The sequence below is a fragment of the Panicum hallii genome, chromosome 4, assembly GCF_002211085.1.
Source record: "Panicum hallii strain FIL2 chromosome 4, PHallii_v3.1, whole genome shotgun sequence".
In the NCBI taxonomy this organism is placed as follows: Eukaryota; Viridiplantae; Streptophyta; class Magnoliopsida; order Poales; family Poaceae; genus Panicum; species Panicum hallii.
Genome location: NC_038045.1, coordinates 7,485,894 through 7,556,715, shown reverse-complemented (window position 1 = coordinate 7,556,715; position 70,822 = coordinate 7,485,894). Strand labels below are relative to the sequence as shown.

The 70,822-nt window shown below is 46.7% G+C and overlaps 4 protein-coding genes across 5 annotated transcripts; 2 read left to right on the top strand and 2 right to left on the bottom strand.

Annotated features, from left to right (window-relative positions):
* The first annotated feature begins 26,661 nt into the window (after nt 1-26,661).
* Nucleotides 26,662-31,979, top strand: LOC112890177. 2 transcript variants are annotated; one of them, XM_025957054.1, is made up of 4 exons: nt 29,306-29,541; nt 29,917-29,997; nt 30,619-30,754; nt 31,519-31,979. In XM_025957054.1, exons 1-4 carry the CDS (start codon nt 29,475-29,477, stop codon nt 31,640-31,642), a joined length of 408 nt encoding a protein of 135 aa, XP_025812839.1. In that variant the 5' UTR covers nt 29,306-29,474; the 3' UTR covers nt 31,643-31,979. The 2 variants fall into 2 exon arrangements, with proteins under 2 accessions (XP_025812840.1, XP_025812839.1); XM_025957055.1 differs by lacking the exons at nt 29,306-29,541; nt 29,917-29,997 and adding an exon at nt 26,662-26,838.
* Nucleotides 31,980-34,199: 2,220 nt separating this feature from the next.
* LOC112890175 (putative GATA transcription factor 22) lies at nt 34,200-36,248 on the top strand. The gene is made up of 3 exons (XM_025957051.1): nt 34,200-34,669; nt 34,790-35,140; nt 35,265-36,248. Exons 1-3 carry the CDS (start codon nt 34,418-34,420, stop codon nt 35,754-35,756), a joined length of 1,095 nt encoding a protein of 364 aa, XP_025812836.1. The 5' UTR covers nt 34,200-34,417; the 3' UTR covers nt 35,757-36,248.
* Nucleotides 36,249-49,544: 13,296 nt separating this feature from the next.
* On the bottom strand, nt 49,545-51,857 carry LOC112889908 (cytokinin dehydrogenase 10-like). Its single transcript, XM_025956704.1, has 3 exons — nt 51,260-51,857; nt 50,702-51,111; nt 49,545-50,604 (listed from the first exon to the last, which is right to left on the bottom strand). The coding sequence occupies exons 1-3, from the start codon at nt 51,855-51,857 to the stop codon at nt 50,023-50,025; spliced, it is 1,590 nt and encodes a 529-aa protein (XP_025812489.1). The 3' UTR covers nt 49,545-50,022.
* A 9,484-nt stretch (nt 51,858-61,341) lies between these two features.
* On the bottom strand, nt 61,342-63,252 carry LOC112889792 (tetraspanin-2-like). Its single transcript, XM_025956560.1, has 2 exons — nt 62,501-63,252; nt 61,342-61,825 (listed from the first exon to the last, which is right to left on the bottom strand). The coding sequence occupies exons 1-2, from the start codon at nt 63,008-63,010 to the stop codon at nt 61,508-61,510; spliced, it is 828 nt and encodes a 275-aa protein (XP_025812345.1). The 5' UTR covers nt 63,011-63,252; the 3' UTR covers nt 61,342-61,507.
* Nucleotides 63,253-70,822: the final 7,570 nt, after the last annotated feature.

Here is a 70,822-nt window from a genome sequence, read left to right as displayed (position 1 = left end):
CTAGTTTCACACTAAAGTCCAAAAGGGTTTGCTTCATATATAGAATTTGGGCACAACATGCACCGGCAGCTATATATTCCGCTTCCGCGGTGGACAAAGCCACGGAATTTTGCTTCTTACTCGACCAAGAAACTAGAGAACGCCCAAGCAAGTGGCAACCCCCGGAGGTACTCTTGCGATCCACACGGCTTCCGGCAAAATCCGAATCCGAGTATCCCAAGAGATCTAAACTGGCGCCTTTGGGGTACCACAAGCCTATGCTAGGAGTGTGCTTGAGATACCGAAGGATCCTATTCACAGCAGAAAGATGTGATTCCTTAGGGTTAGCTGAAAAACGGGCACACAAGCACACACTAAACATTATATCGGGCCTAGATGCGGTAAGGTAAAGCAAAGATCCTATCATAGAGCGATAGAGGGATTGGTCAACCGGTTTACCGTCCACATCCAAGTCGAGATGCCCATTGGTTGCCATGGGTGTCTTGATTGGCTTACATTCATCCATCTTGAACTTCTCAAGATATCTTAGTATATTTTTCTTGATAAATGAATGTCCCTTCCTTCATTTGTTTGACTTGAAAACCAAGGAAGAAGGTCAATCGCCAATCATGGACATCTCCGAATTCCCTAGACATCATGGTAGCAAACTCATGGCTTAGTAAATCATTAGTTGAGCCAAAGATAATATCGTCAACATAAATTTGACAAATGAAAAGATCCCCGTTGACGTCTTTTGTGAACAAGGTGGTGTCCACCCTCCCGATCTTGAACCCTTGCATGATTAGGAAGTCACGAAGCCTCTCATACCAAGCCCTTGGAGCTTGTTTGAGCCCATAGAGTGCCTTGTGCAACCTATAAACATGATAGGATTCCTCGGATCTTCAAACCCGGGAGGTTGCTCAACATAAACAAGTTCGTTAATAAAGCCATTTAAGAACGCACTTTTCACATCCATTTGATATAACTTAATATTATGATGTGAAGAGTAAGCAAGAAGGATGCGGATAGCTTCAAGTCTTGCGACCGGGGCAAAAGTTTCACCGAAATCCAAACCTTCGACTTGAGAAAACCCTTTTGCCACAAGTCTTGCTTTGTTGCGTACCACCACCCCATGTTCATCTTGCTTGTTTCGAAAGACCCACTTTGTGCCGATGATGTTCTTGTCTTTCGGAGGAGCTCGAGGACCCAAACTTCATTGCGGGTGAAATTGTTCAACTCTTCTTGCATGGCCATCACCCAATCCGAGTCCTCAAGTGCTTCCTCTATGCTAGTGGGTTCAATACAAGAAACAAACGAGTGATGTTCGCAAAATGAAGCATGCTTAGAACGAGTTCTTACTCCTTTGGAAGGACTACCAATGATTTGACCAATTGGATGATCCTTGGAGATGCGACCATGCTTCACTAGCGGTATTTGCGTGGATGCTTGTTGGGGTGGATCATGAGTGACTTGTGCTTGTGGTGGAACATTTTGCTCTTCTTGTTCTTGGACTTGGGGTGTTGGCGTTGACACATTTTCTTGAGGTAGTGGATCAATTTTATCTTGATCTTCATCCACTAGGGGTGCCGTGGAGGTGCTTGGTGTAGATGAGGAAGGTCCTCCCCCTTGATCATTGCCTTCATGCATCTCTTCCGGCTTGATATCCCCAATGGACATCTTCTTCAAGGCTTCTTCAATCTCTTCATCCCCTACATTCTCATAGCCAACAACCTCCTCTTGGGAGCCATTAGATTCATCAAACTCCACATCACATGTTTCTTCAACTAACCCGGAGGTTTGATTGAATACTCTATATGCTTTGGAGTTTGACGCATAACCAAGAAAGAAACCTTCATCACATCTACTTTCAAACTTACCGAGCCTTTTCTTCTTATAAATGAAGCATTTGCAACCAAAGACCCGAAAGTATGATATATTTGGTTTCTTCCCGGTAATGAGCTCATATGGAGTTTTCTTGAGGAGTCGGTGAGGATACACACGGTTGGATGCATGACACGCCGTGTTGATTGCTTCCGCCCAAAACTTCTCGGACGTGCCATAATCATCCAACATTGCTCTTGCTAGGGTGATGAGTGTCTTGTTCTTCCTTTCCACCACTCCATTTTGTTGAGGCGTGTAGGTGGCGGAAAACTCATGTTTGACTCCTTCTTCATCGCACCATTCTTCAATCTTCATATTTTTGAACTCGGTGCCGTTGTCACTCCGAATCTTCACGATTGGGGAATCATATTCCCTTTGAGCTTTTCTTGCAAATGTCTTGAAGATTTCCGGAGTTTCACCCTTATCGCCTAGAAACATGACCCAAGTGTAACGTGAAAAATCATCAACGATTACTAGGCAATAGAGGTTACCACCAATGCTCTTATATGAAGTTGGACCAAAGAGATCCATGTGTAGTAGCTCGAGCGGCTTGGAGGTAGACAACATCGTCTTGATGGGATGATGAGTTGCAACTTGCTTCCCGGCTTGACACGCTTTGCATAGCTTGTTCTTGTCAAAAGTGACGTCCTTAATGCCGGTGATCATCCCTCTCTTGTGGGCTTTCTTGAGGTTGCTCATGCCAATATGAGCAATTCTTCTATGCCAAAGCCACCCAAGAGACGACTTGGTGAAGAGGCAAGTCATGGTGCTTGTTTGCTTTGAAGAGAAATCCACCAAATAAATATTGCCATGCCTAAACCCTGTGAATACCAATGACTTGTCTTTTTCATAAGTCACTACAACACCATTCTTGTCAAAGGTACACGTTAGTCCAAGATCACACAATTGTGCAATAGAAATGAGGTTAAAACTAAGTGCTTCTACAAACAAAACATTTGAAATGGATAAATCTTTTGAAATTGCAATTCTACCCAAACCTAAGACTTTCCCCTTAGAGTTATCACCATAGGTGACATGTTCATGATCGCCGGGGTCTTCAAGTGAGGTGAACATGCTATCATTGCCGGTCATATGTTGAGAGCAACCGCTATCAAGTACCCAATGTTTTCCACCGGCTTTGTAGTTCACCTACACACATGAGAATTTATTTTTGAGTTTTCGGAACCCAAACAAGCTTTGGGCCTTGCACATGTGTGACAAGAGCTTTTGGGACCCAAAGTTGCTTGGGGAGCTTCTTCTTTGACTCCTTAGCAATTTTGCCAATGAACTTGGCCTTCACCTTGCCCTTCACTTTACTCAAGAGAAAATGATTATTTTGAAACATTGATGAGTAATTCTTGGGTAATTTAGGAAGAGGACGTGATGGTAAAGTGCACTCCCTAGTGTGGTGCCCGGTGACTTGGCAATGTTGGCAATATGAACCAACTTCCTTGATGAAGCTTGTCTTGATCTCCGGAGAAGGAGTTGTAGCCATGTTTGGCTCCGGAAATGAACCAAGACCTCTCTTACCATAGTCACGGGCATTGTTGAAGAGAATCTCCTTGTGGATGTATTCTCCCCTTGAGAGTTTCTCCACACTACTCTTGAGGCTTGCCACTTGATCCATCAATTCCTTTTCCCTAGAAGAGGCAAGCTTGGGCACAACATTAGTGGCATATGCATCAATGAGTAGGTCATCACATGAAGTAGAAGCATTGACCTTTTCATTAACAACTTTCTCAAGACTTGGGTCAATTACTTCATAAGCAAATTCAAGTTCTTGATACTTGTGAGCCAACTCCCTATGCTCTTGTTTGAGCTTTTTGTGGCTCTCTTCAACTTGCTTAGCAAGTACAAGTGACTCATTGTGCTTTTTGAGCAAGTCATTGTACTTACTAAGTAAGTCGGAGTGGGCAAGCTCTAACTTGGCATGAGTGCTCTCAAGAACTTTAACTTTGCCCTTTTCCCTCTTGATGACGGATGTATACTCATTGATGAGGTTAGTAAATTCATTTGAATCAAGCTCTTCATCACTATCATCTTCACTATCTACCTCACATACCTTGGTGTTACCTTTTGCCATGAGGCACATAGGAGGCGGAGGTAGAGATGGTTCTTCATTGGTGAGGGCGATGGTGACAATGTCTTCTTCATCACTTGAGTCTTCGCTTGATGAGACATCGGTCACCCATTCTTGTTTCTCCACCAAGAAACTTTTCTTGGTGTGCCCTTTCTTCTTTGGGAAGAGCTTGGTCTTCTTATCATGGGTCTTCTTCTTCCCAAATCTCTTGTTTTTGTTCTTCCTCTCCTCTTCTTCATCATCGCTTGAATCATGGCGATGCTTACTCTTGTTGTCCTTGCTTCTTTTGTCCGGCTTGGGGCAATTTGGACGGATGTGTCCTTTTTCGCCACAATTGTAGCAAATCTTGTTCTTGACATCCATTGGCCGGAACATTCCCTTCTTGGAGTCAAAGTTGAAGCCCTTCTTATTGATCTTCTCATTCAAGCGTGTGAACTTTCTCATCATGAGAGCAAGTTCTCCATCATCTTCAATATCGGATGAGCTCTCAAGATGATCATCTTCTTCATTGCTTGAGCTTGAGTCTTGTTTGACCATCTTGAGCTTGCGGGATTTGTTTGTCTTGGTCTTTAGAGCAATTGACTTGCTTGAAGTTGGCTCTTCGGTCATACCAAGAATGCTCATTTCATGAGCGCGAATTTCGCCCACAAGTTCTCCAACTTCCATAGCGGCGAGATCCTCCTTTTGAAGCATAGCATTGATAATGTTATACTTGGGCTTCGGGAGTAGCATGAGGATCTTGCGGTTGATGGATGCACTGTCAATTTTGGATATTTCAAGTGCGTTAATGTCCTTGACAATGACATTCAAGCGAGAATACATATCATTGCAATTTTCATGAGCTAGCATTTTGAAGGAATCATACTTAGCTCTAAACAAGTGATATTTTTGTTCACGAACTTTGGTGGAACCTTCATGTATTTCAATGAGTTCCTTCCAAATATCACTTGCTAGGTCCATGCCATTAACTCTAGCAAAGACCTCCTCACTAATAGCTTCGAAAATTGCATTTCTAGCTCTAGCATTCCATTTTAATTGGTCGGGGGTGGGTTCTCCGGTGAATCTGACTTTAGTTGCCAACCATACTTCGGGGGCAATCGCATCAAGGTATGCGGCCATGCGAACTTTCCAATAGGCAAAGTTCTTGCCCTCGAAGTGAGGCGGCGAACCACCCATCTTGGCCATAGCTCTAGGCGGTGAAGCCTAATGATCCAAATGAGCAACGAGGCTCTGATACCAATTGAAAGGATCGATGGACCAAGAGGGGGGGTGAATTGGGCCTTTTTCAATTTCTAAAACAAGATAAAACAACCTTAACCTATGCAAAACTAGAAAGGCACCAATTCACCAACCGGATAGCTAAACAACCTACACAAGCTAGTTAAGATGAAAAGAGATAAAGCCTAGCAAGGTAGAGCTAACTAGTGATCCCTAAATCAAGCACATGAACAAATTGCATGAAAGATAATGCTTGAAATAAGTAAAGTGGACAAGGGACAACCGGATTTTTTCCCGTGGTATCGATGTGTTGGCACACACCCCTAATCCACGTTGTGACACTCACAAAGAGTATTGTCACCTCCCAAGTCACCAAGACGAGGGCGCTCACTAAGAGTCTCCGTTCACCATCCCGGTGTGGTGGAGATCAAGCCACGTACAAATCTCTTCTTCGGGCTTCCACAATCCCTGGCAAGCTCCGCGAGAATCACCTCGATCACCAAGATCGCCTAGGTGATGCCAATCACCAAGAGTAACAAGCTAAGGCCTTCACTTGAGCAAGAACCAATCACAAAGAATGGATACACACAAGCTTCTCTCTACTCAAGTCCTTAATCTTGCTTCTTGAATGATTGAATGAACAAGTGTTTGAAATGTTGAAGCTCAAGGTGGCTCTTGACTATAGTATGAGTGTTTGGATGTTGCCTGGTGTCAAGAGTAGTAGAATGACCCATTGGAGGGGTATATATAGGCAGCTCACACGAATAGAGCCGTTGGAGAAAAAGCTGCCAGAAAAACTGCGTCGCGCCGGTTAATCCGACGTCCCTCCAATAGTCATCGTCGGTTTAACCGGTGAATGTAAAACTCCCCTTTTGAAAAACTAGCCGTTACTGTTTGGGAAGATTAACCGTCGTTGCATCGGTTTAACCGGTGAGTGTAATCATCCATTGATCAACAGAAAACCGGGTCTCTGGACAACTGCACCGACGTCCAATTTCAAATAACGTCGGTTTAACCGGTGTATTGACTTGTCCAAACCAGCTGACCTCGTTTAACCGACGTATAGAAAACTTGAGGCGTCGGTTAATCCGGTGATAAGGATTTTTCTGGTTTTGTCTTTTCTGACTTGAGTCTTGAATGAAATCCAAATATTTTTGAGATATAAGTTGAGAACCACTTATTTGAGCTTCTAGAAACCTGAGTGACCATTGTGTGCATCCATTTTCAAATGACCATGTCCATGCTCAAGTTACTAAGCCTAAACCCCTCTTAATAGTGCGATCACTACAAAACTATAAAACCTATACTAACCTAAGTGTCCTTCTCAACCTTATGACACTTAGGACTAGAAAGATCCTTAGTCTTGACATGTTATAGAGTTGAATGCCGAGATCGCCTTTTTGAATAATGAAAGTTAGGGGCCTCTTTTGACATATAACCAAATGAGCAATAATGATTTATAACGCTGCACAAACTCATTAGTCACAATAATGGTTGTCATTAATCACCGAAACATACCTTAAGGGCCTAGATGCTTACAGTCATTTGATGGATTGTTTAGATAAAATATTTGATTAATCATTTTTTCAAGGTTAATTGTCCCAAAAAAGGGGTTGTTCGAATTCCAGATCTAACTTCCATCATTTGTACCATCACATCAGTCCTTTACCATATGGACATTTTTTCACTGCATGCCATGACTTTTGGATCCTTATTTCCAAACCTGAGAGATTTGGATTCAAGGCTCGGGGGTTGCGGGATATGTGGCATCGACTACTTATTTTTTCGAGTTTATTTGAAAAAGTAAGGAACGAAGATTCAAGACTAATGCGACCCTCAGCCTGATTCTCCGATTCAACCTAAGGCTCGGGGGCTACTCCATATGGAGTGCGATTTTTCAATCGCACACCATATCAAAGATATAATTCGGGGCATGAGCACCTCATAGCTTCGATACAGCCAAAAAAGTATTCGAAGAAGAACTTCAAGACGGAGCTTCAGAAGAAGCCGAAGACTACTTCGAAAGTACTCGATAAGCCTGCAGTACTCAGCTACGAAGAGCTCGGGGGCTTGTCAGACCCGGGGCCACTGGACTATGTACATAACATAGTTTAAATAGGCTTAAGAGATAAAGTCCGTCTTATCTCTTATTTATCTCTTATTTGTTCCGTATGAATAGGAGATAAAGCTAGTCGGTACAGAAGAAATCTACTCAAGTTGTATTCAGTTACGATTCTTTATCTAGTATTGAACTAGGACTCTTGTAACCCTGACCTCCCGGATATATAAGGGGGAGCAGGGATCCATTCAAAACACAACATCAACACCCAAGGGAATACAAACCATCATACAGGACGTAGGGTATTACGCACCACGCGGCCCGAACCTGTCTAAATCTTGTATTCCTTGCACCTTCGAGTTCCTGATCTTGGCGTCTCCTCACCTAAACTTACCACCTTGGCTATACCCCTCGGTGGGCAGCCGGTAAAACACCGACACAACCTGATAATTACTCCGAGTCATTTTGGGGTAATCATCCGGGTTTAACCATAATATCTATGCCGCAAGGCCGTTTCATGTACTGGAAAGGTCTAGAGCCCTCCGAGTTACCCGAATTTGACTCCCGCCTTGTGGCACAGTCCACCCTTCAGCGTATCGACCCAGGGAGCCGGAAGATTTCGACTACTCTGCTCAACTTCATCTCACATCACAGCATCGATGCGCTGCAGCGACGTCCTTGACTACTCGACTCGCGCTGCAGTCATGACTGCTTCGACATGTCGGCAGTGCCAACGACAACTTCAACAACTCGTCTCGACTAGAAACTAGTCGGGAACGAGCCGCAAACTACTCGACGACTAGCTCGTCAAGGGGCTATGGTTTCTGACAACTACTCGGATCCATCTACTCATGTGACCAAGGGTCTTGTAAGGGGATCAGATTGGTCGGGCAGATTTGGGCATCGGAAGGGCATCAAACCCTCCAGATCCCTCAAATCAAGTCCACCACGATTCATTGCCACACCCGGGGAACTCCCTTTTCAAGGAGGCAGACCCCTCCCCCCATCTAATGATGAAGATGAGGGCCAGGCGGTGCGGATTGCCAAACGCTTCGCCCCAATCGAGAAGTACTCATGATTCACGTTGACGAGGATTGTGAAGGCCTAGAGCGGGTCCAACTAGATGACTACGATGACTACCTCCTTGATCCACTCGACGAAGACGTGGATGTAACAGTGGATAGTGAATCCTCATCCAACATCAAGGTGGAAAATGCAGATAACATCAAGAAGGAACACCAATGGCTCATCAATGCGAAGCGCAGCGAACGCAGGCACCGCGCCGTCAAGACGAACCAACATGGGAGCCGTAACCTCCACAACTCCTCCATGGGTGACCTTCGTGCCATCATCAACGCTGGCCAGGATGCCCGCAATGTCATCATTGCCAGGCAGCAAGAGCGTGAAAAAGTGGTAGCCTATCAACTTCCTCTCGACTCGGAGCACAAGCTAGAAGCCGGGGAACAATCCACCCGTAGAAGGAAGACTCCCGGATCAAAGAAACGACTCGAGGAAGCCCTCCACGGGCAATGCCCATGCCACCCGAAGAGCAAGCATTCTGCGTTTCAATGTCAAGCCCTTCGGAGGGCTCTTGGAGCTCCGCCAAGTCTACGACAAAAGGTGACGGGACTATCCGACTAATGATTTACTCATAAATTAAGTACCCGGCTCAAGGAGGTTTTCTGAGGGTCTTTTTGGTGTTTCGTTTGTTTAAACCATTGTTTTGAGACTATATCTCGAAACAAGAGGTTCTGTACACCTAAAATCACCCCTTTTTACCACTTAGTTAGGGTTGCTATTTATGTTTATTTACTCGGGTTAATCACGACTCCCTCGCTAAACGCAGGGAACCCTATCACAGCTGAACCATGCGACTGCCAAAAGTGGTTGCCTCATTTGGCAATGACTAGTGGAACCCATTAATTAGTAAAACAAAGCACATATGCTATTGTCTATTAAAAATTACCAGAAACCCCCAGATTACTAGTCCCTGTCTATTTTCTATGTTAGTGAAGGGGCCGTACTCCCAAATTTCCAGTAACACTCCATTTGCTAGTTTTCGACTAGTATTACACGTAGTTTATTGAAGGAGCCTTGCTCCTGCACAACTTTGCCAATGTTCTCACCAGAAATTAAATTTTTCTGACTAGAAGCAGCCTGAAGCACCCGTATCACCCGCATGGACGTCAACTGTGCAATCAACGACTCAAAATCCATTGAACCGAGTCCCCCTTGGTCGGAGGTCCTCTACCACAATTCGGAGGAGGATTTGGATCGCCTACTACAAGTCGGAAGAGGATTTGGATCGTCTACTACAAGTCGGAGAAGGACTAGCTAGCATCCATCGAAGGGCTCCCGTCCCCGCCGACTACTCGAACTTCATCAACAACGCCATACCTTTACCAAACGGCCACCACGGTGTGATGGCGCCTCCATCCTGGTCATGTGGGGTAGGGCATTGGAAGGGCACGAGTCCTCCAAACTACCCGGCTCAGCCCACCTTTCTGCGCCTACAACTTGGTTGGGCGGGCCTGGCATAGGAAGGGCACAAGCTATCCGGCTCAGCCCACCTTTCTACGCCTACAACTTGGTTGGGTGGGCCTCGGCGTAGGAAGGGCACGAGTCCTCCAAGCTACCCAGCTCAGCCCACCTTTCTGCACCTACAACATGGTTGGGCGGGCCTGGGCATAGGAAGGGCACGAGTCCTCCAAGCTACTCGGCTCAGCCCACCTTTCTACGCCTACAACTTGGTTGGGTGGGCCTGACATAAGAGGGGCACGAGTCCTCCAAGCCACCCGGCTCAGCCCACCTTTTTTCACCTCAATCTTGATAGGGCGGGCCAGGGCATTGGAAGGGCATGAGTCCTCCAAGCCACCCCGCTCAGCCCATCTTTCTATGCCTACAACTTGGTTGGGCGGGCCCAGGCGTAGGAAGGGCATGAGTCCTCCAAGCTACCCGGCTTAGCCCACTTTTTTGCGCCAGCAACCCCGACAACCTATCGGGCCTAGCACCGTTCCGGAAAGGTAGGAACCTTGACACCTCGATGACTACTTCACCATCACGAGGGCATTCGGCGACCCGCTGATGACTACTTCGTCTACACAACTAGCCGGAAGCAGAACTTACACCACAGTGACTAGTTGGAATTGATTCCAACTAGTCGAGATCATCAACAAACCGGCGCAACTTCATCAAAAAGCGACACGACTTCATCGGCAATCACCAATGAATCAAGATCGCCAATCACCCACGAGAATATTGAGACCCTAAAAGACATCTAGGCCCCTAAGTGGGTTTTGGTGATAAATGACAAAGCACATGTATATTTAATCGTTTTATTAAGCATGTGTGCAGGTGCTAAGGGTGACTAAGCAAAGCATATAGCGAAGCATGAACCCTCAAAAAGGATATGAAAAGTGGCGTCCTCAAGTGTACTAAAAGGCTAGATTTTAGTTTTGAAATTGAGTATAGGAACGCCGTACTATCAAGAGGAACTTTGATCCACAAGTGTAGACATGGTTGTTATGCTCAAGACAACCCACAAAAATCATAAGAATCAATCCCACCAATTAAAAAGGGACTTCCTGTGAAATTCTGTGTCTAACCCGGAGTGTCCGGGTCTCAGTTCGGAATGTCCGGACAGAGTGTCCGAAGTATCCGGACGTATACCCGAAGTCTCCGGGTTACTGTTACCAGTCCGCAAAACACACTGGTCCGGAGTCTCCGGACTCCTGTGTCCGGAGAATCCGGACATATACCCGGAGTTTCCGGGTATCGCTCTCCCAACGGCTAGTTTCTGGGTGAGAGGGTATAAATACCCCCGTACCCCCTCTCATTCTCTCTCTCTTGCTCATTTTCGACCAGAACAGCCTAAAAGCCAAAGAGAGCCCTCTCACTCCCCATTTGCTCCATTCTTGAGTGATTTTCTTAGGGGATTGAAGTGAGATTGTTGCAAGAGCTAAGATTGTGCAAGTAAGCCTTGATTTCATCTCTTGAGCACATCATCCAAGTCTAGCCCGTGGATTCTAGTTTATTACTCTTGGAGCTCCAAGCTCCTAGACGGCTAGGCGTCGCTTGTGATTGCGTGATTGATTTGTGAGCATCACAGCTGGTCTGTAATCTTCTTTCCTCTCCAAGGAATTCATAGTAAGTGACCCTAGGGTTTGAGCGTTGGTCTCACCCTTGGGAGAGGAGCATAGGAGTTCTTAAGCACCGTCTCTTGAATTCTTCCTCAATGAAGACGTAGCTCATTTGGGAGTGAACTTCGGGAAACAAATTCTGTGTGACTCTCGCAATTCTAGCTTGCATTTGTGGTTGTTTGCTTGTGAAACTAACTTTTTAGGGTTTGAGGGCGATCTACTATTACACAAGTCTCAGGAGTAAGACAACTGGTGAGAAACACTCCAGAGGTACCACTAGTTCCTCTAAATTTACTGGATCCAATTTACAGCAATATTATCTTTATTTTTGTAGCAGTTTGTTTCATACCCGGATAGTCCGGACATTATCTCCGGAAACTCCGAACATAATATGCGGAGTATCCGGATATATATCCGGAGTATCCGGACATCTGTGTTACTAATCGTGTTCAAAGTGTTTTAAGTTACAGATTAGCTTATTCACCCCCTCTAGGCATCTTGAGGTCCTTTCAGACCCGATTCAAGGAGGTTTTACGAAGATCTTTAGGGAATTTGTTTAACCATTGCCTCGAGTTTCATCTCGACACAAGGGGCTTTTTCCCAAAGAATTTGTTCAACCACTCGGTCAGGGGATCAAGGAGTTTTCCTAAAACTGGGCATGTTCGTTCATCCTTACTTCAGCGCCGTGCGACTTGCTTTGGCCCGCCCAAGGTATTCCTTCAGGCTAACCGAGACATCTTCGCATGGAAACTTGCGACTTGTGTTGGCCCGCCCAAGGAGTTCCTTTGGGCTAGCTGAGTAGCTGAGTCATCCTTACTCAATGACTACTTCTGTAACAACGCACGCCAGGATTGCGTTGTCACTTCCTTTGGGCCAACCGAGACATCTTTGCATGGCAACACACCGCTTGTCTTGGCCTGCCCAAAGAACTGATCAGGATCAAGTGCAGGACCCCATCATCACCTCCTTTGGGCCAACCGAGATATCTTTGCATGGCACTTAAGACTTGTCTTGGCCCGCCCAGGGAACTCATCACCTCACGTGAAGGACCTCATCATCAATCCCTTCGGGCCAACCGTGACATTTTTCACAAGTCAACATATGAAATCTCATGGTCCGCCTAAGGATACAACTGAAACTACCAGCAAGATTCATTTCTCCCTCGCTAATTAACTTCTAGTCACCTTCACATACTTCCAGTACCAGACTACTATTTTCCGATTAGTACGCTCTATTACTGAAGGGGTCAAGCTCCCATACTTCCGGTAATACTCCGTTTACTAGTTCTCGATTAATACTACGCGTAGTTTACTGAAGGGGCCTTGCTCCCATACTTCCAATAATACTCTGTTTACTGGTTCTCGACTAGTATTGCATGTAGTTTTCTGAAGGGCCTCGCTCCCATACTTCCAGTAACACACTACTAGTTTTCGACTTGTATGCTATGTTACTAAAGGGGCCTCACTCCCATAATTTCAGTACAACTCCGTTTACTAGTTCACGACTAGTACTACGCGTAGTTTACTGGAAGGGCCTCGCTCCCATAATTCCAATACAACTCCGTTTACTAGTTCTCGACTAGTACTACGCGTAGTTTACTGAAGGGCCTCGCTCCCATACTTCCAGTAACACTTCATTTGCTAATTTTCGACTAGTACTACGCGTAGTTTACTGAAGGGGTCTTGCTCCCATACTTCCAGTAATGCTCCGATTACTAGTTACCGACTAATATCTTATGTTACTGAAGGGGTTTTAATCCCATACTTCCAGTAATGTTCAGACTACTAGTCTCCGACTAGTCTCCCTCGGTGGGCGTGGCGGTAAAACACCGACAGTAGACGATCCAAATCCTCCTCCAACTCAGAGAGGGACTTATGGTACGGGACCTCGGACCGAGGCGGACTCGGTTCGAGGGGTTCCATGTTGTGATAAAGTCGTTGATGGCACGGTTGACGTCCATGGTGGGTGCTCCGGGCTGCTTCTGATCGGAAAGCTGAAGACTTGTTTCCGCGAGCCTGATGCATTCCGTGATCGTGCGGTCGACTCGATCGATACCAGAGTAGATGTCACCAGGAGCAGCAAAAAAAGTGCGAGAAATCTCAGGGCTAAATGGGGGAAGCTGATTACCGGAGTGTTGAAGGGCAGCCTCTACGAGCTTGCTGCACGCAGCGATGTTGCGGCCGACCCGATCCACTCCGGCGATCACATTGTCAGTGTTGTCTTGTGGACGTGGGATCGCTCCGAGGTGACTCGCGTTGTTTCCGATTAGATCGGAAAATTGAATTCCATTGAGACCGTCGGCGACATCATTGGCGTCACGATGTGATGGTGTAGTTGGTACCTCCGGCTCCTTGGTGTCGGCCAGGCGACTATTGTAGCCACCTGAACCGTTGGCGATACAGACCCAGGAGCCAAAAATGAAAGTTGTGCCCTCATCGAGCACGGCACTGGTGAAGTCAAAAGATGCCATCGAGTTCTCCGGTGGATGCTCGGTGAACACCCCTACCTGGCGCGCAAGCTGCTAATATTTTTCCGCCAAGCCCACTAAGGGATACCCCCGAGGTGGTGAGCTGTAGGTGGAGTGTCGCCGAGATCAGCAACTCGAAGGTGCAAGGAACAAAAAGTTTAGACAGGTTTGGGCCGCCGAGAGCGTAATACCCTACGTCCTGTGTGGTGGTTTGTATTGCCTTAGGTGCGTATATGTCTCGACGGGGTCCCTGCCCACCCTTATATAGTCTTGGAGGGCAGGTTCACATAGAAATCCTAGCCACATACGAGCCTTGGAGCCCTACCCGAGTACTTATCAGGTAGTTTACTTCTGTTCTGACTAGTTCTACTACGGTAAGGGTAGCTACAACGGATGTAGGGCGCGGGCCATATCCCATCTCTTACCTAGAAAATATATAATATTTATGTAGTTCCGTGGCTCCGGGCCTGACAGCCACCGCGGGTGAGCTCCGCCCTGAGGCATGCAACACCGGCACGAGCACGTTTGCCACCACGCGCGCTAGCTGGCGCGGGCGAGCTCCGCCCCAAGGCGCGCAACGCCGGCGCGTGCACGACCCCGGGCCGTGCTTCAGATGCTCAGGGGCTGAGACAACGTGTCCCGGGAGATGGCGCTCATCGTCGAGGACCTGGGCACCGCCGGCGACACCACCATCGAGGAGTACATTGTGGGGCCGCACCCCGCTGATGAGGCTGAAGGTAGAGCAAAGTAATGATCCCTAAGTCAAGCACATGAATAAATTGCATGAAAGAAAATGCTGGAATAAAGAAAGTGAACAAGAGACAACCGGATTTTTTCCCGTGGTATCGATGTGTTGGCACACACCCATAATCCACGTTGTGACACTCACGAAGAGTTTTGTCACCTCCCAAGTCACCAAGACGAGGGCACTCACTAAGAGTCTCCGTTCACCATCCCGGTGTGGTGGAGATCAAACCACGTACAATCTTCTTCTCCGGGCTCCCACAATCCTTGGCAAGCTCCGAGAGAAACACCTCGATCACCAAGATCGCCTAGGTGATGCCAATCACCAAGAGTAACAAGCTAAGGCCTTCACTTGAGCAGGAACCGATCACCAAGAACGGATGCACACAAGCTTCTCTCTACTCAAGTCCTTAATCTTGCTTCTTGAATGATTGAATGAACAAGTATGTGAAATGATGAAGCTCAAGGTGGCTCTTGACTATATTATGAGTGTTTGGATGTTGCCTGGTGTCAAGAGTAGCAAAATGACCCATTAGAGGGGTATATATAGGCAGCTCACACGAATAGAGCCGTTGGAGAAAAAGCTGCCAGAAAACTGCGTAGCGCCGGTTAATCCGACGTACCTCCAATAGTCATCGTCGGTTTAACCGGTGAATGTAAGCTGCCCCTTTTGAAAACTAGACGTTACAACTCGGGCAAATTAACCGACTTATCATCGGTTTAACCGGTGAGTGTAGTTGTCCACTGATCAACTGAAAACCAAGTCTCTGAACAACTGCACCGACGTTAAATTCAAACATCGTCGGTTAATCCGGTGTATTGACTTGTCCAGACTTCTGCTGACACCGTTTGACCGACGTATGGAATATTTAGATCGTCGGTTAAACCGGTGTTAAGGACTCTTCCTGATCTTGCCTTTTTCTGATTTGAGTCTTGAATGAAATCCAAATATTCTTGAGATATGAGTTGATAACCACTTATTTGAACTTCTAGAAACCTGAGTGACCATTGTGTGCATCCATTTTCAAATGACCATGTCCATGCTCAAGTTACTTAGCCTAAAACCCCTCTTAATAGTGCGATCACTACAAAACTATAAAACCTATACTAACCTAAGTGTCCTTCTCAACCTTATGACACTTAGGACTAGAAAGATCCTTGGTCTTGACATATTATTGAGTTGAATGCCGAGATCGTCTTTTTGAATAACGAAAATTAGGGGCCTCTTTTGACATATGACCAAATGAGCGATAATGATCTATGAAGCTGCACAAACTCATTAGTCACAGTAATGGTTGTCATTAATCATCGAAACATACCTTGAGGACCTAGATGCTTACAATCTCCCCCTTTTTGGTGATTGATGACAACATAAACATAAATAACGAGAGAGCTAGAATAGATAATGGCAAGAATAAACACAAGCAAACTCGGAGAGAGAGAACCAAAGAACTCAACGGCTCAAACGAAATCTATAGATATGTCTCAAAACACAGCATACTCAAACGACAAATGTACATATCCATGAACTAACACCAAATGTGGTACAATATAAAACATCAAAGTCCTGATCACGAGCTCTCTCTAACTCAACCCTCCCCCTGACTCTCACTCCCTCTCCCCCTTTGGCATCAAAGCACAAAAAAAAAGGAGCGGGCTACTGATCCGGCTGACGTGGTACGGCAAGAAAGCGGTCCGGGTCATCGTCGTCATCGTCGTCGGACGGTGGATCCTCAGTGACGGACGGGAGCTGCTGGTCAGAACTGCCTGCTGGAGCTGAGCTGACTGGAGGTGTAGCTGTCGTCGAGGCTCTCGTGCTGGCACTGCCTGGAACAGGGTCCGTAGAAGTAGTAACCGGCTCAGCAGAAGATGTGCCAACATCTGAAGTAGTAAGTGTTGAAGCTGCCGGCTGTGTCGACTGCTGAAGTAAGGAACCCTCTCCACCTCCCCCGGAATGAAGTGGCTGTGGTACGACTGGGAGGGCGACTGTCTGCACGGCTGAAGGAGACTCCTGGAAGAGTGAAGTCGCTGGCAGTGGAGAGAAGAAAGGACGACCCGCAGACCCAAGTAGTGCTGACATCGAGAACATGGTCTCCGGGGTCGCTGAGGTAGCAGGAGCAGTAGAGGCTGGAGCTGGTGTAACGGCAAGTGGAGGTGCTCCAACACCCTGAAGGCCTGGCTGACCTGGCTGCTGCAGGGCGAGTCCGGTGTGAGAGTAAAGCTGTGAGATCATCCCGAACATCGCCATCATACCCTACTGCATCTGCTGGAACTGAGCGTCTGTCCTCTGAGAAACTCTATCAATAAGCCCGACAAAACGCTCCTCTATCGCAGCCCGCTCTCGGGCGGCCTTTCTCTGTATGGCTGCAAGCTGGGCCTCATGAGCTCTCCTGGCCTCCTCCTGTGCAAGACGGTCCTCTCTCTGCTGTGTCACAAGCTGCTGTAGAAGTGCGGTGAGCTCAGACGGCTGAGACACCTGTGACTCAGAAACTGTAGCAGCAGCGGCTGACACTGGAGCTGGCTCTCCGGACCCCCCTGCCTCGTGGTCGTGACTGGCTGGAGCAGGTGCAGGGAAGTACTCCTCGTCCTCGGAGGAGTCAGACTCAAGATCGGACCAGTGTATCTCATCGTCTCCTCCGGGAAGCTGTGCCTCGGCGGCAAGCAGTGCCTCATCCTCCTGTGCCACTCGGGCCTGTGCCTCAGGTGACAACCGTGCCATAGCAGTACGATCGGCCTGTCTGCCTCTCCTCCGGTCCTGAGGGGCAATCGGACGGTAAATCGGAAACCAGGGAACCTCATCCTGTCGGTAGACTGCACTGACGGGTGACTCAGCTGGCACGATCATAGAACAAATAAAGCTGATCCAGTGAGCATATGGAAACTGACGTACAACACCCATCCCGTCAGTGATAACATCCTCGATCTCAGCCAAGATGAAGTCAACAATGTCAAACGGCTCATGAGTGAGGATGTGTAGAAGTAGAAGCTGCTGCAGGCCTGTAAACCCCTCTGGGTAGCCACTCCTCGGGAGCAAAGTTCTCCGGAGTGCCATGTGTACTGCGTATGCCTCTGGAGTAAGCAGGCTGGGAACTCTGGCGTATGAGGCAGGGAACGGCTGGCGGAAGCACTAAGAGATCGCCTCGTGAGAAGGTGCAATTCCGCCAATCATGGCTCTGCGCGGTGGATCTGCATCTCCGTAAACCATCTCGTGCAGGGAGACATCGACCAAGTCTACTCCGAGAATCCCTGCTAATGTAGCCCTGGACAGACCAAAGACCTGGCCTCCAAACATGAAGTGAACTGCTCTGCGCTCTGGGGCTATCCAACCTGTGGCATAGAAGACTCTAACCCAGTCCTCAATGTATCTGTTCCGCTCAATCGAAAGTAACCTGGGCAGGCCCCTGAAGTGAGCAAAGTGCTCTCTGACATCTGCTCCCCCTGCGGCTGTCCTCAAAGATACCCAGTCAAGAACTCTGTGCGGGAAGATCCTGTGGCCCCGCCTCTGGTAGGTCTCGTAGAAACTAGTCTGAAGAAGTGTCCAGAATCTACGGTCGACCCTGCTGTCACGTGTCACGGGGAACCAGTCCTCCTCCTGAACACTCCACCTGAGCCTCTTGACCTTTGCCGCATTGGCCTTGGTCAAGTTCTGGAGCAGCACACCTGGCTCCAGACGCACGATAGTGTCCATACGGAATACTGCACGCTCGGCCGCTAGGGCCTCGGCTCTACGAGCTGCTGCTGCTGCTGCTGCAGTGGACCTGCGAGGCTCCTGTGGCTGGTGACCTCCTCGCGTCCTCGGTCCAGTGCGACGCTCGGTCGCTGGCGAAGTGTCGCCTGCTGGGACGTCTGCCGAGTGCGGCCAGAACGTCGTAGAATCGGTGACTCCTGAGTACCCTGCCCCTGTGACTGCTCAGACTGCTCTGCCTCTGTATCTGAATCTGACTCTGCAGCTGAAAGTGACTGATCTGACTCTGCTGCTGCTGCCGCAGTCGTGGCTCTGGTGGCCCTAGCACCTCTGACTCTGCCCATACCTCTACCTCTGCCTCTGCCTCTGGCTGGCGTATCCCTGATTGCGAACGGGCGAGCACGGCCTGATGCCTGCTCCTCGGCAGCCTTAGCTACCATCTCGGCCCTCTCGGCCTCTCTTGCTGCACGAGTCCGCTTGCGAGCGGGCTCCTCGACCACAATCTCCTTCCCTTTTCTTTTCTCACGTCCCATCACGACACTGGGAGAGGCAAGAACGCGGCGGCACGGTGGCGTGCGGGCGGCGCAGTGGCGGTGGCGGCGGTGCAGTGATGCGCAGGCGGTGTAGGAGTGTGCGGGTGGTGCTGGGGCAGTGCAATGCGGCGGCGTGTACGGGCGAAAAGGGCGGCGGTGGCGCGGAAGGTGGCGTAGAAGGTACGCGGGCGGTGGCGCGACGAGCGGCGCAGGAAATGCGCGGGCGGCGGCGCGACGGGCGGTGGCGCGACGGGCGACGGCGCGACATGCGGTGCAAGGCGCGCAGGCGGTGAGGGCGGAAGCGCACGAGTCGGCGGCGAGGTGGCGTGTGGGAAGCAGAAGGTGGAAAGATGGAGAAAACGAGCGGCGGCGCGAGGACAAGAAGGATATATGACATGTGGCCCCCGCGGATTTTCTTATCGCCGGTTGATCCGACGCTTAGGGTTCAAACGTCGGTTGATTGCGTCGGTGTAGTTTACCAGGGACACTGCCAAAACTGCATCTGTACGCCGGTTGAACCGATGAAACGATATATGAACGCGCCGGTTGAACGACACAAACAACAGTTGATTTTCAGGTCAAATCTGTGATATGTTCACCGGTTGATCCGATGCTCCATAATTTGTATACACCGGTTGAACGCCTGGATTATCTGAGCTGAAGCTGAAACTTAGTAACGCCGGTTAAACCGATGGGTTAAGATCCATTGAGCATCGGTTTAACCGGTGAAGCCAAAAGCCCTCACTCAGCTTAATCCTCTATGCTAAGTCCAATAAACTTATAAAATTCAAATAAACTCAAGTTAATGGACTTGCATAGGCGACTTTACCCCTCAAAGCAAATAGGATACGCTTACTAGCTTAAATAATTTTTCTTTTTAAACACAAGGAAAAGCCGCAAGAGAGACAAAACGCCAAATAAAATGTATGAGCCATGTCATAGGAATATTGAAGAAGGAAAGCTTCAAACTCATCATGACATTGCTCACTAGGCAATAACGCACCTAACATTTTACTCTTTTCACTTTTCATGAGTTAAGATCTTGTATATAAAACAAGTCTCATTTTCATTAAGTGATCTCCTTTGTGACCCTTACGCATGCAATGAGAATGCAACCTACAACCACATGCGAAAGTAAGGCAATCATGAAGTGCACATCTATATGATAAGAAATGCATAGCAAGAATTTAAATTCTACTTGTCAAGTTTGAACCCTCGGAAAGCTTCTTCATGATGAGCCTTTCTACAAGCCTAGAGGAAAACAAGTGGACCACCACCTCTAGCTACACCCTTGCTCAACACTATCTTACCATGGTTAGACAAGTGTCCTATATGTATGCATTTTTCTATTATGACATGGCAACTTACATGACGTTTGCCGCATCTAACACATTAAGCCCATTCCTTAGCCTAACAAAAGTACTCTCGTCTAAAGGTTTTGTGAAAATATCCGCCAATTGCTCCTCGGATCTCACACCTTGAAGGGAAATGTCCCCCTTGGCTTCGTGATCACGCAAGAAGTGATGGCGAATATCAATGTGCTTTGTGCGAGAGTGTTGAACCGGATTCTTGGCATTTTTACGGCACTTTCATTATCACAAAGGAGTGGTATCCTATCTAGTTTCACACCAAAGTCCAAAAGGGTTTGCTTCATATATAGAATTTGGGCACAACATGCACCGGCCGCTATATATTCCGCTTCCGCGGTGGACAAAGCTACGGAATTTTGCTTCTTACTCGACCAAGAAACTAGAGAACGCCCAAGCAAGTGGCAACCCCCGGAGGTACTCTTGCGATCCACACGGCTTCCGGCAAAATCCGAATCCGAGTATCCCAAGAGATCTAAGCTAGCGCCTTTGGGGTACCACAAGCCTATGCTAGAAGTGTACTTGAGATACCGAAGGATCCTATTCACTGCCGAGAGATGTGATTCCTTTGGGTTAGCTTGAAAGCGGGCACACAAGCACACACTAAACATTATATCAGGCCTAGATGCGGTAAGGTAAAGCAAAGACCCTATCATAGAACGATAGAGGGATTGATCAACCGGTTTACCGTCCACATCCAAGTCGAGATGCCCATTGGTTGCCATGGGTGTCTTGATTGGCTTGCACTCATCCATCTTGAACTTCTTCAAGATATCTTTAGTATACTTTTCTTGATAGATGAATGTCCCTTCCTTCATTTGTTTGACTTGAAAACCAAGGAAGAAGGTCAATTCGCCAATCATGGACATCTCAAATTCCCTAGACATCATGGTAGCAAACTCATGGCTTAGTAAATCATTAGTTGAGCCAAAGATAATATCGTCAACATAAATTTGACAAATGAAAAGATCCCCGTTGACGTCTTTTGTGAACAAAGTGGTGTCCACCCTCCCGATCTTGAAGCCTTGCATGATTAGGAAATCATGAAGCCTCTCATACCAAGCCCTTGGAGCTTGTTTGAGCCCATAGAGTGCCTTATGCAACCTATAAACATGGTTAGGATTCCTCGGATCTTCAAACCCGGGAGGTTGCTCAACATAAACAAGTTCGTTAATAAAGCCATTCAAGAATGCACTTTTCACATCCATTTGATATAACTTAATGTTATAATGAGAAGAGTAAGCAAGAAGGATACGGATAGCTTCAAGTCTTACGACCGGAGCAAAAGTTTCACCAAAATCCAAACCTTCGACTTGAGACAAGTCTTACTTTGTTGCGTACCACCACCCCATGTTCATCTTGCTTGTTTCGAAAGACCCACTTTGTGCCGATGATGTTTTTGTCTTTCGGAGGAGCTTCGAGGACCCAAACTTCATTGCGGGTGAAATTGTTTAATTCTTCGTGCATGGCCATCACCCAATCCGAGTCCTCAAGCGCTTCCTCTATGCTAGTGGGTTCAATACAAGAGACAAACGAGTGATGTTCGCAAAATGAAGCATGCTTAGATCGAGTTCTTACTCCTTTGGAAGGACTACCAATGATTTGACCAATTGGATGATCCTTGGAGATGCGACCATGCTTCACTAGCGGTATTTGCGTGGATGCCTGTTGGGGTGGATCATGGGTGACTTGTGCTTGTGGTGGAACATTTTGCTCTTCTTGTTCTTGGACTTGGGGTGTTGGCGTTGATACATTTTCTTGAGGTAGTGGATCAACTTTATCTTAATCTTCATCCACTTGGGGTGCCATGGAGATGCTTGGTGAAGATGAGGAAGGTCCTCCTCCTTGATCATTGCCTTCATGCACCTCTTCCGGCTTGATATCCCCAATAGACATCTTCTTCAAGGCTTCTTCAATCTCTTAATCCCCTACATTTTCATAGCCAACAAGCTCCTCTTGAGAGCCATTAGATTCATCAAATTCCACATCACATGTTTCTTCAACTAACCCGGAGGTTTGATTGAATACTCTATATGCTTTGGAGTTTGATGCATAACTAAGAAAAAAACCTTCATCACATCTACTCTCAAACTTACCGAGCCTTTTCTTCTTATAGATGAAGCATTTGCAACCAAAGACTCAAAAGTATGATATATTTGGTTCCCTTCCGGTGATGAGCTCATATGGAGTTTTCTTGAGGAGTCGGTGAGGATACACTCGGTTGGATGCATGACACGCCGTGTTGATTGCTTCCGCCCAAAACTTCTCGGATGTGCCATAATCATCCAACATTGCTCTTGCAAGGGTGATGAGTGTCTTGTTCTTTCTTTCCACCACTCCATCATCGCTTGAATCATGGCGATGCTTGCTCTTGTTATCCTTATTTCTTTTATCCGGCTTGGGACAATTTGGACGGATGTGACCTTTTTCTCCACAATTGTAGCAAATCTTGTTCTTGACATCCATTGGCCGGAACATTCACTTTTTGGAGTCAAAGTTGAAACCCTTCTTATTGATCTTTTCATTCAAGCGTGTGAACTTTCTCATCATAAGAGCAAGTTCTCCATCATCTTCAACATCGGATGAGCTTTCATGATGATCATCCTCTTCATTGCTTGAGCTTGAATCTTACTTGATCATCTTGAGCTTGCGGGATTTGTTTGTCTTGGTCTTTAGAGCAATTGATTTGCTTGAAGTTGGCTCTTCGGACATACCAAGAATGCTCATTTCATGAGCGCGAATTTCCCCCACAAGTTCTCCCACTTCCATTGCGTCAAGATCCTCCTTTTGAAGCATAGCATTGATGATGTTATACTTGGGCTTCGGGAGGAGCATGAGAATCTTGCGATTGATGGAGGCACTGTCAATTTTGGATATTTTAAGTGCATTAATGTCCTTGACAATGACATTCAAGCGAGAATACATATCATTGCAATTTTCATGAGCTAGCATTTTAAAGGAATCATACTTAGCTCTAAACAAGTGATATTTTTGCTCACGAACTTTAGTGGATCCTTCATGAATTTCAATGAGCTCCTTCCAAATATCACTTGCTAAGTCCATGCCATTAACTCTAGCAAAGACTTCCTTATTAATAGCTTCGAAAATTGCATTTCTAGACTTGGCATTCCATTTTAATTGTTCGGTGGTGGGAGTTCCGGTGAACCCGATCTTAGTTGCCGACCACACTTCGGGGGCAATCGCATCAAGATATGCGGCCATACGAACTTTCCAATAAGCAAAGTTCTTGCCCTCGAAGTGAGGCGGCGAACCACCCATCTTGGCCAGAGCTCTAGGCGGTGAAGCCTAATGATCCAAATGAGCAACTTGGCTCTGATACCAATTAAAAGGATCGATGGACCAAGAGGGGGGTGAATTGGGCCTTTTTCAATTTCTAAAACAAGGTAAAGCAATCTTAACCTATGCAAAGCTAGAAAGGCACCAATTCACCACCCGGGTAACTAAGCTACCTACACAAGCTAGGAGAGATAAAAGAGAGGTAAAGCCTAGCAAGGTAGAGCAAAGTAATGATCCCTAAGTCAAGCACATGAATAAATTACATGAAAGAAAATGCTTGAATAAAGAAAGTGAACAAGAGACAACCGGATTTTTTCCCGTAGTATTGATGTGTTGGCACACACCCCTAATCCACGTTGTGATACTCACAAAGAGTTTTGTCACCTCCCAAGTCACCAAGACGAGGGCGCTCACTAAGAGTCTCCGTTCACCATCCCGGTGTGGTGGAGATCAAACCACGTACAATCTTCTTCTCCGGGCTCACACAATCCTTGGCAAGCTCCGAGAGAAACACCTCGATCACCAAGATCGCCTAGGTGATGCCAATCACCAAGAGTAACAAGCTAAGGCCTTCACTTGAGCAGGAACCGATCACCAAGAACGGATGCACACAAGCTTCTCTCTACTCAAGTCCTTAATCTTGCTTCTTGAATGATTGAATGAAAAAGTATATGAAATGATGAAGCTCAAGGTGGCTCTTGACTATATTATGAGTGTTTGGATGTTGCCTGGTGTCAAGAGTAGCAAAATGACCAATTGGAGGGGTATATATAGGCAGCTCACACGAATAGAGCCGTTGGAGAAAAAGCTGCCAGAAAACTGCGTAGCGCCGGTTAATCCGACGTACCTCCAATAGTCATCGTCGGTTTAACCGGTGAATGTAAGCTGCCCCTTTTGAAAACTAGCCGTTACAACTCGGGCAAATTAACCGACTTATCATCGGTTTAACCGGTGAGTGTAGTTGTCCACTGATCAACTGAAAACCAAGTCTCTGGACAACTGCACCGACGTTAAATTCAAACATCGTCGGTTAATCCGGTGTATTGACTTGTCCAGACTTCTGCTGACACCGTTTGACCGACGTATGGAATATTTAGATCGTCGGTTAAACCGGTGTTAAGGACTCTTCCTGATCTTGCCTTTTCTGATTTGAGTCTTGAATGAAATCCAAATATTCTTGAGATATGAGTTGAGAACCACTTATTTGAACTTCTAGAAACCTGAGTGACCATTGTGTGCATCCATTTTCAAATGACCATATCCATGCTCAAGTTACTTAGCCTAAAACCCCTCTTAATAGTGCGATCACTACAAAACTATAAAACCTATACTAACCTAAGTGTCCTTCTCAACCTTATGATACTTAGGACTAGAAAGATCCTTGGTCTTGACATATTATTGAGTTGAATGCCGATATCGCCTTTTTGAATAACGAAAATTAGGGGCCTCTTTTGACATATGACCAAATGAGCGATAATGATCTATGAAGCTGCACAAACTCATTAGTCACAGTAATGGTTGTCATTAATCACCGAAACATACCTTGAGGGCCTTGATGCTTACAACTGGATTCTTCCGATAGGGGATCCTTGGCCAGCTGTTTTTAAAAGGGTCAGAAGTTCTGACCCTGTGTCGGAAGTTCCGAAAATCACTTAACCAGTACACTAATGGCTAGTTTTGGGGCTCGGGTATTTATACCCCCTCAGCCACTCCTTCATTTGTTGCTGACCTAACCCGAGACAAACACCTCCAAGAGCATTTACTACTCCTCCCCAATCCCTCCTTGAGCTAATCCTTTTAGTTGATTTGAGCTAGGGCTTGGGTGAGAGCAAGATTGAGGTGCGCGACTCAACCATTTAAGTGAGAGAGCAGCCAAGTTCATCTCAAGAGCACTTGAAGCATTCTCATCCTTTGATTCGCGTTTGTTACTCTTGAAGCTTGCTTCTAGAAGGTTTGGTGTCACTTGTGTAGCGTCCTCTCGTGTGTGTGCATCCCGGGAAGTTTGTAGTACGCTATCCTTTGTGGATTTCATGGTACGTGACTCAACCTTTTTTATGGTTGATTGAGTGAGGTAAAAGGTTAGTGGAAGACTCGGCTCTTTGTGAGCTCCTTAATGGAGAAGTAGCTTCCTTAGTGGAAGTTAACTTTGGGAACAAATCTCTTGTGTATTGTGCTTGTTGTATTTATTTAGTTCTTGTTGATGTAATTTTTTTTATGCTGATCTACGTACTCAAGTTGTTATGATTGCAAAAATCAGCTGCATAAGTCTCCTAATATCATTGTGCAAATTTTGATTGAGCCAAGTTCTACAGTTTCAAATTTAATTTTAAATTTCGTATAAGAAATTTTCTTTTGTCAGAAGTTCCGACCCATTAGAACTTTCTACAGAGTATCGGAAGTTCCGACAGATTTAATAACTGTGAAGAATTTTTCAAGTTTTACAATTAGACATATTCATCTCCCTCCAGGCATCACCAAGATCCTTTCACTGTGGGCTGAGCAGCATGCACGAGACGGCGACGACGATGGGCATTGGCGGCGGGTGGCAGCTGGCGTGGAAGTACGCGAACGGGTCGGAGAGCGGCGTGGTGAAGAGGATGTACGTGCACGAGTAGGTGGGCAGCTGCGAGGGTGGCGTGCACATGGCGGCGCTGGTGAGCCAGTCGGCGCTGTACCTGCAGCAGCAGCAGGAGGAGGGAGGGCTGGCGCTGGTGCACCCTGCGGCGGCGGAGGAGGAGCAGGAGCAGGAGCAGGTTAGGGGGAGGTGGCGCACCTGGTGAAGGTCCCGCCATTTGCCACCGAAGGCTCCCGTCCTCCCTTTTCTGGATGCAGCGAGAGGAAGAGAAAGATGCTGACCTGTGGGGTCCGCTTGTCAGTGAGGGAGGGAGAGATTTGAGTGGGTCGAGCGAGAGAGGGAGAGAGTTGAGTAGGTCGACCGTGAATAGCGCCAGGGGTAAAAGAGTTATTTCGTGTTGCTTTTAACGTCATTACCTTGTCAAACTAACGGAAGGGTCAAGAACCCAAACAAATTTTATTTTGAGGCTAGATAACCAAGTTTAAGTCAAAAGGAGCCAAGAACTAAGCTCAACTTTTTGTTTCGCTAAGGAACCAATTTACTCTCGCTCGAATATGTTTCTAAAAAGAAAAGAATAAGCAGTTCCGGTGGGTTTTCGGCCCACAACTTCATGACCTTTAGACTTTTCGGCCCAGACCTGGCCCATCCTTTTCGGAAGTCGAGTTTCTGGTACGCGGCTCGACTCCCCCGCGCGGCCGCGTGCGGAGTCCCCTGCCATGGCGATCGGCCAAAGCCAACGGCAACAAAAGGAGTACATCGCAAGCTCGCAGCCGCGGCGACGCCGTCTCCTCCACCTCCCAGAAGGCCGCCGGAGGTGAACTCCCCTTGCCCCCTCCCGTCCTGCCTCGCTCTCACCGCCGCCGGATTTCGGGGCGATCGTGATTTCCGCTTGCGGTGTGTTCGACGAAATGCGATGGTAGCGTGTTTGGCGGTCTCCCTGGGATTTTAGGGTGCCATGCGTTTAGAACGGAGGTTTTAGTCTCGGGGCATGCTTGCTCTTATTTAGTAGTACAAGCACCGGTGGTACAGATCTGCTAGCGTTTCGTAATTGGCTAACCGTGTAGCGCTGCACAAAACGAAACTGCCAGTCTGCCACTTTGTGTTTGGTTTTACTAGTTTCTCCAGGCCACGGAGCTTTCTGTTCATAGAGGACTGTGAGTTTTAGGGAACACGCGCTTCCTCTGTTCCAGATATGCATAGTAATTGCGAGTTGATTCAGTATTATGCTACAAAGAACCAGGTGTTCCTTTTCAGAAGAAAATGAAAACTAGTGAAACCTATGGAACTCTGTGCTTTGCAAATGTTCAGGGGTATTTGAAATTATTTAACATGAGTTGAGTCTCCGTGATTGAGAGCACCGTCAAGCATGCTTTCTTTTTTCATGGAGGTGAGGGGTCAATGTCCATGGAAATTTGACTGGTAGTGGAGAGTCGTTTCTGCTGAGATTATGTAGCATAAGTATGGGACCACTACCCTGATACTCTGATAGATGTAACAGATGTATTCATCCTCAACAGTCTTTTTTTTGGTTAAATTTTCATAATTAATCTTCTCCCTATTTCAACAAATTCTTTTCCAATTCTTCCCCACCAGAAATGGCAAGTAACACATATACACTACAATAGCATGGAAAAGCATGTAGACTACACGTCTACGCATGGGGGAGAAGGTCAATGAACTTGAACTTTTTGATGTTCCCATTGGTCTTACTCTGCTTCTTGACAATTAACCCAAGAACGAAGGGAATAGGAAGAAGGAAGCAAGGAACAAAAGATATGGCAATGATGAACATATTTTTTTTCTTCTTTTGGAAAAAAAGAAAGGTCATACGATTGCTTGTGCTACAAATAAAGTTACTCGCTGCAATTCTATTGGACATCATAGTAGGGATTGATTTGTTGACAACTTGCCGTCCAGTCTATCAGTTAGGTCCTTCATATTTATTGAAAATGATCAATGCATTTTCACGATTATAGACAGTGCTTTAAAAGGTATAAGACAGGTCAGGTCAAAACCCTTCTGTTCAAGTAACTTTTTTCGCCATCTAATTCTTATGTTACATGTTGGTAAATAGTTGCATAGATCTAGTGTTAGGTACAGCTGATAGAAGTCAGTCTCTGTTTTGTTTTCATATGAAATGGCATACACTGGTACAAATCATACCTTTCATATCTAAAATAAACAGAAGAATGAAACTAGCAGTCCACCCCAACTTGCTTGGAACTAAAAAGCTTTTGATTTTGTTGTAAGTATGAAATCAACCTATCACTTAGCTCACACATTGTCTAATTCGTGAACTCTGTTTCTATTAATGTCAAAATTATGATGTATGGCGATCTATCATATAGACTATATTTAGAGATGTTTTCCTTCTAGAGGAAATGAATAATTCACTTTATTCCCTGATATGCAAATCTGGCACGGAAGTTATTTCATAATTTGTCTTTTTTATTGGCAGTACTCACGATCGGAAAACATTTAGCCCTGAAATAAGTGGCTGCGGTTCATCCCTTCATCCTAGCCGGTGGTTAACCTTATCCTTAATCATCTTCTCTTAGCTTATTCTGTTATTTTGTTGTTCCTCTGCTAGCAACTGGTTGCTGTGGGTGCGGGCGTGTGCCCTCCACAACCACCTACTATATTGCAGCCTGGTCACATCCCCATCATCTGACTAGTCAATGACTCATTTTTTCAGCGTTATACTTATTGGATACATTACATTTTCTACGTGTGCTTTAATTTTCAATTTTCTATAGTGTGCAACAGTTGCCTTTTTTATTTTTATATGAAATAATTCCTGTCAATAGTGGGCAGGACCTTGATAACTAACCAGATATGACCTAATCTGTCACTACCGCTTACGATTTTCTGACAGCTGAGTGTTCAGCGGTACCTTTTCAAATATCTTGGGCTATCTTTTCCCTGATTACTTGAAAGGGATCAAGAATTTAGAAAAAGGAAAGATATTTTATATTAGAACCTGAAGTTCATATTGACATGATTCCCATCAAAGTTATTATTAATTAGCTGGACTATCCATGTACATACAAGTCTAATAGCTCCTTTGTCCCATTTGAGTGCTGACTTCTGACAACCAACACAGCAATTGTGCAACGATCTGATAGAAGCTTAATTTGCTATAGGTAGTGATCCGAGAAATTTGGATTTTTGCCATCGTAATCGTGTGGCTTCCTTAACATTGGTTTCGCAAAATTGCCACTAACTTCATTGACACCTTGATTAGGCTGCGTGCGGGTGCACCGCACTGCGATGCACGTCCTCTTTGCTCGCCAGCCGCCGCTCTCGCGGCCACGACCGCGGCCTCCGCAGGGTGCGGCCAACGTCTCGTCTCGTCAGTGCCCGCCCTACTTCGTGGCCATCCCCTGGTACCTTTCCCGGTGGCGTTACACTGCCGGTTCCAAGGAAGTGACGCGCGCACCTGTCTCGCCCATGGCCTGCCGGCGTCGCGAAGGATTTGGAGCTGCCGATCCATTCGTGACTTCAGGTCCAACCAGAGGTATGGATCAGATAAGATTGGAGAGAGGCAGGGCAGATTGGTCAGTTCCCGTGCTCGTTAGTGGGAAAATGAATAGAATGTGAGGTAATCAAGGTGTCAACGAAGTTAGTGGCAATTTTGCAAAGCCAATATTAGCGATGTCAAGTTTGCGAAGCCACACGATTGGGATGGTAAAAATCCAGATTTCTCGTAATGGTCCTGTGCTTCCCCATACAACCATCGCCCTTTGATTGAGGCACCTGTGTATGCACTGCAATTTGTTTTCTTTTTGGATCACCAGCCTTACATTTGCTGTTACCCCCACACAGAGGGTCCCTGTAGAGATGGCAGCGCAGTGTCCTTTTGCTTAACGCCATGTTCCCTTTGGATTTGCAGAGCCTTCTGAAAGTTACGTATTTGTTGGGCGCAAGTCCATGATTGAGCCTCGCCTTACCACCTTACAACTTGTGACAGCCAGTGAGTTACTCTCTCTCTCTCTCTCTCTCTTTTTCTCTAGGAGTGATCCAAAGGCCACATACGTATGCAGCCTAACCATCATACAATCTAGCAGCTGCCTTTTCTGTTGAAAACGTTATCCAGCTGTAGGAATGGTACGATAAGAACTATGACGGCGCCGCCGACTGTTTTGTGCTCTTGCGTACCTGAACCGTCCTAATACAGCTCGGTTAGGTTGTTTTCACTGATATTTTGTTGGTCTTTTTTTTTTCTTTTACCGAGCATAAGTATTCTCCTATTGAGCTGTGATCATGCAAAGGCCATGCCCTATTCAAAGAACAAGGAAGAAACAAACTCTAGCCAGAAGAGAACAGTTAATTCCGCCATTCCAAAAACTGTGCTATTTCCGGGAACAGTTGACTCTGGTGACTGTATGGCTTGGGTATACCATGCTGAAATGCTTGGGCCCTGCACTGTTTGATACATGCTACATAGCTTCAGTCTTCTCTCAGTTCAGACACTGCTGTCTGCTTGATGCTGAAACATGATTACAATGATCTGGAACTGGCTGCCGACTGCCGAACCACTAGAGGAGCATCTACCGCAGTAATACTCACCCTCTGTCTGATGACAAACCTGCAGATTTCTGCGCCGCGGCGTCTCGACCTGCTTGCAAGGATCTCAGCGCCGGATCGGATCCAGCCCCGATCCCGATGCGCGCGGAGGGAGGAGGAAGGGAACACCCATCCATGCATCCATCCTTGAAGATCTCACGCACGTAAGTGGGTCATCAGCACACGATCTTATTACCAGATTGCTTTCACCCCCGCATCCCCACCGAGATCCCCGTCGCTTTTCCACGGGCGCGAGCGCATCGACCGGTCGCTATGCTCCGACCAGGACTCGTCCATCCGGCCGGAAAGGACGGGCATGCTTTGCCGAGCCCGGCGCGGTGGGCGCGCGCGCGGGTCCGGGCCAATCACTGGCTTGTTCGGGCGCGCGCCTGCCCCCATCGGGGGCCAGATCACGAGGGAGAGCGCCGAGGAACAAGTCGCCCAGAGCGTTGGCCGGACGCGGTCGGGCGCGTATGGGCTCCGCCGCGCCGGCAGAGCCGTCGCTCTCGGGCTCGGTTTCACTGTGCCCGCACTGGCTGGCCTGCTGCTGCTGGCCATGGTAACAGAGGATAGATGGATGGGTCAGGACCAGGGGGCAGGGGCAAAGGCAGGCGCTGGTGGGGAGGAGATGGGGGTGGAGGTAGTAGCACGGCCCAGATTGCCTTGCCTGATTTGGTAATCCGCGTGGGGGAAGTCTTGTTTCTACTTTCCCTGCGCTGGTGCTGGTGCTGGTGCATGCACGCCATCATGGTCGTTTGGAGGCGCACGGGATTCTGGTTTTCAATGTAGAGATTCCGGGAGGGCGTGTAGCTAGATATTTGTGGGGATCAAATAGTCTAATTTATTAAGCGGATATATAGAAGGATCATGTACACTGAGCGCCGTCAATAATTTAACTTATGTTAATAACTTTTTTTTTTTACTTCAGGAGACTCTCATGTTCTTCAATTCCTGTGAGATTCTTGGATGATGGATTAGGGTGTAGGATTAGGGGCTTCAGGCTCGAGAGGGGACACCAAAATCTCATGGGTTGGATGGTAGGTCGGCAATGATGGTAAATGAGTAGAGTGCGGCAGATATTGCCGGACGCATAAGGTGGGAGACATCAGGAGTTGACAGATTGGCATAGCGATCTAAGGCGGCGATAGGGATCTGGACACGGACGCAAGTCAAAGAGGAAGTTGTCACAGTTGAGGAAGAAGGTGGCGAGAGTGTGGGAAGAGGAGGTCAGCTTACCGTGGAAACTCGCTACCAAATACCAACGCCGTGCAAGCGCTGAGGGAGGAGAAGGTTGAAGTGTAGGCTGTAAAACAAATAAGTGCTAGGCACTCGAGAGATGCTAAGAAAAACTACATCCCACTATAAACGATGTTGCTGCCTCTGTAGCTACATCCCAGTTTAGATTGTCAAATAAACCAAATCGCTTAAACATTAAGAAATCATCAATCAACGAAAGAAAAAATATGTTTGCACAAAATGGACGATTCACTATCGTTACTTTGAGTGATGGGTGTTTTCCTTTTCATTGTAGCGGTGGTTTTGGTGTCTAGTACCGACCCGTTGAAGTTCATGATGCATAGTGTTTTTGGATTTATTTGTGAACAGTAAAAGAGGGATAAATCTGAGAAGTTACACGATTTGTGTTTATTGTTGGTGTTTTGGTCGCAAACAACAACTATCAACTGGGCTCGCGATGGGTGATGGAGGCAGCAGGTGTCTCTTTGCTGTCGAAGCCATTTAATGTTATTTGTCTTTTTATATGGTCATTTATGGGGAAAAGGAAACCAAGTTTACCATCGTTGCCTATTCTTCCCTCAGCTTTAATTCGCACTTGAACTCAATATCGTTTACTTAGGGCAGTCCTGATGGGATGGCTAGAATGGTTTTCATAGCATTAATTAGAGTACAATGTAAGTAAAATAATGATATGGAAACGGAGTTTAAAAGAAGAGAAGAAAATAATTTCTCATACAACAAACCAGCTCTACGCGAAAACTAAGAAAGTAAGAAGAGGGCTGGAGGAGGACAAGAAAGAGAAGCGAGGGGATTGGATGGGAATTTATTTTGAAGAAACTATCTATTAAAAAGTTAGCTTCTATTTGTAGTGTCTATATGATATGGTATGGATTAGCCTAGTCTGGATGAAAACTACTTAATAGTGTTCAGGTTGGGATTGGCCTTAACGTCCTGCACTACCAAAGCTAGAGCACAAATAACCTCTTGATTGGTGGCTCTGAGGATGTTTTTAGCATGTTTAATTTAACATTTATAGATTTTTACATTTGGCTTGAACTTCTGGTTTTTTTTTGTGTTGCATCGGTTGTGAATGAATATTTATCGGGATCACCTATATCATCCTCGAACAATTATTTTCCCTCGGCGTGCTTTTTTTCACCTTCAAATCTATATCATCCAATGGTCATGAGATCACCTTCTTCGTCCTTCCGATCTGCTCGCCACTCCTTCATGACATCTCTTCTCCACCCTTGCTACTGGGGATTGGAGGATGCCTTGCTAATACTTGGACCCCCAAACCCTAACCCAAATACAACGCCAAAGAAAGCATTGTGGAGAGGAAAAGCACCTGAATAGCTTTGTCATGCATATTTCCTTTTGTTTTTGTTGACATGGCAATATCAACTGAGGCTGCTTGCCCGCCTCCGGTCTCAGGGCCGCTTAGGTGACACAAGCTATGCGCTATGGAGCCGTTGATCCCGCTAGGCTACATAGGTGCACTGTCATGGTCGGTTGTGCTCCTTGCACCCTAACTTTACATGCGCCACCGCTCGTCGAGGTGTAGGCTGCCACGTGCCCCATTGAGAAATTGTGGTAGAGAGAGAGAGGAGAGGGGAAAAGGGAGGAAAAAGAAGAAAAAATAGTTATACAAAGGGAGAAAGGGTATCTGCTGCTGCAGCATTCATCCTCAATTATCCAAAAATTGCTATTGCTCTAAAAACACATCTATAGATTCTTTGCATTGGTCTTATTAGTGATGTAAATTAATAGGTGTTTGCTGAACTTGAAGGTGTAAATTAACCGATCTTATTAGCTGGAGTTCATAATATTTGAGTCAGCATGATATGATAAGTGATTATGACGACTGTCGATGATCTAACTCAACATAAAAGACTAGTTTGATGGGCGATAGCTGTATTAACTTTGCGCTCCTAATGATAATTTTCTTGGGAACCAAAAGTACCGATTACAGCTGGTGCAAGGACGTATCAAATGTCTGCAAGAACTGATAAGCTTTGCAGAACTAGCTAGCCTTCTGATGCTACAGAAACTACAGCTAGTCTTGTTTTGCCCTAAGCCGAGGGCACGGCACAGTTAGTTGCAGCTAGGCGACGATTGGCACTGCGATCGCCGCAAACAAACGTACGGGCGACGCAAGCGACGTCCCTCCATCACATATCCCGTGGCCGATCGGGCCGACTAGGAATAGTATGTGTTTGCACAGCAGCCGACGTGTTTTACTGTTCCCCTCCGATCTATGGGTCATGCTCATCCCCTTTGCTCTCTCTCTCTCTCTCTCTCATGCGTGTGTGCCTGAAAGGGATCACACACGAACGATCTACACGGCCTAGCAAAGGTAGACCTCTCTCCTGGTCCCTTTATAAAAGGGACATGCCTCACCCTGCAGTCCATGATCGCCGCTCTGCCTCTTGATCCCTTCGAATTGCCCGCATCACACTGCGGCTGTTCTCCTCCTCGCTCCCCTCTCCCCATCTCATCCTGATCTCCACGGATCACTCATCACCTAGCTAGCTACTACCTAGCCAGCCATAGCTCCATCCGGATCTCGAGCGCAAGCTCCTCTCGGTCCCATGTCTGCCATCTACATGAGCCAGCTCTCCACTGCCCTCCCTCTCATGGAGGGAGATCACCACCAGGATCATCACCACCACCACCACCAAGGACACTTCCAGACCTTCACCCTGCCCAAGGATCCCCCGATCCTGTTCCCCTTTGTGATCAGCAGCAGCAGCAGCGCCAGCGACAGCAGCCTGAGCTATGGATCGGCAGACCATCACTTGATGTTCAGGCAGCAGCATCAAGCTATGCTGGAGCCCCAACATGTAAGTACTAGCTAATAAACAAGTGTGTTCAAATTAATTAATTTCTCAATTCTATGTGTATGTTACTTGGTTTATGTTAGTTTGGTCACTCTTGGTTAACATGCCCTTCTCTGTCATCAGATGATAGGCGGATCATCGTCTGCGAGTGTCTTTGCGACGCCGTTCCCGACCGTGGAGAGCATCCGGGACGACATGATCGAGCCGTCCTCGTACGATCCATACGATATGGGGAGGCTGCAGGCCGCCGGATCACTCGAGGCTGCAGGCAGCTGGACGCCGCCGGCCAAGATGAGGATCACGAGGAAGGCGACCGCCGATCCTGGTGCGGCGAAGAAGCCCAGGAGGAAGGCGCAAGGGTACGAGGACATGATGAGCATGGGCGGCCAGCCTAATCTGGGTGTTATTAGGGTGTGCTCCGACTGCAACACCACCAAGACGCCCTTGTGGAGGAGTGGTCCCTGCGGCCCCAAGGTAGGAACAACCGTTAGCTGCTGCTTGTTTCCTCTTGGAACTCGTGGTCCTTGCACTTTGTACGATTCATAGAGAGCCATAATTTGCATGCCCGTGACTGTAGCTCTTGGTTTGCATGGTGCAGTCGCTCTGCAACGCGTGCGGCATCAGGCAGCGGAAGGCGCGGCGGGCGATGATGGCCTCCGGCGGCGGCTCCGGGCCAGTGCCGGCCGACGGCGCCAAGGCAGCCACGGCCACGCCCAGGGACGCCATGGCCGCACCAGCACACCCTAAGGTGAAGAAGGAGAAGAGAGTGGACGTGGACCGGTCGCTGCCGTTCAAGAAACGGTGCAAGCTGGTCCAGGATCACGCTGGCGCTGCCGGTCCTCCTCCTGCCGCGGCTCACAAGGCCGTCGTCCAGCCCGCCGCCGAGGTTGCTGATGACGCCGGTCTGAGCAGCAGGGACCTCGTCGACAACATTGGGCTCCTCAGCTGGAGCAGGAACCCAGCTCCCCCATCTGCCGCTGCTTCGTGCAGCTTATTCCGCGCGTCGCCGGGCCTGCCGGTGCAGCAGGACGAGATCACGGATGCCGCCATGTTGCTCATGACGCTGTCCTGCGGGCTTGTCCGGAGCTGATGATGATCTACCGTACCTCTACACAAGGCACGACCAGCACCGTAGGCCTTTTGCAGCACCTAGGTGCCTTTGACTGTTAGTGTTACCGTCATCTACCTTCCGCGCTGGTGTTTTTTGGCTTCTTGTTCGTGTTGCCAGTGCAACCCGTGTCACTGTTCGCGAGTCATGTGATTCGTTCGTGTATGTGAGAGAGATCAGAGAGAGAAGAGTTGAGATAGGAGCGAGAAGATCACGAGGGAAGTAATAAGGCAAAATCGTGAGATTACCATCTAGCTAGAAATATAGCTAGGATATAATTGCATGTAGTGTGAGGAGTTTCAGTTTTGAGTAATAGTTTTTTTTTCTGTGCTGGGGGGGCTATAACATGGTCGCTGGCTGCTAGCCTGTTACATGTATTTTTGTTCTTTGTTGTTTTGGTTCAGTTTCTTGTACTGGAGCTAAAAATAATAGCAATATGGAGAGAGATCAAGCACAAGGTGATTTTTCTGTTCATCGGGACTCGTTCATGACTTTTGCTTCACTGATGGTTACTATGTCAGTGTGATCTGCTTTAAACTGTGTGCGGTGTCAGCTTGGTCACTTTATCACTGGTTTTCATGCAACATTCTCCTTTATCCTATAGCATCTGAGGAGCTTTGATACTTTCTATTGGCATATGTGTTTCTTTGTGTCATTATCTTGTAGGTGTGCTAAACTGGTTTAGCCCCTATTAATAGGGTGTACTTGATGTCTGGGGGATATAGTATAAGATAAAGTGGCTTTTGTGCTGGTAAGTCCAAAACCTAACCTCTATAGGACTACCTATTGCTGGATCCCTGGGATGTCCCAGGCATTCCAAAATGGAAACACTTGGATAGAGATAGCTAGGCACTGTGTATATAGTTTAAAGCTCAACTTGGACGAGTAAATTTTCTGCTTTTGTAAAGCCTTTGAACACGTGCAGACGGATTAAGACTAAGGGCGTGTTTGGATGGGTTAAAGTTGAGTGCTAAACTTTAGCACATATTAGCATTTTAACCTTTGCTAAAAATTTTGAGTCTTGGCTAAAGTTTAGCCCACCCTATTAGCATTCCTGTTTAGATAGATTAGTGCTAAACTTTAGCCCTTTTGGATATTAGCACTTGGATCCAAACACCTCTAAATTGTTTTAGCTATGCTTTCCTAAACCAATTTCCTCTACCACATCATATAATTTGACTGAACAATCAATTCTACGGAACAAATAATATGCCTCTGCTAACCATTGGATCCACATGTCACGAGATATGATTCGCCAGTTCATAATCTTCACACATTGAGCATGCAAGCACTAGATTTGTGCATATATACACAGAGGGAGGTGGGGGACGGGACCAGACTGTATAACATGACCCGGTGCCTCCACTTCATCATCTTTGTCATGCAAAATTTGACAAAAGGAAATATAGCACAATATGTCTGTCATCCTCCCTTTTACCCTTCTCCATTTAATGCTACTCCTGCTCACAAATATCACTACCAACACTATAAGGACTCCTCCAACAATGACACAACGGCTAGCTCATAAGAAGTCAACTCATTATTTTTGCTTATATAAAAAAGAGAGAAGGTGAGGGGAGAGAGTGTGTTCTCTCTCTTCTTTAAGAGCTAACTTATAGAGGGAAAGTGGGTTCCATGCTTTATGCATGAGTGAGTGAGTGAGAGAGAGAGAGCTCTTGCCGGTTTAGAAAAAAATATAATAGTAAATCTCCAGGTCACCCATGCATTTTAAGGTATCTGGAATTTGACAGCATGGTGCTCCTTGCCACTTGTCAATGTGTTGAGTTGTGAATTGCAAAGCTACTGCTCCCTCTGTTATAAATTATAATTCATAACTTTATGCAAAGTCAAATTGTTGCAACTTTGATCAAGTTTCTAGGAAAATATAATAACATCTACAGTACCAAATAAGTGCACTATCAAGACATACTTCATGGTTGAATAAATGATCCTAATTAGTTGGTGCTTCTTTTTATAAATTTGATCAAAGTTAGAGAAGTTTGACTTAGAACAAAACTAAGGTGAACTATAATTTAAAACAGATGGCATACTACAATTAGATGTTTATCTTGAAATTTCGACATGGTGTGCAGTACTTGAACTTCTATTAGAGGCATCTAACTCTTGCCATGACCCTTTTAGGAAAAAAAACAAAGAATGAACCAGGGCATGAACAAGTTCCAGAGACCTGCCATCAATTTGCTTCACTTATTTGCAACAGGATGAAATTTACTTCACATGCTTTTGACCGGACAAATAATGAGATAGATAGATGCCGTTTTGTGTAACATTTGGATGATGAGTGATCAACATGATTTGAGAAAATATTTGAGCACTACTAAAAAACAATTTGCAGCAACACCCCTAATTTTTTCGGGGCGGACCAAAATATCACCCGTTCTTACAAATGGGGTATGGGTACTGTAGCAACTGAGCCACCCCTATAAATTCATTTGTAGGGGGCGGCTCACCCCCCAGCCGCCCCTGAAAATAGAAGGGGGCTCAGCCCCCAGCCGCCCCTAAAAATGGGCGCCATTTTCAGGGGCGGCTGGGGGTGAGCCGCCCCTACAAATGGATTTACAGGGGACGGCTCACCCCCAACCCGCCTCTAAAAATATCTATAAAAATCTGGGCACCTTCTTCCTCCTCCCGACTCTCCATTGTTTGCTCAGGAGAGAAGCTTCTCCAAAAGCCCAAAAAAAAGAAAAAGAGGGGGGGAGCTTTTCAACTTGATTTCCTTCGAGTTTGGGGCTCTAGGAGGTAAGTTGACGCTAATTTTTTATCATTTCTAAGCTCTTTTGTTCGATTTATAGATCAGATGGAGCTCTCTTTGCCTCTAACTAGCTCTAGATATCCATGGTGTGGATTAGCCATTTGAGACACCATTTGCCTCGAACTTTTGGATGAAGTTGTACTATTTTAGCAGGAGAACAAGATTATATAATCATTTTGGCTCGATCTATAGTTTTTAGCATTATTCTTAAATAAATAATGCCCTAGATCTACGGAGGAGAGAGAAGAAGATTTGTTTTTTCCTATTTTTTAAAGATGCATGTTAGATTTTTCCCAACATTTAGTGGTAAAATAATATGTTGAGTTTTTTATTATTTTATTTATTACAAGTAAATTAATTTTTCCCACACCTATGCATATATAGAAGTATATATTTATATCAATTTAGGGCTCCATTTCTTTTGAGAAAAAGATTTGATTTTTTCTATATTTAGATACATGCAGCCCGACCCTTATGAAGGCTTGGACAAACGTGGATGGCGGTGGCTTGAAGCAAGGAAGCCAAAGATAGTTGAAGGGAAACCAAAATTTGATCAACCCGAGACCGAAGCGGTGGCAGAAAAAATATTACAACTTGCCGAGCTTTAAAAAAAAGGTCAGTTCAAACCCCATAGGGAGAAGGATGTGCTCAGTACAGCCATTGGGTCCAAAGAGCATGGAGGCCGTGTCAGAGGCCTATCCTCTAAGTTGAGCATCAGGGATGGATTCGAGAAGGACCGAGCTAGATACATGAGCCATGACGCTATAAAGAAGAAACGTGGCAGCAGCAGAGAATGCAACGCAAGCAAAGTTTAAGGATTTGTTCATGGCAACACTTGCGGAGCAGCAGCAGTCGGGGCTACTTATGTTCAACCCGTCGCAAGAGGTGCGGCAGCAATAGATGGTGGTCATTCAACCTTTAGTACTTGGCCAAGCGAGTCCAGCATGTGCACAGAGCAGTGCTACCTCGACCACAGCTCAACAATACCCGGTGGATACCATAACGAGTATTACTCCCTGCTTGTTGCTCTATCTGGTAGGCAAAGCTGGAAAGACAAAGGAAGTTGCCAAGGCCTAGGTTCATCCAGCTACGGGTTTATTTGAGGAAAACCGATCCCGGCCCTATATGCATGCGTACAAGTGGAGCACTCTTGAAATTAAGCTATGCGGATAACGAGATAGACATCCCCAATGAAGATGGAAAGAGTTGACTTGGAGAATGTGTTGGCAGCACCATTCTATGGCATAAACGAGATATCTTACTGGCTGGTCAGGTACCATTGGCTGCTCCAGACTATAAATCGCCAACACCACAACAACAAGATCAGGGGGCAGCACCAGAGCATTCACTACCAGTCCTGCCGTCACCACAACCATGAGATGCATCACCAGTGGCTCCAGTATCACGAGAGCCATCACCTCAGCTCCGCCATCACCAGCAGCTCCAGTATCACGAGAGCCATCACCAATGGTCTCGCGATCACCGCTAGCTCAAACATCACCACCACCAAGAGAGCCATCCCCACAGGCCCAGGTATCACCACCACCACGAGAGCCATCCCCACAGGCCTCGGTATCACCACTGGCTCCGCCAGCGGCCCGATCACCGTTGCCTTGAGTGTTGCGGTCTTATCAAAATGACAAGGAAGGGTTAGAAATTATGAATAGATGGCACGTCGCAAACAAGAAGTTTGATGAAAAGGCTAAGAAGGCTAAGTCAAAGGATAATCCAGCAGATTGTAGTGCGAGCAGACGGTCGGGTTTTTCTACGCCCCGCACTAACATGGAGCACAAAAAGGACATTGGAGTTGATGACCTTCCAGACTTAGATGATGCTCCTTTAAAGTTTTAGTATGGAAAAGACTTGCTACCGGACTGGGCACTAAGGGATTGTCCTAGTTTTATGCGGAAGTTTCATAATTGGTACAAGAGGGCATGTATACTTGGGCTAAAAACTATATATGCTCCACACCATCCGGATGTATTCGGACTTAAGGGGTAACAAATCTTTGATATCACGTTCGATTTTGATGACATCCAACACATGTTCCGTCTCCAACAACTTGGTATTAAAATGCCTCACTGATACTAATTTGATTTATATTACGATCTAAAGTACTGTATATGCACAAATATTTAATTGTCATACATATATTCTACAGGATGCGAACAATGGATGCCATTATTTTAAAGAAAAAGGTCTGGTACTTTGACTCGTAGCGATTTGCGAGGCCAGGCACGCCGGGCCAAAATGGATGAAGGACGATGATGACTACCTAAATCCATTTGCAACAAAGAAGGAAAAACAAAAGGAATGACATAAATTTCACTAAGAGACTGTGAAGAGGGTTGCGGCCTACATATTGCATATGATGACACGATGGCAAGACATGGATATTATATTTGCGCCATACCACATCGAGTAAGTCTAATATCAACCATTTGATATAATAAACCACTGGATTGCTTACAAATCGTACATAATATTTTTTTTTCAAAAATCACTGGATTGCTTTCCATCTACAGCCAAAGCTTAAAAGATTACTCGTATTGGTCAACCTAGAGATACAAGAATTCATAGAAATTCTACAATTGTGAGTGAATTTCTTATCTTCCCTATGCATATCATGCTTATTTCTCTACAGAAGTATACATATATAAATTAACTTTCTATTTCTTTCATTTTAAAACAGGGTTACCAGATCTACATTCATAAAGGATCAAATCATCCCGCCGGCAAACCAGAGAAAATAACTATACACACAAGGTTCCCGTGCCACAAGCAACCCGCGGGTTCTGTGTACCGTGGGTACCACATGTGCGAGCATCTAAAGGTGCAAGGGAGATATACTACTGATTCCGAATGTGTAAGGCGCTACTTTTTATTAGGAGAAAGATGCATATGTGTATATTATTTTTTTACTGTAACTAGCACTTGGTTAATTAATTTTACCATGGATTCAATAATTGCAGATTCACCCGGAGAAACACGGTGGCCGGCTCCACGAGAAACAACTTTTAGATGTAGTCGACGATTTGTGCCATTTCATTATGCACGAAGTGGTCACATTATGCATGAAGTGGTCAACGTGAGGGGTAAAATTTTTCACGAAGCACAAGATTTGACAACGGAAGATAAATACATTGGACTTCGTGAGTGGAACAATCAACAACACCGTGCCGCCTCTAGTAGCGTTCGTAGGGAGGAATAGAGGAAAAATATATATTCAGTGTGCACTTTAATGATGTACTCTAATGATGTTTGATTTTTATATATTTAATTTTATATGCATAAGTATTTTTAGTTACCAAACATATTCCACGTCACGATCGTGAACTAGATTGAGAGATCAAAATTAGCGGGAATGCAAATCGCAAAAAATAGCGGGAAAGCTATTTCCAGGGGCGGGTCACCCCCTCACCCGCCCCTGGAAATGCATTTGTAGGGGCAGGTGACCCCCCCCCCCCCCCCCCCGCCGCCCCTACAAATAGGGGAAATGGATTTGCAAGGACAGGTAACGCACTCGTCCCTCCAAACAGCTATTTTTAGATGCGAAAACTAGCAACGGGTGCACCACCCGCCCCTAAAAATACTTTTTGTAGTAGTGGAGCTTTCGGTTGCATAGCATAGAATATTTTATATATACATGTTTGTGTTTATGACTAGCCAAATGTAGAGTTTGAGTGGAGGATGGTGGAGAGGCACTTTTCTTGGCTCATGATGTGTAGATGCAGCATGGCGCTTGAAAGCGAGGCGGTGAAAGTCAAGAACCAATGGACCAAGTTTGAAGGGTGGGCATGCAGAGAGTTGGATTAAGGGATAATGCAAGGCCTGGACGGGTTCATAGGCGATCCGCATCGCTCAGATGGAGGGTGCAACTATGCAAGACAGCAAGAGACATAAAGCAGCAAGATGGTACGGTGAAGATAAATAATCAAGGTGGGTGCGTCGAGTTTAACTCAAGAGGCGGCCTGGTGGCTGGAGCTTGAAGAACTTGAAGACGTCTTGAGGTTGAGGAGAAGGTGGAGAGGCATGTTTCTTGGCTCAAGATACAAGGAGGAGTTTCTCTCTTTATCCCTTTCATGATTTTTGGAGCTATTTTCTTGGATTTTTTTTGTTCCTCACGTTCAGCTGCAGTTTTGCTTCGATTTCTTGGATGGTCTCGGTGTTACGACGTGAAAGAATATCAATTGAATTGTCTTGCATCAAGCCTTCTTCTTTTATTTTCTGGGTCTCCTCCAAGTTCATCCCTTTCCTTGGTCTTCCTCAGATCCGTAAAACTAATGGTGAAATCTTGATCTTTTCTTGAAGATCTTTCGGATCAAGATTCAATATGTATAGTATGTTGATAACGGTTGAATTTGGGACGTTACTATTACTATGGAGGAGAAATTATAAAGCTCCTGGTTGAATTTTGATTGTTCCTATAAAGCCGGAATGACCTCTGGGTTCAAGATAGAGAACCAAGGTCCGTTTCAATCCATAACTACTTCCAGTAGGTCAGCACATCCCAGCTGAACCTGGAACATCTAATAAGTTTGTCAGAAGACAATTGTTTTGACCTTTGCTTTTGTGTCTGCACATCAGCTATTGGTCAGAACTGTTGGTTAGAAGACAGTCGTCGGTTAGAAGACAGCCGTGTTGTATTGTGAACTTGTGATATCCGGATATAGGCCAAAGTTCTGAAGGAGAATTTTGATCGGCTGCTGCTATTCACCCCTTGGGTAGCTGTTTATGACCTTGGAAAATCACTTGAAACAGACAAACCAGACACATGAAAAAAGCAAGGAACCTTGCAAGAGGCCCAGGGAAGAAATATCTGACGAAGCGCCTGAACACGATCGCCTGACGCGACAGGACGCCGCTCATCCTCTGAAACCTAGAAGCCTCTCAAGAGCCAGCAGGAAAAGTTTGGTGACCCCGATCGAAAAGGCGGGCGATGTACTCTTGCGCCGGCCGGCCTGCGCCCGCTCGCGGCTCATCCGGATGCCTCCGGACTCCAGACCGGCGACGTGCCGAGCGGCGTGGACAATCCGTTCTTCTCCGGTGAAATCCTTTTGTTGCTGCCCGTCGTAGGAGCTCCAGTTTTCGCCGTGCTCTTTTTACGTGGGCCTCAGCTGCATTTCTCCGCCGCGCCGGCGACCTGGAGGCCGCCGCGCCGCACGTTCGGGCGCGCCGGCAGAGGTGTCGACCGTCGCCGGGGGCCCATCGTGCCGTCATGTCCTCCGCACGTCACCGTGTCGTGGCGTGATTGTTGACTGCCGATTAATCTGTTCCTTCGTCGGAGGCTGCCGCGGTGGCTTCCGGCTTTGTTGTCGATTGATCGGATGGCTCCGGCGGCGAACTGATGGAAGGTTTCGGCTACCAGTGGAGAAACATGGTGAACTTATCATCTTCTTTGATCTATAGAGTAGCTTCTCGCTCCCAGCTTATCCGCTGGTGAGGATCTTTACATGGCCGTTCTTGTATGGTTTGCATTTCGTGTCGTAGCAGATCACACAAGACGACCAACACAAGACGATCCGCATCTAATCGAATTTGCAATCCAAGATTTTTATCTGAACGATTCTGAACCACGAGCAAGCGAGCCTGCTGACATTTTTCTAGACAGACAGACGATGGGCAGCCTGTGTTCCCCTTCGATTTGCTTAACCCATTTGCAGGTGGACGATACGAGCTGTCGCAACAGCTCAGGAATCTGGAGAGAAATATCTGACGGAGCTCTGGACACGATCGCCTGACACGACAGGACGCACATCCCCTGAAACCTAGAAGCCTCCCTTCCGGTGATCCCGAAAAGGCTGGCGATGTCCTCTTGCACCGGCCGGCCTGCCGGCTTGTGGCCACCGGCGGCTCATCTCTGATCTCGATGCCTCCGGAGCCCATACCGACGCGTACGTCGCCGACCGCGCGACGACGATGCCCGTCGCGTCGAGCCCGCGGGCGCCATGAGTGGCCGCGCGCGCACAGGCAGAAAGGTTTTAATTTTTCGCCGGCTTCTTTTCCTTTTCTTTATGTGGACCTCGCTCGCCGCGTTTCTCCGCGTCGCCGGCCCGGCGACCTGGACGCCGCGGCGCCGCACGTCCGGGCGCGCGCGGGCGGACGTGGACGCGCGCGCGCCGTCGTCTCCTCCGCTCGTCGCGATCGTGGGGGGAGGACGGCTGACTGGGACGCCGCCGGCAGAACGGCACCGCCCGTGCGGCTGGTTTGTTTGTTCCATCTGAGATTTTGTACTGGGGATGCGATGGCTTCGCCCACTGATTAGATCGCTCGATCGGACCGATGGCGATCCAAGGTTCCGGCTACCAATGGACCGCGGTGACTGGGTAAGCAGCAGCGAGCTTATCGTCATCTTCTCCATTGGTTAGCAGTACTGCATGGCCTTATCCGCTGCTTGGGATTCTTATCTGCGCGTTCTTTGTGTGATTTGCGTCGTGTCCTGCATCACTCACTTCACGGTCTTGTCAGTTTTTTCATGCCTCATGTACAGCCTTGCAACATCCATGGAGTCCTAGGTGGAAAAGGAGACCTTTGAGATTTGAAAACAATGATGTTAATTGTTAATTCCGGATGTGCTTCTGCTTATTGTATAGGTGCCTGACTGAGTTTTAGTTTTCAGACGACGTGTAGTATAAATTCCATGTTCATCCAACCGTCCACAACCTATGATGTACTGTTGATTGTCTTTCATTTCATCTTACTTGCGCCGCAGGTAACACCACGGCAAAAGGAAGCTATATATGTGCTCCGTTGCCTCACCTGTATCCTCCCATCTTCTACTGAATCTGCCGGTGCCACGTAAGGTTTTAAATAGCCGCTGTAGCTTCCGGCTATAGTTACTAGGAAGGGCAGCCGCTATGCTATTTAGCCGGCTATAGCCCGCTAAACACTAGCTATAGCCCGCTAAATGCCGGCTATAGCTCACTAAACGTCGTAACGGCAGTTCTACCGCTAAACGTCTTAAACGGCGATTTAAAACTATGGTGCCACCATGACGGTACTAACCCACAATTGCTTCCTTCCTCATCCACCGCTACTATCATTCGTTGCCTGTCATGTACCAGTGAGGCCCTACTACCACTACACCGACAGCTCCTACCATGCCAGTCATCTCCGAAAGCCCCAATTCTAACCCCAACAACCACAACTCTATCATAACACACCACCCTTCCCAAAGTAAAAGAGCTTTCTCACCACCATGAATTTGATCATTTTACATACACTAATAATACACGCACAGAGGAGCTCAGCTATCACCTTGAATTTGAGCATTCACACAAAATATACATACGTACCCAAAATCTCGCTCAATTCAAGCAACCGAAATGTTGTGATGTACAGTTTTTTTTTAAATGATGGCATGGATCAGCTGTGAGCCCACCACGACAGGATCTAGGACGAGCCGGAATTTTCCCATCTTGGAGAAACTAATCCACTGATTATTCCTGGAAAAGGAGATCGGGACCTCGCTGTATCTCAGAGGCTTTTTATGCCCGGCTCTATAGAGAGGATTTCACGCAGGGTCAGCTTCTGCACGCGCTTGGAGGGGAAGCCGTCATCTCCACCGAAGATAACTTTGACAACATTCTTCGGGTCTTGGAAATCTTGAGCCCCCGACTTGTCACCCTCGTCGTCGTCCTCATCCTTCCACTTTCCGTCTGGAGGGAGGAGTGAGGCGTTGAGTGACTTGCGGAGGCTGATGCACTCGAAGAGCGTGTGCTGGGCCTTCAGGTGCATCGGGCAACATTTGTGCAGGATTTTTTCGAATTGAGCTTGATTGCTCCCTAGCTTCTTGCCTCGCGGATTGTGCTCAACAGTGGCCCTTGTCGAAGTGGTTGTTGTTGCTGCCCTACTTGTCGTTGTTGCGCTTAGGGAAGCAGTCGTTCTCCTCGTCCTCCTGATCGGCCCACCATGCCATCATGTCGTGTAGTTCCACGGTAGTAGTCGGGCGGTTGCGTCCGAAGTCGTAGTACGTGTGCTTCGAGAAGAGGCTGTTCTGGAAGCAGCAGATGACGTTCTCGTCGGTGATGTTGGCGATGGTGGCTCGCATCTCGAAAAAACGCCGGGTGTAAGACCTCAGGGTCTCGTTCATCTCATGTTTGACCTGGGACAGATCGTGGCGAGTGCCTACTCTGATCATGGATTCGTGGAAGTTGTCGATGAAAAGGCCCGCTTGAGATCCTCTCAGGAGTCGATGGAGTTTGGTTTGATACTTTCAAGCCAAGTGAGGGGCGCGGATTCCAAGGCCACCAGGAAATAGAGTGCCTTGATGGAGTTGGATCCCCCGTAGACCTCGACGGCAATGGACTAGCATCGAATCCATTGGCTCGGGTCTTGCTTGCCGTCATACTTGGGGATCCCGACTGGTTTAAAATCCTTAGGGTATTATTTCTCAGTGATGTTGGAGGTGAAGGCGGGGAAGCGATCATTATCGTCATCATCGTGGTACCTATCGGGACGTCCCGACTGGTTTAAAATCCTTAGGGTATTATTTCTCAGTGATGTTGGAGGTGAAGGCGGGGAAGCGATAGTTATCGTCATCATCGTGGTACCTATCGGGACGGTCCCTTCTTCTTGCCTTGATGATGCGCCGCGCGCGTGGCCATCATTGATCTTCTTTCTAAGATCAATCGTGGGAGCGTCGTGGAGGCTGGCCTCCGGTGGAGCTTCGCCTTGAGGCCTTGTGTCGCGCCGGTTGCGAGGTGGGCGAGTGGATTGTTGTACCTCTTGTTTGACGTTGCCACGCGCGGACTGCTGGCCCTGGATGCGCTGGCGATTATCGTTCCTCCAGTACTTGGGGCCTCCTCTAGGGGTGCGGCTAATCTGCATAGTGTCACCATGGTGCTCAGATCTCGAGGGCATGTTCCGAGTGGAGGACACTGGATGTTGCCCATCGAGTTGTACGAGCACGCGCTAGGTTAGATACTGCAGCCTTTGTGTCTGGGGGTGGGTGGTAATTGTTGAGCTAGGAGCGCTGCTTCTGCGATGGTGCCAATCGGTGTACGGTACTCCCGATCCGTAGCTGTTGCAAAAGTGTTGTCGAGGTTCATTTGGTGCATTGGGTTGCGAGCGCGGTTTTCCACGTTCTACCTGCACTGCGCGCGCTTGGCCTTCTTCAGCCACTGGATCCTTCTGTGCTCCTTGTTCTCATCCTGGGAGCATCCGCCGTATGCCCGTCGGCAGACACATCAGCGAGTAGTTCGTCGTCGTACTCGGGACCTGGCTCGTCATCATCCGCGTTGTGAAGGGAAGCTACCTAAACTTGACGATCCGGCGACTTGCCAGCCGTGTGACTGTACTCGAGTAGCTCTGTGCTACCCTCTCGCTCTTCAGAGATGGGAGAGAGAAGTTTGCCCTCCTGGAAGGGCAGTTCCTAGATGAAGGCCACAAGGTGGGAGTCGTATTCGAGTAGTTCAGAGGGCTCTAAGCCCTTCCAGTACACAAAACGGCCTTGCGGCGTAGATGTTATGGTCAAACTCAGGTGACTATCCGAAAAGAATTCGGGGTGGTCATCAGGTTGCGAGTGGTTGTCGAGAGCGGTTGTCGAGAGCGGGGGCATCCTGACAAGCGGTGGCTCCCTCACCCTCGAGTCCTCCTCAGCTCTGACTTGGAGGTGTAGTACTAGTCGACGAGTACTCTTCATTGGAGTCCAAGTAGTTGTTGAAAACGGGGCCCCCGACAGGCATTGGCTACCGCGTCCTCGAGCTTGAGCAAACGATCTAAGTCCTCCTCCAAGTCGGAGAGGGACTCGGATTGTGTAGTCTCCCTAGATCGGTTTGAGTCCAATCCGACTAGTTCTGGTGCAGCATGAGTTGAAGTCGCATCGAAAACGGATATCTTTTCGATCTGCCGAACTAGATCGGGGAGTAGCAACTCGTCGAGGTCGCTGCGCCGAGTTGTTGTGGAGGCCTCCGGCTTCCTAGAGTCGGCTAGGTAGCTGTTGAAGCCACCCAAGCCGTTGGCAACGCAGATCCAGAAGCCAAAGATGAAAGTTGTGCTCTCATCGAGCACGGTGCTGGTGAAGTTGAGAGATGCCATCGAGTTCTCCGAGAGATGCTTGATGAACACCTCTACCTGGCGCGCCAGCTGTCGGTGTTTTACCGCCACGCCCACTGAGGGATACCCTCGAGGTGGTGAGTTTGTAGGTAGGGTCTCACCGAGATCAGAAACTCAAAATGCAAGGAAGTTTAGATAGGTTCAGGCCGCCGAGAGTGTAATACACTACATCTTGTATGGTTTGTATTATCTTAGGTGATAATCAGGTGATCTGATGCTTGGAGAGTGTCCCTATCCGCCCTTATATAATCTGGGGGGACAAGACTGCATGGAAGTCTTAGTCGGATACGAGCCCTGGAATCCTACCCAAGTACTTTTCGGGTAGTTTCCTACCATCTCCGACTAGTTTCACTACTGTATGAATAGTTCTACTACGCTACGAGTAGTTACGACTGGTGTAGACCCCTTATCCTATAAGATGTAGGCCATGTGCATAGTCCCGTGGACCCGAATTGTCTTATCTGATTTTATCTAGGAGAGCAACAAGAGTTTAAAAGGGTTTTACAAAAGGATTGACAAGTCCAACATCTGGCAACAGAAAGAGCAATGAAACAAAACAATGTATGTCAAAACAGAGTTATCATGGACACTACCATGTCCAGCTAGGGGTGCTTTCCTCAGCTTGCCAATCTCGAACTGATTCATCCTTTGCTCGATGTTGTCCTTGATTTTAATAATTTATTTTGTTAGGAAGAATTTGCTTTTGGAAATTCTAAATTTAGAGTCTTCTTTTCCAAATGGTCCACCCAAAGTATATTGTGATTCCGTTGAACTCATTTCTCGTGCTTTTGTCGCCTTCTTGTTTGCCTCTTGCCACACTTTATGATTGCCATGTAGGTTTGGCACACAATGCATGATATCTGGTAAGACAACTTAAAAAAAAGAAAGAAATCTTGGATTGATATAAAACTTCAGGAACAAAATATTATATCCTTGTGCAATTCGAAACCACAAGTCCCGAGCTTTAGAGCAAAGCTTCCGTACAAGCCTAAACTCAGTACATGCATAAAACTTGTATAAACAGAGCAAGGTCAACAGCTCAACAGTCAACATAACTAAAGTGCTTCTTCGAAGCACAGTAGTTGACTTGGTGCAATGCTTACATGTTCTTTGAAGATGCCTTGTATTGAGTATTGACCCCATACAGAACGATCCAAAAAAAAAAGAAAGAATATACTATCACAAATAGAACTTGTTGCTTCTCCGGATTTGACACAAGAAAATAAACTGTCACAAATTTCCTATGGGCCCCTACTTTTGACACAAGAAAATCAAACAAACTACATAAACAAATCAATGAACTGCCACGACGGCTTTCCTCCGAATCAGCCGCCCCCAACATGCACGCAGGTTGCCAAGAACTGACCATACGTGCAAGCATCTCCGTTTCCTACTTGCAGGTCACGAAACGATTATCTTCTACAGAGAATCAGAGCCGGCGGCGGGGAAGATCCCCTGCCCCGGCGACAGGATCCCCCGCGGGTCGTACCTGCGCTTCAGCGCGGCGAGCCTGCCCCATTTCTCGCCGAAGTGCCGCCTCCAGCCGTCCCGCGACGCGTGGTGCGGCAGGTACTGCCTGCACCCGACGCCCTCCCGGTCGCAGAACGCCAGCACCGCCGCGTTCTCCCTCTCCAGCCGCTCGAGGTCGCCGGCGGCCACGGCCGACCTGAGCAGCCCGACGGCGTAGAACACGTCCTCGCCGCCCGGCGTCGCCGTCGTCATCCTGTCGTCCCACCGGTCCCTGTTCATGGGGTACATGAGAACGAGGCCGGCGGGCTTGGCGTCCCTGAGGATGCCCCTGAACACGCCGGCGTCGAAGTCGAGGATGCGCGACCTGGGGACGAAGAGGTTGAGCCACGGGTGCGGCACGTCCCAGACGCCGGCCGCCCGCAGCTTCTGCTCCTCGCGGCCAACCCGGTCAAGGAACTCCACATACGACACGTCCCTGACGAATGCGAACCCCGGCACAAAGTTTAGCTCCTCCAGTAGCCTTTCAAGTTTCTGCAAAAAAAAAAACAAATGAAGTTTACGACGTGTGTGCTTGAACTCTAACGGGTTGACGAGTCTTTTATGAAACCGGCCGGTTGTGAACTTGTACCTGGTTCACAGAGGAGGCAGTGTCATCGTTGTAGTACACTGCACCCTCGATGTAGTAGATTGCAGTGGAGCCGGTGTCGAGGACTAGCTTCGCAAGCTGATCAAGTTCTGAGGCTGAGAAGAACGAGGACGACCTTCGGCCCTCGGTGAGGGTCCGGTTCATCTGGACTTGGCCCTCAACGTAGTCGAAACCGGATCCGCTGGACGCCGGTTTCGATATGAGCAGCTCCTGATCGCTGGTGAATGATTCAACATCGGCGTAGGCGACCCGGACCCAAAGAACCCGTTTGGGAGCGGGTTCAAGCGCGATGCGGGCCCGGGTTATGACCCCAAACTGACCCAACCCGCCCAAGGCTGCAAAGAACAGGTCGGAGTCCTTGTCCGGAGAGCAGGTGATCATTTCACCCATGCCTGCAACGAACATGGCTTGTGTTCATTAGTTAATTCTTGTGAATTCTTCTCGTCGAGACTGGTTGACGAACAAATAGGTGAAACCGATAAACAAGTTGTGCACTGGTCAGCAGTCAGACGATGCATACATGACCAGCAAGACTTGTACCTGTCACCACGTCAAGCTCGTGCACGCTGGAGATCTGCGGCCCGTGCCGGAACGCCTGCCCGCCGATGCCGCCGTTGGAGAGCGTGCCGCCGACCGTGATGCGGAGATAGTCGGTCCATATGCGGGGTGCGAGGCCATGCTCGAGCGTGGCGTGCAGGACGTCAATCCACAGCTGCTCCCCGCCAACGTCCGCCCACAACTGCTCGGACGACATGCTCACATGGTCACCACGCCGCATCGAGCGCATGTCGATGACAATGCCACCCGGGGCAAGGGCCTGCCCTCTTGCGGAGTGACCTTGCCCGCGGGGCGCCACGGCGAAGGGCTTCGGCTGAGAGATTGAGAGCCGGATTAGGGCGACGATGTCGGCGGGTGAGGTGGGATGGAATACCCCATTCGGGATGGCTTCCACAATGTGGCCAAAGTCTGACGACGCCCTGGCGATCGAATCATGGTCGGTGTGGATTCTTGACACGATGTCTGGGGTGAGGAGGATACCATCATCTGCTAGGCCAGCGGTAGCTACCATATGGAAATGGTTTATGGTGGAGAGGAAGCTGGTGACCATGACAAATGTCGCTAGACAAGCCCTAGGCATGTTGTTGTTAGAAAGGGCAGGGATGGAATGAAGCTGGGCAGCTTGAGTTTGCTGATTGCATGAGAGAGATCTTGTGTGTGTGCTAAGGTCATCAATAGAAGACACATTTATAGTTGAGAGTAAGTGTTTCAGTTAGTATTAGCTTTGAAAAATGCAACATGAGTGGCTGACTTCCTGCCGGAAAAGACAGATCCCGAAAAATAAAACTTGGTCACCGGCCCTTAGTTTGACTCTTCAGAAGACCCTCAATGATGATTGGTCAATACAAAATCATGAAACATCCTTGACTTTTGCAGGCCCAAAACTAATTAAGAGGGCACGTACACAGGTCAAAGTACATATCTTATGAGACGAGATACATATAGAAAATGGTTGTTTGGAAGTTTGGAGAAAAGTTTCATGGGATACCATTAAGCTTAGTTCATGGTACTAATTGTCAGCCATTTGATGGTTTCAAACCGAGTGTCCTCGTCAATTTGTTTGGAAAGTCTGAACAGCAGGAATTGTTTATTACCAAAGCTTCAATGTTCTATCACAAGTAAATTATTTATGGTTTTCCTTAGATAATAAACAATCTAGAATATAATGTCGGTTTAAGACTTAGAATTAACAATATTTTTTTATTATTACCTTGGTAGAATGAAAGGGGGGGGGAGATGAGAGAGAGAGAGAGAGAGATCATTAAGATTCTGTATAATCATTTTATCATATTGTTCATACCGTTGCATCAATTATACTAATTGATAGGAAACACTTCCTAAAGAATAATTGTCACACATCCTAACATCCATTTAAAATTAAAGTTTCACCTTTCATCATTCATGACAAGCAGTAACTACTTTTAACTTTGCAGAAATAGTACAACTTCAACCGCGTTAACCAACATTGTTTTCTATATAACCCAGTCTATACTATGAAATAGGATAGGCAATACCGTACCTATCCATTTAGATGTCAGATATACTATCTTGTTTTTTGGCAGATAGTTTTTAGTTTCTGAAGTTGATAAACATATGATAACATTGTTGACATATATAACAGCCAATGGGTGGCCCGAAAATAAGCAATGCAGAGTAGAATTTTCAGTTAATTCAATCAGCTTAGTCGCAGCAGAGATGAGAAGTCGAGACGGCAGTATTAAGTAACCGAAGAGATATTGTTATAGATTGGGGAGCATGGATGTTGCGGCCTACTTGTGTAAGACCAGATCAGAGCTCGAGATTTGTCAACGCAGTTCATGTTTAGATAAATATAATCACTGCCAATTAGTGGTGGCCATCACAAGATTTCCTCGTTTTCTGATAAAAACAAATTCGACACTGATATACTACTCCACTCACCATTCATGCACCAAAAGGAAAATCAATGTAGGAAAAACAATGTGTGCTTGGAAGTTTAATCCAAGTCAATTGTGATCTTTTCAGAAACAATAAGGTTTTTCAAAAAAAATGTCAGTGTGAGAAAAAGTTGCACGGAGTCTAAATCTGTGTGCCCTGAATCCGGACAGGATGACTTTCAGCTGAACCGGGGAACAGGTCATTGTTTGGCCGTTTGGAAGAGCCTCAAACCAAATCATGGCATGTAATGCTGAAAACTTATGGGGAAAACTTACCGTTTGTTCTAGATAATAACGAGTGCGTTCTCTCTGAAGAAATTAAATTTTAATTTACAGGCTTGGGCCAGGCTTGCATTGAGCCCAGGCGGCCTCAGTGAGACCTCAATGGTCGCGGCCTGGGAGGCCCAAGAAGCGTTTTGGGTCAGGCTTGGGGATGTTTCAGACTGTATGACCAAATTGAACGAGTTTTTTTAAAAAAAGGGATTAAAAAAAATTCGGAAAAGGGGTGCCGGTTGGAAAAAATTGGAAAAATAGGTACCTCCCGCTAGGGCTTGAAAAAAAGCTCGCGGCTCGAAGCTCGGCTCGGGCTCGGAGCGGCTCGGCTCGGCTCGTTCCAGGCTCGCGCCTCTTTTCTGGGCTCGCAAAAACGCCGAGCCGAGCCGAGCCGGCTCGCTCCGGCTCGCGAGCTGAGGCCAAACCTCCAAATGCCCAACCCAGCAGCCAGCCCAAAAGGTCAAAGCCCATTAGGCATTAGCTAAACGCCTAAACCCTAACTCCCCTTCCCATTTCCCAATCCCACCCGGCCTGCCGCCGGCCACCCCATCCGCAGACCGCAGACCAGAGGGGCCGCGCCGCGCCGCGCAGGCGCCGGCGCCGTCGCCCAGGCGTGCAAGCGCCGCCGCGCCGCGCAGCCACGCAGCGCAGGCGCCGCCGCCCAGGCCCAGCCGCCCAGGCGCGCAGCGCAGGCGCCGCCGCGCCGCGCAGCGCAGCCGCTGCTGCACGCGCTCGCCCTCCACTCCAGTTCCCCGCTCCCCGGTTCCTCCGTCCGCCGCCAAGCTGCTACCGCCGCTGCTCCCACTCCGTCCGCCTCTAGGTATTACTCTTTACTCTATTACCGATCTGCTTCTTTACTGTAGAATGTGGGGGTGGGCTAAATGATGAACCGATTATAGGCTGTAAATATATGATTCAATGAAACTCAATTATTTCTTCTTGATTGTAGCTCGCTAAGTGATGGAATCTGTTGTGCAACAAAAGGAAGGGAGTGCAAATGCAAATGATGGAACTGATTCAGAAAGTAATTCAAGAATGACAATATGTCTGAGGATGAGCTGACAGTGCTAGGTGGGAGTGACCGTGTCACAATTGTTGAATCTGATGATGATGGTGGAGGTAGAAAAAGAGGGAAGAAAAGACGCAGAGGGGTAAAGATAAAAGTTAAAACAGAAAGAGTCAACAGGAAGACATCCAAAGTTTGGAATGTCTTTGATGCACTGCAGGTGCCAGATCCATATGAGGAAGGGAAGATGTTATCAAAGGCAAAGTGCAGGTACTGCAAGAAGGATTATGCTTACACACCAGGGTCAACAACAACGACATTGTCGAGGCATATGAAGAATTGTACAGCGTATTTGAAGGCGGTGGAAAAGAAGCTAGACCAAACTCTTTTGAACTTTGCTCCTTCAAAGGCAGGTGAAACTGGTCTCCCTACTATCTCATCTCCTCAAGATTATAATCATGAGCAAGTTAAAAAATTAATTGCCAAGATGATTATAGTTCATGAGTATCCATTTAGGATGGTTGAGCACACATGGTTTAACATTGTGATGAGGTATTTGAATCCTTCATATGAGTTTATTGGTCGAAAGACCATAAGAGCTGAATGCTTGAAGGTGTTTGATACTGAAAAAGTATCACTAGCAAAGGTCCTGAAAGATGTTGATTTTATTGCCTTAACCACTGATTTGTGGACATCTAATCAAACATTGTCACATATATGTGTTTGGTTGCACACTACATAGATAGTGATTGGAAAATGCAATGCCGTGTGCTGAATTTTTTTGAGTTGGACCCTCCACACAAAGGAGCAGTGATTGGACAAGCTGCATATGACTGTATTACTGCATGGAAAATTGAGGACAAGATTGTTTCTATCACCCTAGATAATGCCTCAAACAATGATGGTGCTGTGTCCGTGTGCTGAGGTCTAGGTTAACAGCTAGACAGGGCTATGCCTTTGATTCAAAATATTTCCATGTCCGTTGTTGTGCACACATTATCAACTTGGTTGTCAATGATGGGGTTGCTGTGCTTGCTTCTTTAATAAGCAACCTTAGGTTAACTGTGAAGTACCTTAAGAAATCACCAGCTCGCATGCATACTTTTGTAGAGATTTGTAGATCTCTTGCATTGCAAATTGGAGAAGGGTTGAGTCTTGATGTGTCAACAAGGTGGAGTTCAACATACAAGATGGTGCATACTGCTTTAGCTTACAAAGAAGCCATTAAAACATATGCTGATCAAGATTTAAATATAAGTGGGAACCTTCATCTCCAGAATGGGATTTGTTTGTTGCAATTGAACCAATTCTTGCCTCTTTAGCTAAAGTAACCACTGCATTGTCAGCTTCTTTATATCCCACCGCCAACCTTTTCTATCCTCACATTGTCGATGTGAAAATTGCATTGAGGGCAGCATGGTTTCCAATAGTTTAATTATGAGGAACATGGGCACTGCTATGATGGAGAAATTCAGTAAGTATTGGGAAGAAAAGAACAATGTTATGGTGATTGCTACTATCCTAGACCCGAGGTACAAGATGAGATATATCGAATGGTGCTTTGGTAAGATATTTGATGGGGGTCAAGTTCAGATTAAGATAGGTGAAGTCCGAGGTGAGTTAGACAAGTTGTATGCAGAATTTGAGTTGAAACATAGAGAGAAGAAAGCTGCTGAAACCAAGTCTAGTGGTTCGTCATCTGTGACGATTGACAGATCCTGCAGTTTGCCTTCTGCCTCTTCTGAATTTCAGTCATATTTATCATCTACTGAAGCTAACCCATCAAAGAGTGAGTTGCTCATCTACTTGGATGAGACAAACGTGAGTTTATCAGACAAGGAGTTTGATTTGTTGACTTGGTGGAAGGTTAATTCACATAGATTCCCAGTGGTCTCAAAGATGGCAAAGAAGTTTTTAACTATACCAGCAACCTCAGTGTCTGCAGAGTCTACATTTAGCACTGGTGGTAGAACTCTAGATGATTTTCATAGTTCTCTAAGCTCTTCTATGGTGGAGGCATTGGTATGCTCGTCTAGCTGGATTCGAGGTGCACATGATGGAAGTTTTACACATGTGGTATGTTATTCTTTTACTAATTGCTCTAGCTGGAGTGCTGGACTCTGTGTTATCGAAGTTTAATTGCTCTTTTTATTTTTCAGGAACAAGATGATGAGGATGACGTAGAAAATATTACATTTCCAAGAAGCTGGGTAGCGAGCAACTGGCAGGTCATCTTTACTGTCATCTATATTGTCATCTTTGCTGCTACAGATTCCATTCATCAACAATGATTTGGTACTAATGAAGACATGTTTTATTTCAGGTTTAGTCCTTGCTAGTTGCTGCTGTGAGGCCTCAATGGAGAATGGACAGTGCCAGATTCTTTTGGAGCATTGGAGGACTTTATTTTGGATCTCTTTATTTATTTTTGGAAAGGAAAAATGGTTGTCTGCTACCTGCGTGTAGCTGTTGCCTGTTATGAACTTATGATGCCCTTTATGCATTTTTTTTCTTGCTGTTAAACACTTGATGTCTTGATCTGTGAATCTGTGATGCAATAAAAGTTGTGGCTCGCGAGCTGGCTCGAGCCGGCTCGCGAGCCGATAACGAGCCGAGCCGAGCCTCTTCCACCAGCTCGTGAAATTACCGAGCCGAGCCAGGCTCGGCTCGCTAGATGACCGAGCCAAGGCGAGCCGAGCCGAGCCTGGCTCGGCTCGGCTCGTTTCCAGCCCTACCTCCCGCCCGTTGATCGGGCGGGAGGCGTGGGGCCGGGGACCTCCCGCCCTCCCATCTGGCGGGAGGTTTCCCGAGGACCTCTTCGCGAATAAGAAAGTTGTCTTATTCGCGAAGAGGTCCCTGCGGGGGCGTCCCGCCCATCCAAAGGGCGGGAGGTGGTGCCGAGGGGCATCCCGCCCGTTGGGCGGGCGGGAGGTCCCCCACCTGCCCCTAAATTTCTATTTTATTCAGCAAAAATCAGAAAAAAAAGAAAGGAAGGAGAGGAAGAGAGAAGAGGAAGCGGCGAAGCCCTGTTCACATGTCGATTTGGAGGTATATTCTCATTCTAGTCGTATAATTACTTGAAAATAATTATAATCTAGGAAATATTTCTTAGGGTAGTTATGTTTTGAATAGTTTTTAGTATTTTTAATTATTTTTAGTATAATTTATATTCTGAATATTTTAGAATCTGAAAAATATAATCTGGGAATCGCTGAAACTTAGGGTCGTTGTGTATTAATATATAGTATAACTAGTTTATTAATGATTGACATATATGTCTTCCGAGAAGGGTATTTCAGTATATATTACGGAGAAGGAAATGTAATTTATGGGCCGAATGAGATAGATTTAAGTGAATTCAACTGTGCGGTCAGAGGAATTACCAAACCGCACGAGAGGATATTTGAATCGCTATGCAACTGGTTAATGAGGGGATTAAGGATTAATCAGGAGATACACACTGTGAGTGTTCAGTGCGTCATAAATCGTACCACTCACGCTTTGATCTGGGAGCTGATGCCACTTGCAAGCAACGAGAACTGGTTAACTTATCTGCAAAATGCAAGTCATTGGCAATGGCTACTGGTACTCCTTGTCAGTGTGCAACAGAACCCTTTGATAAACATTGAAACTGCTCCGGAGGATGAAAGTATTATGAACAAGTTGAGGAGCCAAACATTGAGTCAGGTGGCACCGCAGCACCTCAATGCGTGGCTGATGAGGGGGAGAATATATCCTTTATTGTTGAACAGCTGCAAGATGAAGAACGTGAATTGGATGAAGCAATGAATGCCGATTCATCCGATGATGATGAGGATGTGCCTGAAGAATAGGTAAGCAGCGACTTCAGTCATCTTGTCGTAGATGAGGGATCTAGCGTGCCTTCGGATTGCAGGGAGAACGAAGTTGTCCAGGGTGCGAGGTACCACTCAATTGATGAGGTGAAGGAAGCTGTTAAGTGTTGGTTTCTCTCTCTTATGCGAGAGTTCAAAACAATCGAGTGCAAATCTCGTAAGTATGATGTGGTATGTGTGAAGGAGGGCTGTCCGTGGTGGGTGCATACTTGTAAGGGTAAATGGAAATATTATTGGGAATGCTCAATTGTTACTCAGCACACTTGTCATTTGCTGGGGGTGCAAAAGACCCATCTCAACCTTACATCGCAATACATCGCAAATGAGATGTACGGGATGATAGTAGAGAACATATCATTTGAACCAAAGTCTATTATCAGGTATATTCAGGAAAAGTACAAGTATACCATCTCGTACAGCAAGGCGTGGAGTGCAAAACAGAAGGTGTTGGAGATGAGATTTGGGATGTTCGAGGCTGTATATGATAATATTTCTCGATTGCTGGTCGTCCTATGTAAGAAAAATACTGAAAGCTATTATGACCTGAAAAGTCTAGACAGAGGAGAAGGTCCGCCCTACATATTGGAGCGGGTCTTTTTCAGCTTTGGTCCATGCATTAACGCATTCCAACACTGCCGGCCTCTCCTGTGCATCGATGGGACCTTTCTCACAGGAAAGTATAGATTGCAAATGCTGACAGCTATTGGAGTGGATGGAAACAGTCAATTGCTTCCCGTTACTTTTGCTTTTGTTGAGAGTGAGAACACAAACAGTTGGTACTGGTTCCTGAAACGGGTTAAGCTTGCAGTCGTTCGGGATAGGGAAGATGTCTGCCTCATTCATGATCGTTACGCCGGCATATTAAGGGCAATACTAGATTTGCAGGAGGGGTGTGTGGAGACCGGAGAGCCACCCAAGTAGCGTGATGTTCGCAGTAGGTGGTGCATGAGACACATCGGTGCAAACTTTTTCAGCCAATTCAAGAACAAGCACCTTATGGATATGTTCAAGAGGCTATGCAAGAAAATAAATCAACAAAAATTTAACAAGCAGTGGCAGAAACTTGATGAACTGACCGGGAAGAAAAAGAAGCGAGGACGCAAAAAAAACCAGAACTGCACAGGATGAAGCAGAGGCTTCGTGTCCTTTGCCAACAGATACTGCACGTACTCGCAGAAGGTCTGGGTCAGCGGTGAAAACCTTTTCTGAATGGATTGAGAATGAACCGAAGGAGAAGTGGGCGTTGCTTTACGATCCCGATGGTGCAAGGTACGGCATAATGACCACCAACTTCGCCGAGGTTTACAATTGGGTGTTGCGAGGTGTTCGTGTGCTTCCACTGGTTGCAATTGTGGAATTCATCGTCCGCGGGTGTACCGATTACTTTAGGGATCGGTTCACTAAAACTCAGGCATACATGCAAGATCTTGACAGATATTTTGAGAGAATGATGACAGAATATATAACTAAGAAGGCAGCTAGCGCCCAGCTACACCACGTGCGGCAATGTGGTACACAGGAGCTCAAGTTTGAGGTAGCTCCCAAAGACAGAGCACGACATGGCATGAGACGTCAAACTCCTGTAAAGGAGTGCATCCTCAAGTTTGATGGAACTTGTTGTTGCTCATGCATGAGGCCAAAGTTGCTGCGCATATCTTATTCTCATATAATGGCTGCTTGTGCGAATATTCGACATACTGTCGATATATATGTTTCCCATTACTTCAGAAAGGAGACAATTGCCAGCACGTGTCAGTATGAGATCTATGGGTTCCGTATGGTTGGATCGTTCACCGAGACAACGAATCCTGTGATATATATTCCAGACCCGAGAACAGATCGGGTTAAGAGAGGGCGCCGTCAGACACGGCGTATTCGTAATGACATGGATGAGTCAGAGCTCCGTCCGAGAATACAGCGCTGCAGTGCATGTAATCAGAGTGGACACACGTATAAACATTGTCCAAACAATGATGCTGGGCCAAGTTCTGCTGAAGCTGGCCCTACAGGTGATGCTACAGATGGAAGACCTCCGGTTGCATCAAGGAGTGGGAGACGTCGCCGATCGAGTGCTACTACGACATCAGGCATCGTTTAGTTGTAATTTTATTTGAACGTTGTTTGCTCCTGTGTAATATTTGCCGCGTTGAGTTTGTATCAGACCTGAATGTATATTTGTAATTTTAATAGACCATTATGTGTATTTGTAATATTTGGATTCTACGATACAAAACATTATCGCGTAACCATCTTCATACGCGTTTAGATACCGTAATCTTCTTCGTAAAATTGAACTAAATTTTTTTATATATACAAAAGAGCATGGCAAATAAATCTTGTATTTGAAAAAATATAAATTTTAAATAGTTTGTAGAATATAAATTCTAATAAAAAATAACAAAAAATAACCAAAAAAAGTGGTGGGCACCTCTTGGAACCTCCCGCCCGCTGGATGGGCGGGAGGTCCCCGGCCCCACGCCTCCCGCCCAATCAACGGGCGGGAGGTACCCATTTTTCTAATTTTTTCCAACCGGCACCCTTTTTTAGAATTTTTTTAAGCCCTTTTTTTTAAAAAAATTCCAAATTGAACTGCTTTCAACCGGGCGGGCCTTTTCCACCATAGTCAAAAAAAAATCTATTTTCTTTCACTTCAAAAATGCTGAGCCCCGTGAGCCTAGCTCGGGCCCAGATGTTGCGCTCACTGTCGTCGTACAAGCATGGCATGGATCCAACGCGAACCAGACCAGCAAAAACTAGCGTTACTTTCAACTTGCAAGAAGGTCCGTCCTGCCTTGGACACAAAATGCACGGACCGGTAGGTAGCACCATAACAAAGTTTGACAACCATCGTCCCCAGCAAAAGGACACAGATCAAGCGCGCATGCATACTCCAATAGTTCCCAAGTTGGTGAGCACGAGCCGAGGGCCCCAACAACACCCCGAACTGTTGCCTGGCACCAAACTTCGCATCGAGATTCTTGGAGCACAAATTTCACAAAAGAAAAAGGAGGCTCATTTCGTCGAAATTCTTGCTCAAATCACCGGCACCAAAACCATCATCTTACAAGCTTCAGACGACATTACAAACAGAACTCACCTCCCTCGCTTGCTTACACCGGCGAGAGATCGACAAGAGTCAAGGACGACGACGGCCCAGCTCGAGCCGTCGACCGCGTGCAGGTCAGTAGTTGTTGCCCCACTTGTAGCGGCGGAACATGTCCTCGGTCTGCGCGTTGCGGAAGGCGCAGCAGCCGACGACGTAGACGAAGATGAGCGCGACGGTGGCGGCGAGCAGCGCCACGCTGGCCCGGCGCCACTGCTCCCGGAGCTCCCCCAGCACGCCGGCCTTGCAGGAGCCGCAGCTGTAGCAGAGCTGCCCCGGGTCGTTGCTCCACGCCGCGCAGTCCGCGTCCGCCGCCGGGTTCGCCGCGGGGCCCGACCACGCCGTCGGGGACACGTACGCGAACCCGCACGCCGTCGGCGGCTTGCAGCACCCGGACTGCATGCGTATCGCGTCACAGGTTCAGTCAGAGCGAGATTCAGAAGCTTCGTGTACGGGACAAAACTGCAGACAAGAAAATCAGTAGTGGATGGCTAGCTTTTTGTGTCCAAGCGCCGGCCCACATGGCACATGCCTCTGCTCTCTCTCTCTCTCTGTCACACACACACCTAGGTATGATGAACGCATCGACAGATCACTCACCGAGTGGTGGCAATCATCTACATCTTCCCGTAACTAGTGGAAGTGTCTGCACTCTGCAATAATTTAACACAATATACTGGGACTGAACTGATTGATGCAACCGTGGTGAATAATTTAACACTTCTTTCTTTCTTCAGAGTTCAGACCGTACAATACAAGATTGTTCCTTGATTCCCATTGCCAGTGTACTATCAGCTGGTAGAACAACTTCAGACCAGCTAGAAAGTAGAAATGAAACTACCAGCCACCTTACACTGGACTCCACTCACTCTGTTCATCTTAAATAAATTGTAACCATACAATTAAGTTACTAAAACTCTGCTAAGTTGTACTAGAGTTTTACCACTTAGCCAAGCACTGTATAATGTACTAGAGTTTTACCACTTAATGAAGCACTGTGATTAGATTAACTGGTGAAATCGCTAGTAAAAAAATTATAGCAGGAGCAACATTTACTGAGATAATAATTACCTCGATGGGCGAGAGGTGCGTCATGTAGAACTGCTCGGGCACGATGAAGGATCTATCCATGGCGAGCTTCCTGCAGGTGCCCGACCCGGTGACGCACGCCCGGATCCCCTCCCACCGGTCCGGGTCGCCGGCGACGTACCTCCGCAGCCACGGCGAGTACCCCTCGAGGCGGTAGTCCTCGTAGGCGCGCCCGGGGACCGCGTACGCGCCGGAGTCGTGCGCGACGACGAAGGCGGCGACGAGGAGCGCGAGGAGAAGCGTGATGAGCGCGGCCATGGCGAAGAGGTAGCAGGCGAGGAGGCCCTTGCGGTTGCGGTAGGCGCCGAGGAAGCCCGTGAGTGCGACGAGGAGGAGGAGCGCGCCGAGGGCGGCGACGGGCCAGCGGGCGAGGCGCGCGCACCCCTCGCCGCCGTGGCGGGAGGCGAGCCAGACGCCCGTGGCGGCGATGGGGACCGTGCAGAGCAGGACCATGAAGGTGACGCACGCCGTGATGTTGTTGCTCACCGCCATGGCGGCCGGGGAGAGCTGAGGGGCTGGGGACGGCGCGGGCGGGTCGGTCGGGTGGAGCTGGAGGAGAGAGCGTGAGAGGAGAGAAGGGGCGTGAGTGAGACTGAGAGAGTGTGAGCGAGAGCTGGGTTTCCTGAACTGCTCCTGCTTGGTAACGCGGCGAGAGAAGCAAGCTGCTCAGGGAAAAGGTTACGGGCCGGACGGAAAAGATGTTAAAGATTTTCTTGACGGAACTCTCGAGCGATCGTGCATGGGAGATCGTAGCCGCCTGCAGCAGCTTCCGCGGCGAGTGGATGACGGGATTTGCAAGCATAGTGAAGCGCGTGCCGTATTGTTTACTGCAGTGATGGGCAAGTCGTCAGTCAACGCAGGTCGTCAGGGAATCGCTGCGGCAGCAGCTAGAGTGTACTATCCGGTGGAGGTGCGGTGCGGCGCGAGGAAGGGCCGACGGCCACGTGGAGTCGCCGGCCGACGTCGGCAGCAGCAGCACCGGTGGCTGCGGCCGCCCGGTTCGGCCCCCTCCGCCACCCGTCGTGGGAACGAAACGAATGGCTCGCGCTCTGCGCATGGGCAGCAGCAGCAGCAGCAGCTTCCTCTGACGGCTGACCGCTCCTGGACCCGTGGATCGGATCGTGATGGGAGCGCCGCGTGAGCACGTGTCGCGTGCTTCCCCTGCCGCGTGCACCGCCGGCGCGGCGCCCGCGTTCCATTCCCATCCCATCCATCCGCCCTGGCCGCCGCCGCCGCCTCGGCTGACGAAGCCGACGGCCTGATCTGCCACTGCCACTGCCACGCATATACAGGCGCGTGTGCCACCACACCTCCTCCTCCCTCGCTCTGCCCGCGGCCCGCGCCCTCCACGGCGGCGGGATCAGGCCAGTCCGTGGTAAGTACCACTGGCCGGCCGCTGTATCATCGTACATCTCCGTTAGATAATAATATTCTATATTTTAAAACAAGATAAAATTAAAATATTATTATTTTCAACTCTTTATTTTATTATATTATTATTTTCAACTCTTTATCTTATTCTAAAATATTTTATTTTATTTTATAATATTATTATCTTCAGCGGACATATGGAAAGATACGGCGGCTAATCGCACAACAGACATCCCGGCGGGTTGGCCAATGCTGACCAGTGCACAACATAAGACACTTGGACTAGCACGGAATCAGCCCGGAAACGAGCCAGATCCGGGCTTCGGCCCTGGGTGCCGGGCCGCAATGACACGCCTATCATCTCAGTTGGGCCTAAAGTTGCTGGCTTGCTCGACGATTCGGTTTGGCACACTCTATCAGCCCTGTAGCTGCTGCTGCTCAAAATAAGATTCCATCAGGAAGGTTTACGTCTTTTCACGATCTGCATCAAGGATCCAGCCAGTTTAGTAACTTTAGTTTTATTTACGTTCAAAAAATAATTTTAGTTTTATAGTATCAGAGTTTTCCACTTTCATACAATAAGAAATAGGGAACGGACACATAGGCTCCAAAAAGACCAAGTCAGCAGATATAGAGATTGATGATCCAATTAATCCTAAAATTGTAAAAAAATATGAGCACCTATATTGAGTCAAGAATTTAAACTTAGATGGACAAATTCCACCACAAAAAATCTTTCTAGCTGAGCTACGCTTAATAATTTACATACAATCTTTCTTAAAAAAACCTATGATATATAGATATCTAATTTTGCTTTGCATTCCACGTCAGTCCTCCTACGGCTCCACGTCCCTTCCAACAATGGATAATAACAATAAAAGATAGCATAAGGATGGCGGATATATAAAGAAACTAAAATGGTGCAGCAATGTTGCAGAAAAAAGTAGAAGAGTTAATGCTAAAGGGTACAACTTTTTTTTCAACTCTTCTAGGGTTCTTACAACTAAAATCTTGCTTTCATAGTATCAAAGGACCAATAACACACAGCCGAAAATATGAGGCTATTAGGAGTCACATGTGTGACTAGCAGTTAATGTGTCTACAGTCATATTTTCCAAAACCGATTCAAATCAAAATCCAACTGCGCCACTATGTTCCTTGCGATAAAATTTTTAAAATAAGATCTCAGTTGGATGGTTTTTTGTGGAACATTTTTTGAATGCGGAATAATTCTTTTAAGCTGGAATAATTTTTCCAACAATATAAAAAAATATTCCGCCTTGTGTGATGATTTGACTGCCAGTCACACATGTGACTCCTAATATTTCCAAAAAAAGGTCTCGCTTAACAGATAGGCGGGCTCACGAACGTGTCCGAGAAAATCGGCATTCACGTTGTTTTGCTGATTCTGAGCTGAGCCACTTCCCCAATAATTGAAAAATAATCGACGCATTTAGGTAGAATTTTAACTTATTTCCATCGATAAGCGGCTTATAATGGTAGCCAAATAGAGCCAAACACTTGCAAGGACAGTACCACTCGTCTCCTCATCCCCGCAGGTGGTGATCGAGGTAACGGCGTGACCAGGATGCGTGATGTCGCAGAAGCGCCTCCCTTGCAGTTCTTGGGCTGCCACTTCAAGCTCGTATCTGCTGCTGAGCATTTTCATTTATTTGTTCGCGAGGGCGCATAAATAGAACTAGCGCATGATGTTCACTACCAAAACTAATACATCGCATGCTAATTATTTTAAAAAAAATTATCTAAGTATTTTATATAGCAACTGACCATGTATTGATAATCAATTCATCTAGCAAAACACCATATTCAAAATGAGGTAGAATTAGTATTTTATATATTCAAATTTCAGCTGAAAAATGGAAAAGATAATATGAGATATAGTTGAAATATTGAACACTTCAGTATTTTCCACAAAAATTTGAAACCGCATCAGATGATTCAAATCCTAATAGTTTATTCTTATTATTGAAAAGATGAATTAATCAACCTTGAAATAAATATAGATATCACCTAGGGTGTGAAACACAAGATATGTTCCCTTGAAACTAATGTTTAAGTGGAACAATTATTTATATTCACATATAACAAAACAGCATGCCATCCAGAATAAATATTTTTAACTAGGGGAATAATTATAATTTTGATAAAAGGAAGAATTAGAGATTAGACAAGGAATACTTATAGTATTGACAAGAAAGTGGCACAAAGACTTATATTGTGGGAACAAAATGTTTGTTTCACTCGAAACAACTACTTTTAAGCGATGAAACGGTAAAAGATGTCACGTGTAAGAAGACTTGTATCACTAAGAACACATGTTTTGTTCATTTGAAACAAATGCTTTCAAGTGATAGAATAGTCATTGATATCACGTGCAACAAAAAGACTTATATCACGGGGTAACAAATAGTTTGTACTGGAAAAAATGTTTAGAGCTAGCGGAACAAAAGATTTCATCCCATAGAACAAAAATGTTTAAAACAGTGGAACAAATTTATTTACATGTAGAACAAAATATTATATTGCATGGAACAATTATTTTGAATAGAAAAAAATTAGATATCACATACAGCAAAAAATTTATATTATTTGGAACAAAAGATTTGATTTTCAACACTCGAAACAAATAAGATGTGGATTTAGAACAAATATTATAGTCCATAAAAAAGTAAACACATAAATTTAAATTTATGAAAGAAGGGAAGAATGGAATAAAAAATTAAAAAGGGTATAACTGAAGAATGAATGAATAAAAAGGATTGGATCAAGAAATAAGAGAATAGAGTGAAAAAGCATTAGATAGGGGGTAAGATAAAACAAACAAATGAAATGAATGATTAAAGGACGAAGGGAGAAAAAACTTAACAACAATAAGAAACAAATATAAAAGATACTAATTAAGAAGAAAATACATAATACATGAAGATTAGGAATGGGAAAGATAAAAAATAGCATAAAATAGGAAAGAAATGATAACTAAGAACTAGGAAGAAATAAAAAATAAAAGGGAAAAAGCTACCTATACCAAAATAGCTTACAAGCGCTAGCAGACAAACATTGCTACTCTGTATTTCTATATGTTAAAGCTTCGTGACTCCATGGCCTATCAGGCTAGCCACGTCTGCCAAAATAATTTACAACATCAGATGGTGAATCTGTGGCTCATATTTCTATCCGTGTGTTTGGTTGGTGGAATGAGGGTGAATGGAGTGGAGCGGTTCCATTTTTGCATGCGTTTGGTTGAAGAACCGTGGAGCGGAACCGCTCCCGCAGGGGAATATACCCCGTAGATCCGGAACGAGCCCGCTCGGTAAAAATGAGCGGATGCGAGCGCTCGCCTTCCACGCGCGCTCGAGCCCCGCTGCCCATCACCGCCCGCCCCTCTCCCCTCTGCAGGTGAGCGACCGGCCTCTCCCTCCCCTCCGCTGCGCGGCGCCGCCCCCCCGCCCCCGGCCAGCGGCCGGCGAGCGCGCGCCAGCCCCTGCCCACGCGCCGCCCCCCCCCCCCCCGGGCGGATCTACCGCCCCCAGCAACCCCCACCCCCGCGGCGGATCTGCGCCCGCGCCCGCGCCGTGCGGCGGCCTGGAGGCCACCCCCTCCCCCCCCCCCCCCCCCGCATTCAATTGAATGCAGGGTGTTTCTTCTTGTCATAGATGTTTTTTTCTTCTTATGAAGAAGTTAGAGTAGCTTTTCTTATTGGCATAAATTTTAGATCATGTCCCTAGGTTTATGCAATACTCTAGGATTTGCTACACAGAATGATGGAAAGATAATTGCTGATAGCTTGCTGTCTTATTTTCTGATTCAAAGCTTTCATGCTCCTATCCATGAAAGAAAGAGTTAAACATCAATCTTTTTCATCAGGGTTTATCTATTGCAACTCATAGAGTAGAGTAACATAATTTCAATTTTAAGTATTTTATCTTCTTTATTTATTTGCAAAAGCATGTTAATGATACAAAGGGGCTGCTTCTTTCTGGCTTTTAAGTAATATAGGTTACCCACTAAATGATCAAAATAGCATACCACTGCAAATTGACAAACAGTAATTATGTGTGCACAGTACAATAGTAAATAAACAATCCAATGCCAGAGCCCCCCCCCCCCCCCCCCCCCCCCCCCGCCCGCGCCCTGTCTTGCTGTCTTGTTGATCTTGATCTGTCACTCTTTGATTTTGGCAGCTCAGTGATCTTTGTCTCTGATTTTGGCAGCTCGCAGGAGAAATTTGGCTGGAGGAATGAAGGCAGCGTGCACGCCTCAGAAGGTAGAAGGTTACGTCTACTGAATATATGCTTTGTGTGATTACTTGTTACGCCTTAAAAATTTATTGATTTTATCTTGTTTCTGTATAATTTAGATGGATAAGAAACAGCAACTTTTCATTTACACAGCTGCAGCGTATACATTACTTTCAATGATGGCCATGATTATTCAATCTAGAAAAAGAAAACGCCGTGAATCCGTAGAACCAATTATCTATGCTCCAATTGAGGAGAGGGATAGAATGAGAATTGAGTATCTAAATAATAAGATATGGAAGAATGATGTAACTTATCTCAATATGCTTAGACTTAATAGAGCATCTTTTTTCCGATTTTGTAAGCTTTTTAGGGACCGGGGCCTTTTGCAAGACACCATACATTTATGTGTTGAGCAGCAGGTTGCAATGTTTTTAAACACAGTAGGTCACAATGTTCGAAATAGGTTAGTTGGCACCAATTTTGATAGGTCCGGTGAAACTGTTAGTCGGTATTTCAACAAAGTAATGCACGCTATTGGAGAGCTATGAAACGACTTCATTACACCACCATCGACATCAACTCCAGCTAAAATTGCAGGAAACCCAAGATGGGATCCTTACTTTAAGGTGTGAGGCCTATCTCCCCTTCATTTTAAGGGTGGAGTTCAGATTGTAATTTCTGATATTATTTCCATTCTAATTGTATAATAGGATTGTATTGGAGCAATAGATAGCACACACGTGCGGGCCTCTGTTCCTAAACACAAGGAGGCTTTCTTTCGTGGTAGAAAGAGTTATCCTACTCAAAATGTCATGGCAGCTGTAGATTTTAATCTTCGATTCACATTTGTGTTGACCGTTTGGGAGGGGACAGCCCATGACGCTCTAGTCTTACGGGATGCTTTAGAGAGGGAAAATGGTATTCGTGTTCCACAAGGTAAAATAAAACTTGTATAGCTCATTATTTAGTTATGAAATTTAATACCTAGCATAGCTTACATACATATCCCTTGTATGCTAGGCAAGTTCTACCTAGTTGATGCCGGATATGGAGCCAAACCTGGATTTCTGCCCCCTTTTCGTGGTGTTCGGTACCACTTGAACGAGTGGGGCAACAATCCTGTGCAAAATGAGAAGAAATTATTCAATCATAGGCACTCATCGTTGAGAGTCACTGTTGAGCGGGCATTTGGTTCGTTGAAGAGAAGATTTAAAATTCTCTACACAAGTAGAAATTGTGGTTGCTTATTGTATTATTCACAACTGGGTTATACAAGATGGAGGTGATGACTTTATCATTGATGCGAGTGAGGAATTGGCTACCATTAATCATCATACATCTTCTCATGGACAAGCAGCAGAGCATGCCTTTATGGTTAACTTCAGGCAGGAACTTGCCAATGCCATGTGGGAAGACTATCATGCAAACAATATATGATAGTTATGTATTTCTTTTAATGTGCCTTCACTTGTATGGACATGTATGTTTTATTCGTATGAACATGTATCTTTTATTTGTATGCACATGTACACTTGTAAGATGTTGAAATATGGACATGTACTTTGGCAAACTTGATGCAATATGGACATGTGCTTTGGCAAACTATCTTTCTGAATTTAATGTATTTGATGTCATGATTTATAATGTAGGGGATGGACACGGAGGCAAGCGGTGCAAAAGCTGGACTGTGTCAATGGACTCCAACTCAGTCCACATTTGTGCTCACCTTTCTTAGTAATATTGTAGCTGATGGCACTAAGATCTCTACCGGCTTCAAAAAAGTTCATCTCAACGCTTGTGCTAAGGCTCTCAACGATCATTTTAAACTCACAAGAACAGGTGATCAAGTTAGTAATCACTTGAAGACATGGAAAAAGAAGTACGCTAGGATCAACTATCTTAAGAATTTGAGTGCTGCTCTTTGGGATGAAGATGAATTCATTGTCTCTCTAGATCATGACCACTACAAAGGACATATGGCGGTACGAATTTCACTTGCCTTTTCTATTTGATATCACTATATGCTGGATATTGTACTTAATTTGTGTTGCATTCGCTGTTAGGATCCAAAAAATAAAGTTGATGATGAATATTTGAACAAGCCTCTTCCATACTATGGTTTTCTAGCTACAATCTTTGGCAATAGCGTCGCTAACGGTAAGTATGCAAAGAGCTCCAATGACTCAATTGGGACTGATAGAAGTGAAGGTGTGAGCCATGGGGGTGATGCCACTGCAGAAAATGATAGGTTGAACCATGGTATTGATAAAAGTGTTGTCAATAATGATATATCTTCATCAACTAGACTAGCTAAGAGAGCCAAGACTATTGATGATACCGGGAGAAAGACTGATTGTTGGTTGAAGCATTTCAGTGTGGCACCCAAACGCTAACAAAGGCAATAGCGCAAGCAAGCAGTGCTTTACCACATGGTTTGTTCGAAGCCGTGGACAGTCTCCCAGGTTTTGAGCTTCACCACAAGACTCGATACTATCAGTACTTGGTTAGGCATCCCAATGATGCCCATGCTTTTGTGAATCTACCGTCCGATTGGAAGCTATCGTGGTTTTCGAGTTTCGTGACTGAGAACTTCTATCTTATGGGTCATGGTTTGTGTCATGGCGGCTGCTGCCCTTATATTTGTTAGTTTAGTTATTTCGGTTGATTTGAA

Excerpts from the sequence above, each read along its gene's own strand:
- LOC112890177 (XM_025957054.1), top strand. The coding sequence starts at position 29,475 with ATGGCCTGCCGGCGTCGCGAAGGATTTGGAGCTGCCGATCCATTCGTG. Across the intron at positions 29,998-30,618 it reads CTTACAACTTGTGACAGCCA|ATTTCTGCGCCGCGGCGTCT; the intron begins GTGAGTTACTCT and ends ACAAACCTGCAG. Across the intron at positions 30,755-31,518 it reads TCCTTGAAGATCTCACGCAC|GAGACTCTCATGTTCTTCAA; the intron begins GTAAGTGGGTCA and ends TTTTTACTTCAG.
- LOC112890175 (XM_025957051.1), top strand. The coding sequence starts at position 34,418 with ATGTCTGCCATCTACATGAGCCAGCTCTCCACTGCCCTCCCTCTCATG. Across the intron at positions 34,670-34,789 it reads CTATGCTGGAGCCCCAACAT|ATGATAGGCGGATCATCGTC; the intron begins GTAAGTACTAGC and ends CTCTGTCATCAG. Across the intron at positions 35,141-35,264 it reads GTGGTCCCTGCGGCCCCAAG|TCGCTCTGCAACGCGTGCGG; the intron begins GTAGGAACAACC and ends TGCATGGTGCAG.
- LOC112889908 (XM_025956704.1), bottom strand. The coding sequence starts at position 51,857 with ATGCCTAGGGCTTGTCTAGCGACATTTGTCATGGTCACCAGCTTCCTC. Across the intron at positions 51,112-51,259 it reads CGAGCTTGACGTGGTGACAG|GCATGGGTGAAATGATCACC; the intron begins GTACAAGTCTTG and ends TGTTCGTTGCAG. Across the intron at positions 50,605-50,701 it reads CTGCCTCCTCTGTGAACCAG|AAACTTGAAAGGCTACTGGA; the intron begins GTACAAGTTCAC and ends TTTTTTTTGCAG.
- LOC112889792 (XM_025956560.1), bottom strand. The coding sequence starts at position 63,010 with ATGGCGGTGAGCAACAACATCACGGCGTGCGTCACCTTCATGGTCCTG. Across the intron at positions 61,826-62,500 it reads CGCACCTCTCGCCCATCGAG|TCCGGGTGCTGCAAGCCGCC; the intron begins GTAATTATTATC and ends ATACGCATGCAG.